General features: G+C 43.3%; 1 protein-coding gene, 1 long non-coding RNA gene and 2 pseudogenes across 4 annotated transcripts; 2 read left to right on the top strand and 2 right to left on the bottom strand.

The window, feature by feature from the left end:
• Positions 1-20,161: 20,161 nt before the first annotated feature.
• LOC125534825 (F-box/FBD/LRR-repeat protein At1g16930-like) lies at positions 20,162-65,136 on the top strand (annotated as a pseudogene).
• Positions 28,195-31,346, bottom strand: LOC147983324 (uncharacterized). 3 transcript variants are annotated; one of them, XR_015615628.1, is made up of 4 exons: positions 31,206-31,346; positions 29,644-29,771; positions 29,243-29,341; positions 28,195-28,568 (listed from the first exon to the last, which is right to left on the bottom strand). It is a non-coding gene; the product is annotated as an uncharacterized LOC147983324 (long non-coding RNA). The 3 variants fall into 3 exon arrangements; XR_015615629.1 differs by lacking the exon at positions 31,206-31,346 and adding an exon at positions 30,578-30,660; XR_015615627.1 differs by lacking the exon at positions 31,206-31,346 and having other exon boundaries at positions 29,644-30,521.
• Positions 33,129-34,521, bottom strand: LOC147983323 (uncharacterized). The gene is made up of 5 exons (XM_087545650.1): positions 34,399-34,521; positions 34,133-34,306; positions 33,683-34,048; positions 33,389-33,598; positions 33,129-33,299 (listed from the first exon to the last, which is right to left on the bottom strand). The coding sequence occupies exons 1-5, from the start codon at positions 34,519-34,521 to the stop codon at positions 33,129-33,131; spliced, it is 1,044 nt and encodes a 347-aa protein (XP_087401776.1).
• A 106-nt stretch (positions 65,137-65,242) lies between the features above and the next one.
• Positions 65,243-66,876, top strand: LOC147983322 (uncharacterized; annotated as a pseudogene).
• The last annotated feature ends 5,213 nt before the right edge of the window (positions 66,877-72,089 follow it).

The raw sequence follows: 72,089 nt of genomic DNA, 5'->3' as shown, positions 1-72,089 counted from the left end.
ACAAATTGGACAATCTCTTTCGGAGTATCAGGGTTTCGGACGAGAACTCATCTGTTGCATGCGCACTTCAATGTTTTTTAAATTTATTTGGACTCCGGACTTCTTGTGTGTTCAGTATGCATCATTCAAAGCGACGTCATCAATTTCCAACATGTTGTGACATCATTTGTTGTTTTTTAGTCATTTACCTAATTGTTTAGAGAGCTAAATGACCGTGAAATTGAAAATCACTACAAAATGAACTGTGAAAATGTCGAAACTTGGCATGGTATCATCATTTCACCCGCATAGCATGTGCGAAAGAGTAGAGATGGTCACGACAAAAATTAGACGCACTTCGTGTACAAACTGGACAATCTCTTTCGGCGTATGAGGGTTTCGGACGAGAACTCATCTGTTACATGGGCACTTCAATGTTTTTTAAACTTATTTGTACTCCGGACTTCTTGTGTGTTCAGTATGCATGATTCAAAGCGACGTCATCAATTTCCAACATGTTCTGACATCATTTGCTGTTTTTCAGTCATTTACCTAATTGTTTAGAGAGCTAAATGACCGTGAAATTGAAAATCACTACAAAATGAACTGTGAAAATGTTAAAACTTGGCATGGTATCATCATTTCACCCGCATAGCATGTGCGAAAGAGTAGAGAGGTTCACGGCAACAACTGGATGCACTTCATGTACAAACTGGACAATCTCTTTCGGAGTATCAAGCTTTCAGACGAGAACTCATCTCTTACATGAGCACTTCAATGTTTTTTAAACTTATTTGAACTCCAGACTTATTTTGCGTTCAGTATGCAGCATTCAAAGCGTCGTCATCAATTTGCAACATGTTCTGACATCATTTCCTGTTTTTCAGTCATTTACCTAATTGTTTAGAGAGCTAAATTACCGTGAAATTGAAAATCACGACAAAATGAACTGTGAAAATGTTGAAACTTGGCATGGAATCATCATTTAACCCACATAGCTGTGCGAAAGAGTAGACAGGGTCACGGCAAAAACTGGACGCACTTCGTGTACAAACTAGACAATCTCGTTCGGAGTATCAGGGTTTCGGACGAGAACTCATCTGTTACATGGGCACTTCAATGTTTTTTAAACTTATTTGTACTCCGGACTTCTTGTGTGTTCAGTATGCATGATTCAAAGCGACGTCATCAATTTCCAACATGTTCTGACATCATTTGTTGTTTTCAGTCATTTACCTCATTGTTTAGAGAGCTAAATTACCGTGAAATAGAAAATCACGACAAAATGAACTGTGAAAATATTGAAACTTGGCATGATATCATCATTTTACCCGCATAGCATGTGTGAAAGAGTAGAGAGGGTCACGCCAAAAACTGGACGCACTTCGTGTACAAACTGGACAATCTCTTTCGGTGTTTCAAGGTTTCGGACGAGAACTCATCTCTTATATGGGCACTTCAATGTTTTTTAAACTTATTTGAACTCCGGACTTATTTTGCGTTCAGTATGCAGCATTCAAAGCGATGTCATCAATTTCCAACATGTTCTGACATCATTTGCTGTTTTTCATTTACCTAATTGTTTAGAGAGCTAAATTACCGTGAAATTGAAAATCACGACAAAATGAACTGTGAAAATGTTGAAACTTGGCATGGTATCATCATTTCACCTGCATAGCATGTGCGAAATAGTAGAGAGGGTGACGGCAAAAACTGGACGCACTTCATGTACAAACTGGACAATCTCTTTCGGAGTATCAGGGTTTCGGACGAGAACTCATCTGTTACATGGGCACTTCAATGTTTTTTAAACTTATTTGAACTCCAGACTTCTTTTGCGTTCAGTATGCAGCATTCAAAGCGCCGTCATCAATTTCCAACTTGTTCTGACATCATTTGTTGTTTTCAATCATTTACCTAATTGTTTAGAGAGCTAAATGAACGTGAAATTGAAAATCACTACAAAATGAACTGTGAAAATGTTGAAACTTGGCATGGTATCATGATTTCACCCGTATAGCATGTGCGAAAGAGTAGAGAGGGTCACGATAAAAACTGGACGCACTTCGTGTACAAATTGGACAATCTCTTTCGGAGTATCAGGGTTTCGGACGAGAACTCATCTGTTGCATGCGCACTTCAATGTTTTTTAAATTTATTTGGACTCCGGACTTCTTGTGTGTTCAGTATGCATCATTCAAAGCGACGTCATCAATTTCCAACATGTTGTGACATCATTTGTTGTTTTTTAGTCATTTACCTAATTGTTTAGAGAGCTAAATGACCGTGAAATTGAAAATCACTACAAAATGAACTGTGAAAATGTCGAAACTTGGCATGGTATCATCATTTCACCCGCATAGCATGTGCGAAAGAGTAGAGATGGTCACGACAAAAATTAGACGCACTTCGTGTACAAACTGGACAATCTCTTTCGGCGTATGAGGGTTTCGGACGAGAACTCATCTGTTACATGGGCACTTCAATGTTTTTTAAACTTATTTGTACTCCAGATTTCTTTTGCGTTCAGTATGCAGCATTCAAAGTGACGTCATCAATTTCCAACATTTTCTGACATCATTTGCTGTTTTCAGTCATTTACCTAATTGTTTAGAGAGCTAAATTACCGTGAAATTGAAAATCACGACAAAATGAACTGTGAAAATATTGAAACTTGGCATGATATCATCATTTTACCCGCATAGCATGTGCGAAAGAGTAGAGAGGGTCACGCCAAAAACTGGACGCACTTCGTGTACAAACTGGACAATCTCTTTCGGAGTATCAAGGTTTCGGACGAGAACTCATCTCTTATATGGGCACTTCAATGTTTTTTAAACTTATTTGAACTCCGGACTTCTTTTGCGTTCAGTATGCAGCATTCAAAGCGACGTCATCGATTTCCAACATGTTCTGACATCATTTGCTGTTTTTCGGTCATTTACCTAATTGTTTAGAGAGCTAAATGACCGTGAAATTGAAAATCACTACAAAATGAACTGTGAAAATGTTGAAACTTGGCATGGTATCATCATTTCACCCGCATAGCATGTGCGAAAGAGTAGAGATGGTCACGGCAAAAATTAGACGCACTTCGTGTACAAACTGGACAATCTCTTTCGGAGTATCAGGGTTTCGGACGAGAACTCATCTGTTACATGGGCACTTCAATGTTTTTTAAACTTATTTGGACTCCGGACTTCTTGTGTGTTCAGTATGCATCATTCAAAGCGACGACATCAATTTCCAACATGTTCTGACATCATTTGCTGTTTTTCAGTCATTTACCTAATTGTTTAGAGAGCTAAATTACCGTGAAATTGAAAATCACGACAAAATGAACTGTAAAAATGTTGAAACTTGGCATGGTATCATCATTTCACCCACATAGCTGTGCGAAAGAGTAGAGAGGGTCACGGAAAAAACTGGACGCACTTCGTGTACAAACTGGACAATCTCTTTTGGAGTATCAGGGTTTCGGACGAGAACTCATCTGTTACATGGGCACTTCAATGTTTTTTAAACTTATTTGAACTCCAGACTTTTTTTGCGTTTAGTATGCAGCATTCAAAGCGACGTCATCAATTTCCAACATGTTCTGACATCATTTGCTGTTTTTCAGTCATTTACCTAATTGTTTAGAGAGCTAAATGACCGTGAAATTGAAAATCACTACAAAATGAACTGTGAAAATGTTGAAACTTGGCATGGTATCATCATTTCACCCGCATAGCGTGTGCGAAAAAGTAGAGAGGGTCAGGGCAAAAACTGGACGCACTTCGTGTACGAACTGGACAATCTCTTTCGGAGTATCAGGGTTTCGAACCAGAACTCATCTGTTACATGGGCACTTCAATGTTTTTTAAACTTATTTGAACTCCGGACTTATTTTGCGTTCAGTATGCAGCATTCAAAGCGATGTCATCAATTTCCAACATGTTCTGACATCATTTGCTGTTTTTCATTTACCTAATTGTTTAGAGAGCTAAATTACCGTGAAATTGAAAATCACGAAAAAATGAACTGTGAAAATATTGAAACTTGGCATGATATCATCATTTTACCCGCATAGCATGTGCGAAAGAGTAGAGAGGGTCACGCCAAAAACTGGACGCACTTCGTGTACAAACTGGACAATCTCTTTTGGAGTATCAAGGTTTCGGACGAGAACTCATCTGCTACATGGGCACTTCAATGTTTTTTAAACTTATTTGAACTCCAGACTTCTTTTGCGTTCAGTATGCAGCATTCAAAGCGCCGTCATCAATTTCCAACTTGTTCTGACATCATTTGTTGTTTTCAATCATTTACCTAATTGTTTAGAGAGCTAAATGAACGTGAAATTGAAAATCACTACAAAATGAACTGTGAAAATGTTGAAACTTGGCATGGTATCATCGTTTCACCCACATAGCCGTGCGAAAGAGTAGAGAGTGTCACGGCAAAAACTGGACGCACTTCGTGTACAAACTGGACAATCTCTTTCGGAGTATCAGGGTTTCGGACGAGAACTCATCTGTTACATGCGCACTTCATTGTTTTTTAAACTTATTTGAACTCCAGACTTCTTTTGCATTCAGTATGCAGCATTCAAAGCGACGTCATCAATTTCCAACATGTTCTGACATCATTTGCTATTTTTCAGTCATTTACCTAATTCTTTAGAGAGCTAAATGACCGTGAAATTGAAAATCACTACAAAATGAACTGTGAAAATGTTGAAACTTGGCATGGTATCATCATTTCACCCGCGTAGCATGTGCGAAAGAGTAGAGAGGGTCACGGCAAAAACTGGACGCACTTCGTGTACAAACTGGACAATCTCTTTTGGAGTATCAAGGTTTCGGACGGGAACTCATCTCTTACATGGGCACTTCAATGTTTTTAAACTTATTTGAACTCCAGACTTCATTTGCGTTTAGTATGCAGCATTCAAAGCGACGTCATCAATTTCCAACATGTTCTGACATCATTTGCTGTTTTTCAGTCATTTACCTAATTGTTTAGAGAGCTAAATGACCGTGAAATTGAAAATCACTACAAAATGAACTGTGAAAATGTTGAAACTTGGCATGGTATCATCATTTCACCCGCATAGCGTGTGCGAAAAAGTAGAGAGGGTCAGGGCAAAAACTGGACGCACTTCGTGTACGAACTGGACAATCTCTTTCGGAGTATCAGGGTTTCGAACCAGAACTCATCTGTTACATGGGCACTTCAATGTTTTTTAAACTTATTTGAACTCCGGACTTATTTTGCGTTCAGTATGCAGCATTCAAAGCGATGTCATCAATTTCCAACATGTTCTGACATCATTTGCTGTTTTTCATTTACCTAATTGTTTAGAGAGCTAAATTACCGTGAAATTGAAAATCACGACAAAATGAACTGTGAAAATGTTGAAACTTGGCATGGTATCATCATTTCACCTGCATAGCCTGTGCGAAATAGTAGAGAGGGTGACGGCAAAAACTGGACGCACTTCATGTACAAACTGGACAATCTCTTTCGGAGTATCAGGGTTTCGGACGAGAACTCATCTGTTACATGGGCACTTCAATGTTTTTTAAACTTATTTGAACTCCAGACTTCTTTTGCGTTCAGTATGTAGCATTCAAAGCGCCGTCATCAATTTCCAACTTGTTCTGACATCATTTGTTGTTTTCAATCATTTACCTAATTGTTTAGAGAGCTAAATGAACGTGAAATTGAAAATCACTACAAAATGAACTGTGAAAATGTTGAAACTTGGCATGGTATCATGATTTCACCCGTATAGCATGTGCGAAAGAGTAGAGAGGGTCACGATAAAAACTGGACGCACTTCGTGTACAAATTGGACAATCTCTTTCGGAGTATCAGGGTTTCGGACGAGAACTCATCTGTTGCATGCGCACTTCAATGTTTTTTAAACTTATTTGGACTCCGGACTTCTTGTGTGTTCAGTATGCATCATTCAAAGCGACGTCATCAATTTCCAACATGTTGTGACATCATTTGTTGTTTTTTAGTCATTTACCTAATTGTTTAGAGAGCTAAATGACCGTGAAATTGAAAATCACTACAAAATGAACTGTGAAAATGTTGAAACTTGGCATGGTATCATCATTTCACCCGCATAGCATGTGCGAAAGAGTAGAGATGGTCACGACAAAAATTAGACGCACTTCGTGTACAAACTGGACAATCTCTTTCGGCGTATGAGGGTTTCGGACGAGAACTCATCTGTTACATGGGCACTTCAATGTTTTTTAAACTTATTTGTACTCCGGACTTCTTGTGTGTTCAGTATGCATGATTCAAAGCGACGTCATCAATTTCCAACATGTTCTGACATCATTTGCTGTTTTTCAGTCATTTACCTAATTGTTTACAGAGCTAAATGACCGTGAAATTGAAAATCACTACAAAATGAACTGTGAAAATGTTGAAACTTGGCATGGTATCATCATTTCACCCGCATAGCATGTGCGAAAGAGTAGAGAGGGTCACGCCAAAAACTGGACGCACTTCGTGTACAAACTGGACAATCTCTTTTGGAGTATCAAGGTTTCGGACGAGAACTCATCTGCTACATGGGCACTTCAATGTTTTTTAAACTTATTTGAACTCCAGACTTCTTTTGCGTTCAGTATGCAGCATTCAAAGCGCCGTCATCAATTTCCAACTTGTTCTGACATCATTTGTTGTTTTCAATCATTTACCTAATTGTTTAGAGAGCTAAATGAACGTGAAATTGAAAATCACTACAAAATGAACTGTGAAAATGTTGAAACTTGGCATGGTATCATCGTTTCACCCACATAGCCGTGCGAAAGAGTAGAGAGTGTCACGGCAAAAACTGGACGCACTTCGTGTACAAACTGGACAATCTCTTTCGGAGTATCAGGGTTTCGGACGAGAACTCATCTGTTACATGCGCACTTCATTGTTTTTTAAACTTATTTGAACTCCAGACTTCTTTTGCATTCAGTATGCAGCATTCAAAGCGACGTCATCAATTTCCAACATGTTCTGACATCATTTGCTATTTTTCAGTCATTTACCTAATTCTTTAGAGAGCTAAATGACCGTGAAATTGAAAATCACTACAAAATGAACTGTGAAAATGTTGAAACTTGGCATGGTATCATCATTTCACCCGCATAGCATGTGCGAAAGAGTAGAGAGGGTCACGGCAAAAACTGGACGCACTTCGTGTACAAACTGGACAATCTCTTTTGGAGTATCAAGGTTTCGGACGGGAACTCATCTCTTACATGGGCACTTCAATGTTTTTAAACTTATTTGAACTCCAGACTTCATTTGCATTTAGTATGCAGCATTCAAAGCGACGTCATCAATTTCCAACATGTTCTGACATCATTTGCTGTTTTTCAGTCATTTACCTAATTGTTTAGAGAGCTAAATGACCGTGAAATTGAAAATCACTACAAAATGAACTGTGAAAATGTTGAAACTTGGCATGGTATCATCATTTCACCCGCATAGCGTGTGCGAAAAAGTAGAGAGGGTCAGGGCAAAAACTGGACGCACTTCGTGTACGAACTGGACAATCTCTTTCGGAGTATCAGGGTTTCGAACCAGAACTCATCTGTTACATGGGCACTTCAATGTTTTTTAAACTTATTTGAACTCCGGACTTATTTTGCGTTCAGTATGCAGCATTCAAAGCGATGTCATCAATTTCCAACATGTTCTGACATCATTTGCTGTTTTTCATTTACCTAATTGTTTAGAGAGCTAAATTACCGTGAAATTGAAAATCACGACAAAATGAACTGTGAAAATGTTGAAACTTGGCATGGTATCATCATTTCACCTGCATAGCCTGTGCGAAATAGTAGAGAGGGTGACGGCAAAAACTGGACGCACTTCATGTACAAACTGGACAATCTCTTTCGGAGTATCAGGGTTTCGGACGAGAACTCATCTGTTACATGGGCACTTCAATGTTTTTTAAACTTATTTGAACTCCAGACTTCTTTTGCGTTCAGTATGTAGCATTCAAAGCGCCGTCATCAATTTCCAACTTGTTCTGACATCATTTGTTGTTTTCAATCATTTACCTAATTGTTTAGAGAGCTAAATGAACGTGAAATTGAAAATCACTACAAAATGAACTGTGAAAATGTTGAAACTTGGCATGGTATCATGATTTCACCCGTATAGCATGTGCGAAAGAGTAGAGAGGGTCACGATAAAAACTGGACGCACTTCGTGTACAAATTGGACAATCTCTTTCGGAGTATCAGGGTTTCGGACGAGAACTCATCTGTTGCATGCGCACTTCAATGTTTTTTAAACTTATTTGGACTCCGGACTTCTTGTGTGTTCAGTATGCATCATTCAAAGCGACGTCATCAATTTCCAACATGTTGTGACATCATTTGTTGTTTTTTAGTCATTTACCTAATTGTTTAGAGAGCTAAATGACCGTGAAATTGAAAATCACTACAAAATGAACTGTGAAAATGTTGAAACTTGGCATGGTATCATCATTTCACCCGCATAGCATGTGCGAAAGAGTAGAGATGGTCACGACAAAAATTAGACGCACTTCGTGTACAAACTGGACAATCTCTTTCGGCGTATGAGGGTTTCGGACGAGAACTCATCTGTTACATGGGCACTTCAATGTTTTTTAAACTTATTTGTACTCCGGACTTCTTGTGTGTTCAGTATGCATGATTCAAAGCGACGTCATCAATTTCCAACATGTTCTGACATCATTTGCTGTTTTTCAGTCATTTACCTAATTGTTTAGAGAGCTAAATGACCGTGAAATTGAAAATCACTACAAAATGAACTGTGAAAATGTTGAAACTTGGCATGGTATCATCATTTCACCCGCATAGCATGTGCGAAAGAGTAGAGAGGGTCACGGCAAAAACTGGATGCACTTCATGTACAAACTGGACAATCTCTTTCGGAGTATCAAGCTTTCAGACGAGAACTCATCTCTTACATGAGCACTTCAATGTTTTTTAAACTTATTTGAACTCCGGACTTATTTTGCGTTCAGTATGCAGCATTCAAAGCGTCGTCATCAATTTCCAACATGTTCTGACATCATTTCCTGTTTTTCAGTCATTTACCTAATTGTTTAGAGAGCTAAATTACCGTGAAATTGAAAATGACGACAAAATGAACTTTGAAAATGTTGAAACTTGGCATGGAATCATCATTTAACCCACATAGCTGTGCGAAAGAGTAGACAGGGTCACGGCAAAAACTGGACGCACTTCGTGTACAAACTAGACAATCTCGTTCGGAGTATCAGGGTTTCGGACGAGAACTCATCTGTTACATGGGCACTTCAATGTTTTTTAAACTTATTTGAACTCCAGATTTCTTTTGCGTTCAGTATGCAGCATTCAAAGCGACGTCATCAATTTCCAACATGTTCTGACATCATTTGCTGTTTTCAGTCATTTACCTAATTGTTTAGAGAGCTAAATTACCGTGAAATTGAAAATCACGACAAAATGAACTGTGAAAATATTGAAACTTGGCATGATATCATCATTTTACCCGCATAGCATGTGCGAAAGAGTAGAGAGGGTCACGCCAAAAACTGGACGCACTTCGTGTACAAACTGGACAATCTCTTTCGGAGTATCAAGGTTTCGGACGAGAACTCATCTCTTATATGGGCACTTCAATGTTTTTTAAACTTATTTGAACTCCGGACTTCTTTTGCGTTCAGTATGCAGCATTCAAAGCGACGTCATCGATTTCCAACATGTTCTGACATCATTTGCTGTTTTTCGGTCATTTACCTAATTGTTTAGAGAGCTAAATGACCGTGAAATTGAAAATCACTACAAAATGAACTGTGAAAATGTTGAAACTTGGCATGGTATCATCATTTCACCCGCATAGCATATGCGAAAGAGTAGAGATGGTCACGGCAAAAATTAGACGCACCTCGTGTACAAACTGGACAATCTCTTTCGGAGTATCAGGGTTTCGGACGAGAACTCATCTGTTACATGGGCACTTCAATGTTTTTTAAACTTATTTGGACTCCGGACTTCTTGTGTGTTCAGTATGCATCATTCAAAGCGACGACATCAATTTCCAACATGTTCTGACATCATTTGCTGTTTTTCAGTCATTTACCTAATTGTTTAGAGAGCTAAATTACCGTGAAATTGAAAATCACTACAAAATGAACTGTGAAAATGTTGAAACTTGGCATGGTATCATCATTTCACCCACATAGCTGTGCGAAAGAGTAGAGAGGGTCACGGAAAAAACTGGACGCACTTCGTGTACAAACTGGACAATCTCTTTTGGAGTATCAGGGTTTCGGACGAGAACTCATCTGTTACATGGGCACTTCAATGTTTTTTAAACTTATTTGAACTCCAGACTTTTTTTGCGTTTAGTATGCAGCATTCAAAGCGACGTCATCAATTTCCAACATGTTCTGACATCATTTGCTGTTTTTCAGTCATTTACCTAATTGTTTAGAGAGCTAAATGACCGTGAAATTGAAAATCACTACAAAATGAACTGTGAAAATGTTGAAACTTGGCATGGTATCATCATTTCACCCGCATAGCGTGTGCGAAAAAGTAGAGAGGGTCAGGGCAAAAACTGGACGCACTTCGTGTACGAACTGGACAATCTCTTTCGGAGTATCAGGGTTTCGAACCAGAACTCATCTGTTACATGGGCACTTCAATGTTTTTTAAACTTATTTGAACTCCGGACTTATTTTGCGTTCAGTATGCAGCATTCAAAGCGATGTCATCAATTTCCAACATGTTCTGACATCATTTGCTGTTTTTCATTTACCTAATTGTTTAGAGAGCTAAATTACCGTGAAATTGAAAATCACGACAAAATGAACTGTGAAAATGTTGAAACTTGGCATGGTATCATCATTTCACCTGCATAGCCTGTGCGAAATAGTAGAGAGGGTGACGGCAAAAACTGGACGCACTTCATGTACAAACTGGACAATCTCTTTCGGAGTATCAGGGTTTCGGACGAGAACTCATCTGTTACATGGGCACTTCAATGTTTTTTAAACTTATTTGAACTCCAGACTTCTTTTGCGTTCAGTATGCAGCATTCAAAGCGCCGTCATCAATTTCCAACTTGTTCTGACATCATTTGTTGTTTTCAATCATTTACCTAATTGTTTAGAGAGCTAAATGAACGTGAAATTGAAAATCACTACAAAATGAACTGTGAAAATGTTGAAACTTGGCATGGTATCATCATTTCACCCACATAGCCGTGCGAAAAAGTAGAGAGGGTCAGGGCAAAAACTGGACGCACTTCGTGTACAAACTGGACAATCTCTTTCGGAGTATCAGGGTTTCGGACGAGAACTCATCTATTACACGGGCACTTCAATGTTATTTAAACTCCGGACTACTTTTGTGTTCAATATGCAGCATTCAAAGTGATGTCATCAATTTACATCATGTTCTGACATCATTTGTTGTTTTTCGGTCATTTACCTAATTGTTTAGAGAGCTAAATGACCGTGAAATTGAAAACCACTATAAAATGAACTATGAAAATGTTGACACTTGGCATGGTATCATCATTTCACCCGCATAGCATGTGCGAAAGAGTAGAGAGGGTCACGGCAAAAACTGGACACACTTCGTGTACAAACTGGACAATCTCTTTCGGAGTATCAGGGTTTCGGACGAGAACTCATTTGTTACACGGGAACTTCAATGTTTTTTAAACTTAACTGAACTCTGGACTTCTTTTGTGTTCAGTATGCAGCATTCAAAGCGACGTCATCAATTGCCGACATGTTCTGACATCATTTGTAGTTTTTCAGTCATTTACCTAATTGTTTAGAGAGCTAAATGACCGTGAAATTGAAAATCACTACAAAATGAACTGTGAAAATGTTGAAACTTGGCATGGTATCATCATTTCACCCGCATAGCATGTGCAAAAGAGCAGAGAGGGTCACGGCAAAAACTGGACACACTTCGTGTACAAACTGGACAATCTCTTTCAGAGTATCAAGGTTTCGGATGAGAACTCATCTGTTACACGGGCACTTCAATGTTTTTTAAACTTATTTCAACTCGGGACTTCTTTTGTGTTCAGTATGCAGCATTCAAAACGACGTCATCAATTTCCAACATGTTCTGACATCATTTGCTATTTTTCAGTCATTTACCTAATTCTTTAGAGAGCTAAATGACCGTGAAATTGAAAATCACTACAAAATGAACTGTGAAAATGTTGAAACTTGGCATGGTATCATCATTTCACCCGCATAGCATGTGCAAAAGAGTAGAGAGGGTCACGGCAAAAACTGGACGCACTTCGTGTACAAACTAGACAATCTCTTTTGGAGTATCAAGGTTTCGGACGGGAACTCATCTCTTACATGGGCACTTCAATGTCTTTTAAACTTATTTGAACTCCGGACTTCTTTTGCGTTCAGTATGCAGCATTCAAAGCGACGTCATCGATTTCCAACACGTTCTGACATCATTTGCTGTTTTTCGGTCATTTACCTAATTGTTTAGAGAGCTAAATGACCGTGAAATTGACAATCACTACAAAATGAACTGTGAAAATGTTGAAACTTGGCATGGTATCATCATTTCACCCGCATAGCATGTGCGAAAGAGTAGAGAGGGTCGCGGCAAAAACTATAAAAAACTATATAAAAAATTAGTCTAAAATAAATAGAAGAAAATAAATAATGCAGAAAAGAAAAAACTGTAAAAAAATTGTTGGGGCGCTGCCCAGTGGGCCTGCCAGACCTAGGGCGTGCAAATTCAGGCCCGGAAGGTCCGGCAGGCTCACAGGGCAGCGCGGCATAGTTAGGCCCAGATGCCTGCTATATAGAGGAGTTCGAAGGACCAGCCACGGCTGGGTTTATAAACTAGTGCGGTTGCCCTTCGCCCGACGAGGTGGGACTAAACTTTGTGCACCATGGGTGGCAGCGCACAACCTTTAGTACCGGTTGGTGGCTCCAACCGGTACTAATGATTGGGCCTTTAGTACCGGTTCGTGGCTCGAACCGGTACTGAAGGGGCCGTTTCCCGCCCCTTGGCCTGGCAAAAGTTGGCCTTTAGTACCGGTTGGTGGCTCCAACCGGTACTAAAGGCCCCTCCTATATATATGGCACTTCAAAAAATTCAGTTTCTCATCTGCTTCTTCTCCTCTGTCCCGTCGCCCGCCGCCCCCGTCGCCGTCCCGTCCCCGTCCCCGTCGTGGCCGCTCCGGCCGTCCCTGTCCCCGTCGCCGCGCCCCGCCCCGTCGTCCCGTCGTCCCCGCCCGACCCGTCCCCGTCCCCGTTGTCGCCGCCCCGTCCCCATCCCCGTCGTCGCCATCCCCGTCGTCACCATCCCCGTCGCCGTCCTCGTCGCCGCCCCTGTCGCCTCACCTCGCCGGTGAGATCCTGCCCCCGCCGCCATGTCCACACACACACACATTGTTTTTTTAGTTTTTTAGTTATAAATTTTAGTTTATTTTTAGTAATTTATTAGTTGAATTAGTTGAATTAATAGAACTAGTTATTTTTAGTAAGAAAATTTAGGTATATGAGATTTGATGATCTAATCAAAATATTACTATATAGAACTACCTACTTTATTTTAGTAAGAAATTAATAGAACTAATTTATTTTTAGCAAATGCTTAGTTGAATTAATAGAACTAGTTTATTTAGTTGAATTAGTAAAACTAGTAAGTGTTTAATGTTTCACCTATATATGAACATATATTAGATACTATTGTCAAATGTTAGATGAATTAGATATAAATTATATGTTAGATATATATTTAATTTAGTTATATGAGATTTCATTATCTAATTAACATTTTATTATATAGAACTAGCTACCTTATTTTTAGTAAGAAAATTAATAGAACTAGTTTAGTTGAATTAGTTGAATTAGTTAGTTGAATTAGTTGAGCTACTTTATTTAGGTATATTTTTCGTAAGTGCTTAGTTGAATTAGTTGAATTAATTAGTTGAACTAGTTGAATTAACAGAATTAGTTGAATTAATAGAACTAATAAGCGTTTAATGTTTCACCTATGAACATAGGAATGTCGTATGACGACGAACACGATTTCATTATGTGCGAATACTGCGAAGACCAGCGCGGCCTGTGCGGCAGAAATTTTCTAGTTGATGATTGACGCTTCAGCATCAAGCTGGATGAGAACTTCGAAGTGGATACAGTAAGTCACAACGACAAGTCTTTTTTCGTAATTAAGCATGACTTATGCTTCATTTGTTTCAACTTTTAATTTTAATTTTTCACTATTCTACTAGCGTATCCCCTGCCATGCAAGAATTATTGTCTTGGATAAGATAAGTTTCAGTCCTAACGAAACTATGGAGGTAAAAAGAGTTTACTTGAAGACCGAGCATGGTTATACCTTCAACGTCAAATTATACAATGCAGACACATACACCTATTTTGGATGCAAAACTTGACAAGCACTGTGCAAGGCTTATGCATTTCAGCCTGATATGGTTATCACCTTTGATATTCGTCCGGAAGATGATATTATAGGTAATAGAGACATCTGGGTCGATGTGCAGACGCCTCCAGTTCTACCATTATGTGAGTTTCTCAACCATATTTATGTCTTCGATATGAGATTATTTGAACCAGTTGAATAATTAATAGATCTCAATTTATATTGACAGCTTACTTCCAATCAAGCAAACATGTCCGGCGCTTGGTAGACAGGACCGTCCACTGTCCTGGGGCTGAACTAAACTGCGAGAAGACAAGTCATTATGTTTCATGGCTTGAGGATCTTGATGCTGTCAAGACAAATTTTTTTCCTGCACTTAGAAATGTTAGTACTCAAAACGTGCGACCAATAGTGTTCATACTGAACTACGGTCACATATATTTAGGAAAGATGGTAAGATTTCTACTATTTCTCCTCAGTGCATCTTTTGCATACATTATTTTTTTAAGCTAAACTTCATTGCTAAGTATGTTACTATACGATGTTCTTCAACAGGGACTCCCGATGAATGTTGTGCCTGATTGGATCGAGACTAAAGGTACCATGAATATTGTTAGCTTACGGCCAAGATATCCTACAATGCACTTTAGTGCATTCAGGATTTCTAATAGCGAGGAATGCTTAATAGTAAAAGACTGAAGCAAAATTATGAACGATCACAGAAAGTATTAGGGGGCAGCAATCAGAAGCGCAACCCACGATTAGGAGAAAGGTTCATTTGCATGCTCCAATATGATGAATCAGAAAAGCTATACATGTTCTATGCTATTTTACCTGAGAGAGAGCAGCAGGAGTGATTAATTAGCTAGTTCATGCTTCTAGTACTTGTCCTCTCATGTCCGTGTTCTTCATCGTGAACTTAATCTCAAAGAGTGATTTGCTTTTGTGGTGTTATGAACGCTTATAATATCATTACCATGTTGAACTCGATGATATCTTTGCTATGAAAACTGTTGTTGGTGATGATATATATGATGCAAGAGTTTTTATATTAATATGATGATGATTATGAGTTATTATATCATTTATGAAAGAAACTGCATATTAGTTTCAACTGGATGGATTCTAGCTAAGTAATCAAGTATATGTCATATCCATATTACCTCGATCACTTAATTAGGTGATCAAGTATATATAATATGGATATGACATATACTTGATGACTTAGCTAGGATCCACGTGCATCCAGTCAAACTAATCTGCGGTACATTCACCTAATGATTTAACAACTTATTATAATGTAAAACAATCACTAAATTAAATTGAAAACACAAAATTAAAGTAAAAATAAAAAATAAAACCAAAACACACCCAAACATTTAGTACCGGTTGGTGTTACCAACTGGTACTAATGTCCTACGCGCCCACGGAGCTGACTCGTGCCACGTGGTTGCCCTTTAGCACCGGTTCGTGCTGAACCGGTACTAAAGGAGGGGGGGGGGCTTTAGTGTCCACACTTTAGTGCTGGTTACCGAACCGGCACTAAAGGGCCTTATGAACCGGTGCTATTGCCCGGTTCTGCACTAGTGTTTGACCATCGTTTTGGTTAGAATTTTACGTGATTGTTTCGGCAGATGAGACAGTGGTTGATTCATATTGATCGCCCTTATTTTGAGATATTGCAGAGTCATCGAGCACATGTAGCGCCAGTTCTTTCTCCGAAAGGAATCATGCAAATTTGTGGACGGACGAGTTATCTGACAGGGAAACCTGCTTCACAGGTACATCCCTCATTGATCTTTCTATTTGTTTTGTTGCGTTATTATTTCGTTTCTTTGTACTTAAAGCTAGAGCTGTTAAAATAATATACATGTACGATTGACCAGGTGTTGAGAGGCATTAAATTTCTTTTTACTTACTGCCTCAAGATCTTGCTGTTTACGCTCTTTGTCGGTGGGAAAATTGGCAGTCATGTAACCTTGAATTTTCTCAAGTTGTCCCTTTCACAATGTAATTCTGCTATCATGTTCTCCATGCCAAACGAATCAAAGTAGAATAATACAGTGGCTCGTAATGATAAAATGGTGCTTCGGAATGGATGACATGCATTTCTACATATGTTTCTTACCTACTGTCCAGACGCTTGTCTATCTACCATCCTGATTTTAGTAATTTATGGTATCTCGCTAGGTTCTCTCAAGCAACGAGTCATGCTGGATGTTCGAGAATATGGAAGGCTTCCATCACGGACCAAATTCTGTTGCTGAACTTTCTTATTGGCATCATAGCAGCTATCTCCAAGATCATTCGATGGTAATAAAATCTTCATCAAAACCATGTCTTTTAAATCCCATCCTTGTTACCCTGGGCAACTATGTCGTCATTCAAGATTGGTACATGCTTTATATATCTGGGCAACTATTTCATTCTTTATTGGGACATGCTTTATCTATCTGGGGAACTATGCCATTCTTGTTACCCTGCAACTGCAATGTTCAAATTCAAATTACATAATGGCAACTCTGTTGTTAATACTGGGTAATTTTATGATCTAGTTATAAGTCATAATAACTACCCAATAACTTTGGTTTTGTAAAGATCTCTGGAAGTTTGCTGCATTATTGGCTTACAGTGCCCTACTGCCCTTGCAGTCATGTGTTAGGTCAGCATCATGTGAAGAACATTTGACGCATAATTTATTTTATATTTCTCACCTTGTCAATAGCAAACAATTGGGTAACTTAGTGGCATTGAATAACAAATTAGTAGCACATGCTAAATTTTGTTGTTCTTTCGTGGATCAAGTTAAACAGAAAACTTGACATGTCGTGCTACAAGATCCTTTTTATATTACTACACTTACACATATCCCTCAACTGTTGCGTGTATAATACTTGTGAACTTGTTTCTTGATATCATTAGTCTACAATATGAATGAGTATCCGAGCACTGCCTACAATAGTAATGTTGTTTTCCCCTTTTTTAATCTTTGATTAGAGAGTGCATTCAGGCTTTATGATTAGAACATGCAAATGTTTTTCCTGTGATTATATGAACCTTTAGCTAAGATGGTTCTCTTATTAAACTCGGCAGACCAGCTAATTGTTAATGCTCTAAAAAGAGTGTAAGTATCCGTCTTACAACGAATCTTACTTTCGCCCTTTCGTCCGTCGTCCCTCTCGTTTGTGGTTTTCCTGTGTCCTGAATCATTTTCCCCTCTGATCCATTTTATGCGAAATAAATGATATTCGAGAATGAGAAGAGAGCTGACACTACATGTGCTTGAAAAGATTGAGAACCTCTACTATACCATATGTGCTCATACCAGTTTATTATTACATTGACACCTTCTTGTTTATATGTAATTATCATAAAACTAGCTGGACCAATGTAGTATTGTTTTGACAGGATGAATCATAGCAGAAGGAGTGGCTTAAGACCAGTCATTTTTATACAATTCATTTCAGTTACAGAAGCATAGAAGCTAAGAATTACAGCCCTTTCTTGTACTGTGGACGAAGATTCTACCAAAAATAGCACATAACCAAGAAATATTAGCATTAACTCAGGACGCGGATTTGGTGAACATGGGTGCGCGCGCACCCTTTATGAATAGACAATTCAAAAAAATGCTAGCAAAAATCAAAAAAATCTGAATTTATTTTTTTAATATACATAGTCAACCGGTATACTCGCATATGAAGTTTCACGAAGAAATCACATCCGTGATAATCTTGGCAAAAATGACAAAATCGAAGGTAATCGAAGCTATATTAAAAAACAATGTTTAATGAATAGTATGGTCGCATTTGTATTTTCTTCACTAAGAATACCACAGGTGTAAATACATCATGAAACTTCACACGTGAGTAGAATGATCGTCTAAGGTTCATACGGCAAAATTTCAGAATTTTTTAAATTTTTCTATTATTTTTTATGAATTTACTATTCATGTGGGTGCGCGCGCACCCATGTTCACCTTTGTACTCTTAATGCAGCTATTTTCATGAAAAACAATACTACCATTAATTGAACTGAAGGTGCAAGGTGCGGGCGTCCATCAGGATATTTCCAGTAGCCCCACATCCGAAGAAGCTGAAGTGGGTGGTGCATGACTCAAGATGCATGACAGGGTACGAAGGGTGCTACAAGCTAGACAAGGGACCCGAATATGTTGGTAGCAGAAAAAGTGCAAATATGCACTTGAAGGCAACCTTCAGGTTTAGTAGGGGGAAACAATTTTGTAGAATGTCTTGTTGTTTGATGTGATATATGGCGAAGAGTTTAGGAGTCCACTAATATGTGCCAATTCTAATTCTAATAGCAAACAAGGCGTGAAGTATAGGAGAAGCTTCACCGTTTGAGCACCAAAGATATGTCATTGACTACATTGTTTATCAAGCTGCTTAGAAGAGACATGAGAAAAAGTATTATCATTTGTAAATACTATTTTCGAGTGGGATAAGCAGCAGTAGCAAGATAAATAACAATATAACGTTTAGTTTGATTTTTAATTTAGCTGAGTTTTTTATAGGGCTGACATTTATTTGGATATGATTTAACTGTTAATTAGATTTTTGACTTCAAACCTTTTGGTATAATTCACTCATTTTATTTCGAAGTTAATAACTATGGATCATGCTTTGGCCTGTAATTTCTAATCAGTATTTCCTAAATTATGATGTAGGTGTGCCATACAGCTGATTTTTGGTGCTTACGAAATGTGCAATGCATGTACCATGAAGGGGGCACTTAGTTTGATTTGCTCGCCTATACTTACGCCCCCCCCCCCCCCCCCCCCCCCCAAAAAAAAACCCCAAATCCATAATTTAAGCTGTAATCGGATTTTCTAAATTCATAGTTGACTACTACACATTGCTATTTGGATAATTATATGGTAAATCATTAATTTGACAGTAAATAATGCCTTGTAGTTTTGAAAGGAGGCAGTATTTATTTTCCACTACTTTTTTGTGCTTCGATAAATGTTATCTTTGTTGCAGTCGAATAACACAAATATTGACATTGTCATCCTTCACTATTTGTAGTAATAAATATAATATGTGTCATCTCTCATCGGCTCATCCACCGAGACATTGTCATCCTTCATTAGTTGAAATAAGTTTTTTTAGGGAAATTAGGCTGAAATAAGTTTCTTTAGCATCATTAGGCTGGCTGTTTTTAGTAGTCATTAGGCTGAAATAAGTTGTTTTTTTAGGGATGGCTTAATTTTTAATTTATTTTTTGAGAAAGAGGGATGGCAGAAATAAGTGACTCGGAAGTCTCATGGGCGTGCAAGCAAACGTGTGTCGGGCTTTGGCCCAACATCCTTATCTTCTATATCTAAATAGCTAGCCCCCACTATACTATTTCTCTGAACATGCAAGTATGTCACCTCATCATTCAACATGCATGGAGAAAGGTGCACCACGACATGCAATCATGCATAATATGGAGCCACCTCATCATGCAAACATGCATGAGAATTTACATTCTATTATGATATTTACATTATACAATAATCAAACACCACAAATCATATTTATTTTCAGTTTTAGTTCTCATATTATTACTCTAAATATTCATGTTTCATACAACCAATTTTAATTGAATATATTACAAAACATTCCCGCAACAACGTTTGGGGTATCACCTAGTATACAAAGTAGAGCGTACCATCGGCCACAGTCTACTCCACTGAATCCCCAAACCCTCGCCGGCTCATCCACCGGCGCCGCCGTCTGACCATGGCCGACCCGAGGCCATTCACCAACGTGGATCCGGCGACGGCGGATGCAGCGCGGCGGAGGGGTCGTGACCCTCATGAGCTGGATGCGGCCACGGAGGAGATGCTGACGTACATCTACTCCCTCCTCCCCCGCCGGCCGGTCAGCAGCAAGGGGCGGCTCACCGCTTTCGTCGCCGCCTCCGACGGTGTCAACCGCATCAGCCTCCTCCCCGACGAGCTCCTCCGCACCATCGTCTACCGCCTGCCCGCCAAGGACGCCGCACGCACCACCGTGCTCTCCTCCCATTGGCGCACGCTCTGGCTCTCCACGCCCCTCGTCCTCAGCGACACCCACCTCCTCCGCAAGGGCCACCGCTAGCCACCCACGCCCGCCGACTCGCCGGTCGTCACCGCCTCCATCTCCCACATCCTCGAATCGCACCCGGGGCCCTTCCACTGCGTCCACCTCGTGTGCAGCCACATGAGCGCCTACCGCGCCCAGCTCGCTCTGGCTCCAGCTCCTCACCGCCAAGGCCGTCCAAGATCTCGTCCTCGTAAACCGCCCGTGGCCGCGCGCCATGCCCCTCCCTGCCACGCTCTTCAGCATCACCACCCTCACCCGCCTCTACCTCGGCGTCTGGAAGTTACCGGACCCTACCGGCCTGCGTGGCACGTCCTTTCCCCACCTCCGTGAGCTCGGCATCTGCTGCGTTCTCATGAGGAGCCCCGTCTTGGAGATCCTCAACATCCAGGGATACATGGAAGCGCCGTGTCTCCGTCTTGCCAGTCAGAGTCTACGGTGCGTGCAAATCGGCGGCTCGAATACGGAGCACATCACGGTTGTGGATGCTCCACGCCTCGAGCGGCTCATCTTGAATGGCCCTTGGAACTTTGACAGGCTGCTGTGTACCAGCATCAGGATTGGCCACGCCCCCAAGCTGCACACATTCGGATTTTTGGACCCAAAAAACATGTTTTGGAAATTCGAGACACTATGATCATGGTACACCCCCTTCTCTTGTCCAAGTTGTAATTTTATCAAATGTATATGACAGATGGGGAGGTACAAGGCTCATTTTGTAACCTTCATTCCTCAATTGGGTAAATTTCAGGCTGGGATAAAGGTGAGCAGAAGGGCCATGGTCACAAGCGTCAAAATTCTGAATTTACATGTGCGTTTCGGGGTTCTCAGTGAAATTAAGGGCCTGTTCGGATCTCCTCCAACTTCACAGAACTTCCCAAATCTAGCTTCTCTTCTTGGCTTCTCACTCCACCGAGCGATCTCGTTTCGTTCGGCAACTAAATCAGCTTCCCATCGCGATTTTGGGCTGGGAGAAGTTGATGGGCTGTCTAGGACCATATTGGGTCGACTGGAACAACCCCAATACGGCTGTCGAGGGGACCATATTGTACCTGGAAGGCTTATTACTGACAACATTATATGTGCCTATGAGTGTCTGCATTTCATCAAGTGTAATAGATCAAAAACTTCCGGACTTTGTGCCTTGAAGCTGGATATGATGAGGGCCTACGACAAGCTTGAGTGGGATTATTTACAGGCGATCATGGTGAAACTGGGTTTTGCCCCAGCTTGGGTTGATGTGGTGATGTCTATGGTCAGGTCCGTATCTTTTTCGGTCTTATTCAATGGAGAGAAGCTGGAACAGTTCAAACCTACAAGAGGTATACGACAGGGAGATACCATCTCCCCCTATCTATTCTTGCTAGCAGCAGAGGGCCTTTCATGCCTTTTAAAATCTAATTCTCAGTCATCAATGCTTAGTGGCGTCAAGGTGGCACCGACAGCTCCTGCTGTTAACCACCTTTTGTTTGCGGATGACAACCTGCTGCTTTTTAAGTCTAGTGTGGAGGGTGCAACCAGGGTTTCAAACTTGTTGGATATTTATTGTGGAGCGTCGGGACAGAAGGTAAACAATGAAAAATCATCTATTTTCTTCAGCAAGGGGTGCCCTGTCTTTGAGAGACAGGAAGTAAAGGATGTCCTTAATGTGCAAAACGAAACCTTGAGTGAAAGGTATCTAGGGATGCCGACGGAGGTTGGTCAGTCAAAGAATGGCACTTTCAAATACCTTCGTGATAGGGTATGGGAAAGGATCAAGGGATGGATGGAGAAGCTCTTGTTTGCCTCTGGGAAGGAGGTTTTGATTAAATCAGTAGCACAAGCTATTCCGGTATTTTCAATGTCTTGCTTTAGATTGCCAAGGGGTCTTTGTGAGAGCATAACTTCTCTCATTCGTCAATTCTGGTGGGGCAGCAAACGTGGAAAAAGAAAACCGTGTTGGGTATCTTGGGATATTATGACTAATCCTAAAAACTTGGGTGGTCTAGGCTTTAGGGACATGGAACTTCTCAACCTAGCCCTGTTATCTCGGCAAGCTTGGCGGCTACTTCAAAACCCAGAGTCCTTGAGTGCGCGTATACTGAAGGCAATCTACTTCCCGAACACCACTATTGTTGAAGCTGAACTTGGATCATCACCATCGCAGATTTGGAGTTCTATTGTGGACGGGCGGGACACCATGTTGAACGGAATTATTCGGAGGATAGGAGACGGAACCACAACACATATTTGGGAGCATAATTGGCTGCCCAGGGACGGGCTGATGAGGTCTCTTTCTTCAAGGGTTGTTAACCCTCCGCAACTTGTTTCACAACTTATCAACGCCACCACGACTTCATGGAGAGAAGATCTAGTGCGGGATGTGTTCGTGCCACTGGATGCTGAAACAATCCTCAAGATCCCTCTATGCACGAGTCAGGTTGGTGATTTTTGGGCATGGTCAGAGGATCCTTGAGGCCGGTTCTCTGTTTCTTCGGCATACAGGATGATCTCACGCATCAAGGCGAGCAGAGAGGCATGGTTGGAGGAGGGGCATAATGCTTCTAACACTGCCATCAAGAAGAAGGGATGGTACTCAATGTGGTCTATGCAAGTTCCATGGCTCAAGACTCGCTGCCGACGGGTGACGTCCTACATCACCGTAATATGGCGTCTACTCATGTGTGCGCACTGTGCGGAGTTGAAGATAATTGGAGACACTCGTTGCTTGAGTGCAACATGGCGAGAAGTGTGTGGGCCTTAAGCAAAGAGGAGCTGGTTCAACACATGTGTAACGCCCCGGACACACCCGCCGGTGGTCGTTACTTCTGGCGGGATCTAGACTGCCCCCACAGATCAATACTAGTCTTTTCTGTGCACTTTGTCCTCACTCATGCGCACCCGGGAGCAACTTCCCGGTCAGTCACCCATCCCGACACTACTCCAAGCTGAGCACGCTTAACTTTGGAGTTCTGTCCAAATGGGCCCCCGGAAAAGAAGGACTTCCTTATTGATATGAGTAGTCTATCATCCCTAATGAGCCAGGCCATCACATACACCCCCACTCAGAGGAACCGACGTCCTCGTCGGGCCACAGGAACGTTCCCTCTTGGCACATACGTCTGTGCTTCCACTCTAGTACATGTGCCATGCCGTGTGCCACGACGGGTCACAAATGTCATGAACAACATGACCACGCACCTATCCGCAACCATCCGTCTAACAGCGAGGGTCGGCTCTGATACCAACTTGTAACGCCCCGGACACACCCGCCGGTGGTCATTACTCCTGGCGGGATCTAGACTGGCCCCACAGATCAATACTAGTCTTTTCTGTGCACTTTGTCCTCACTCATGCGCACCCGGGAGCAACTTCCTGGTCGGTCACCCATCCTGACACTACTCCAAGCTAAGCACGCTTAACTTTGGAGTTCTGTCCAAATGGGCTCCCGGAAAAGAAGGACTTCCTTATTGATATGAGTAGTCTATCATCCCTAATGAGCCAGGCCATCACAACATGTGCGCGAATAGAGATGGCAACATGAAGAGCTGGCTTTTTACTATGAGTGAATCACTACCAGCCGAAGACTTCTCGGAACTGATAGTCACCATGTGGGTGATCTGGCGTGCACATCGCAAGGTAATCCACAAGGGAATCTTCCAAACACCTTTTGCGGCTCATAGCTTTATCACAACTTACCTCTCTGAACTACAAGCGTTGAAGAAGCCTGTACTAAGACCGGCACCTCAGGAGGCACGACCTAATTCCTGGATCCCTCCGACGACTGGACATGTGAAGATCCGACCTAATTCCTGGATCCCTCCGACGACTGGACATGTGAAGATCAATGTCGACGCAGCTACTCCTAGAGTGGGAGGTTTTGGGGCTGTGAGCGCTGTTGCGCGTAACTTAGAAGGCATCTTTCAGGGAGCTTATGTAGTAATTTTCAGAAATATTGATGATCCCGAAGTTCTGGAAACTCTAGCGATCAAAGAGGCGTTAGCACTGGCTAATGACCTGTACATTCAGCAAGTTCATGTGGCATCCGATTGCAAGTAGGCCGTCGAAGCCATCAAGGGAGGAACTGCCTCATCTTATGCGGCAATTGTGCTGGAAATTAAGGCAGAAGCTACTTCTTTAGTTTCCTATTCTTTTAGCCATGAATTTAGAACCTCGAATGTCGAGGCTCACAAACTAGCAAAGCATGCGTTAACGCTTGGGGTTGGCCGCCATGTATGGTTAGATTACCCTGGGGATCTTTTGTTCATCCATGTAAACTGTGTGACGGGTGAATAAAGCTTTGTTGGTTTGCCTTAAAAAAATTTCCTAGCGATGCGTGGCTATCGAGGGCTGAATCGTTTCTTTTGCGTGGCTCAACGAACCGTTATCTTTGGCGGTGGCATTTCAGCTGTAATATAGGGGAACTCCAGATTCTGGTTTCTGTGGAGCTGGGTCTTGCTCACTCCAGATTTTTACACTACAATCGATCGTTACTTCTCGAAGCCAGCTTCTCGGAGATATTTCGTTCGGCTAGGCTCTGCTCCGCTCCAGAATTTGGTGAAGCGTGGAGCGGGAGGAGATCAGAACAGGCCCTAAGATAGTGCCAACATTCCTCAGATGCTTTCCCAACATCGAGAGACTCCATATTACGGTATTTGGCATTAACTCATATTCTGCTTACGTTCTTACCATTTTCTTGTCTCTAAAATGTAGCAAGTGCCTGTTGTGTGGCTCACGTCTGGAATTCAGTATTACAGAGCTTATCTGGCAAAACGTGTTTAAGATGTCCACTGTGGGCTGAGCTTTGCAGCTCCATATTTTGATTCATTATTTGTTACACATGAATTATAATCATGAGAGGCTGTATAGTGCGGACATCGTGCCAGTTCCTGTTTTTTTCTCTGCTAGTTTGGTAATTGACGCTCTCTGCTAGTTTCATTCATGGAATTATAGTCTGGGTGCTTCTTCTACATATCATATAACACACCGGGAAATATCCAATGGTTCTTGGGGACATCTGTCCCTGAAATCTCACCGGTCATCCACATTGGCCTATTAGTATATTGCATGGTCTCGTTTTGTATTACACCTTTATCTGTACCAGCAGCTCTTTGTATTTGATTCCGTAGGGCCTGTTCCTCCTGCTGTCCCACTCGCATTGAACCAGCTACTTCCTCCGCACCCACCTCTCACTTGCATACTGTTCATGTCGGAGGACAGCAGTAAACAAAGCGCGTCTGCTCCCTTGACTGTGGACTGTTCATATGCTTTTGGGATGATTGTTTTTCTTTATTTGTACTTTTACCACGTCAATGATACAGTGACATAGTAGATTAGTGGGATTAGTAGTTTATGTAGTGCCTAATTGCTCGTCAGGCTAAAGGATTAATGGATATGATTAATTGAGACATGATTTACTGCTCATGTCCAGAGGAGAGACAAATAATTTCCATCGCTGCACTTACCTACCCAGCAGAACAAAACACAGCCTCCCCGCACTGCTCCAGTAAGAACCCTAAATTTCTCCTCACCCTCGCTACCTCTCTCTTCACCGTCCCCAATTTGCAGCATCTGACACCTTCTTCATATGCTCGAGCGCTCCTGCAAGACTACGTCCCCGTGTCAGGTCAATATAAACCTCACTCATTGTTCCCATAGTTTTTGTACTCCTAAAACAAGTCAACACAAAAACTATATATTTTATCGATTATAAGTTTATGTAATAGTTCCCATAGTTTTTGTACTCCTAAAACAAGTCCAGACAAGAAACAGTTTCATTTAACAGATCACCCCCCTCCACCTCATTTTTTTGAGTGTAACGCAGAACCTTGACAGTGCCAATTGTCAACATCAATTTCTCCACTGATTTATCTGTCTGAATAAGTTTTTTCTTCCTTTCTTCAGTGAGGCAATTTTCATTCATCAGTTCTCCATGTAACTTCATTGATCTTTCAATCCTACATTTTGACTGGTGTGCAAGTTCTTCAAATATCAAATCGGCATGCATTATCACCATCATATAAGAACTCCTGTTGATACTGCTTTTCTTTTCCCCAAGACCCAGTGCAATTGAAAGGTAAAGCATTGCAAATGCTCTCCGTGTTCTGGCAGCATCATCATCTTTTAACTTCAAGACCTTCTTAGTTTCTTCCAATAGCAGGGCAGCAAGTTCAGAAACAATTATTTCTTCAGATACATCAGGTAGTTTCAGTATGCTTCAGTCTTTATTTCACTAGCCATTGGAACACCTTCAGAAACTGGAATAGTTAATGACCCACCCATCCTGTTTCCAATGATGTTAGCACAGCTGCAGCCCATGTAGTATGAACTATGTCACAATCAGCCACGCCAATTCTCAGAGAACGGTCCTCAGGCATGACATTCAGCATCAACTAAGCTGAATGATTTAGGTCAGTGTGCACTAGCTTGTTAACCCAGTCTATTCCTTCAAGTCCTATCTTTCTTATTAAGAGTTTAAGACATGTTGCTCTATAGGAAGTGCATGATACAATTTGTGCAGATCCAATGGCCTGTATCTGATTTGTTCTTTACCTCTGTTACCAGTTCCACAGCAGGCTGCTTTACTGCTTGCAGACTCTTCTAGTGGGCAAGAATCCTTAACAAGATCTATCGGGTGACAACTACTCAACCCATCCCCAGTGATCAAAGCTCTCTTATCGGGCTCCTCTGCAGATCTAGGAGGCTCTACCACATCCTGGTAATTTTTTCAACATGTTACTCAAGAAACCGAGCTATGTTTGTAATCATGTCTAATGGCCAAATCAACAAGAAAGAAATTTCTGACCTTTGATGCAGACAGTTCCGCCATTGCATCCAGCACCTTGAGCTTCCTTCTTCTTCCTTAGTCACAGAGTGGCTGTTTGCTTAACTTGGGAGGAGGACTCTGTTCAGAATAATGGATGGACTCAATGCTCGCTGTAGCTTTACCCCAGCAATTCCACCGACGCTCCATAAATGATGACCAACCAACCACCAGAATTTACTATCCTTTCATTTTATTACTGACCCAACTAAACACTGGGGGGGTTATCCTTTTAATAGTAAATATAGTGATTACATATACACGTTAACAGCATGTGTGCAAGAGAGGTCTTGTTTCTATTATTTTCCACAAAAATATTTAAAAAAAATTTCCATCACGACATCATGTTATTACATGTATCATTTTTGGAAAGTTCCAGTCCTTTGGATGTTTAAAATAACACAATTTCCCAAAGGATTTACCTTTCTGAAACGCAGGCAGAAACATGACACTACCCCAAACTGACTTTTTCCTGACGGCCAAAATCCCTCAGGAATCAACAGTTTTCGTCAGGAATGAACCCCTGCCGTCAGGAATTTCCCGTCAGAAACGGCTTGTCAGGAAAGAGGATTGTTCCTGACGGTCCCCGTCACGAATAGTGTTCCTGACGGCAATTCCTGAGGGGAGCCCCTCCCCTCCCAAACTCAAATTCCTGACGGCCCCACCGTCAGGAGATACCGTCAGGAACATCTTCCGTGGCTCTCAGGACCATACCTTCAGGAATGAGCTCAACATATATCCATGACGGCTAGCTTCGTCAGGAAAGTATGAAAACAGTCGTCAGGAATCAACCAAGACAAACCAAAAATATTATTGGAAAACAGTATATATTCACAGCCACATGCAAATCTTTTGACAATCATGCGTACACAAAGGTCACACGACCCGGTTTAAAATCACAACCAATTCCTAGGTCACAATGTACCCATCCAATTTATTTAAATCTCATTGTTCACAAGATCCACACATTCATATCCAAGTCATGATTCATGGAAGCTCGACTTGACAGGAGGTGTCACCAAGTCCGAAACACGCATACTAGTTGATTCCTAAATTGCCAGGAGAAGCAATTGACAAAGAAAGCCTAACTGCACTGCAGTTCACAATATTAACTAGTTATACTACTGGAATTCCTAAATGTTTGTCCTGTGTTGGAATAGAACTATGCTCATCCGCATGAGTAGCATGAGGATTATCTTCATCATGGGAACATTCTGCCAACGGAGTATCAGCATTCACTTGGGCTTGGAAGGTTCCATTCACCTATACAACAGAAAAATATAGGATATTTCAATGAACAACGGTGAAAGGCAAAACTGTCATACATACAGGTTTTCAAACCAAAAGGTAAGCTCCAGCTCATGACACACTTGTTGCTAGCCACCAAGCAAGTGAAGAAGACTTCTCTTATTGCCAAGTACAGGCTGCAATTATTTAAAATGTAACCGGAACATAATGAACAAAAGAAAAGAAAAGGGAAGAAAAAATAAATGGTTGCAATCCAATGACCTATATCCATAGTATTCATGGCAAATGAAATTTTGTGATGACCAACCCCCTTCACAACTTTACGTGATAGCAAACAAAATCATCACTTCATAGGAAAAATCTAAGTATGCGGAACACTAAACTGCATGTACAGAACTAGCACTACATGTAGAAAACTAGCAGTAAGCAGCATATTTATAGCTTTGCGATGCAAGTTCCGAACATCAGCAGTTTAGCATCACTAAAAGAACTTGCTGTATTTCAAGTAAGGACGGAACATGGGCATGAGCTAAAACAGTTGGAGAGCCTAAACAAGCTGCAAGGCAATCCGAAAATTCATCATCTTGAAAATGTTAAAAACAAGGAGGCGGGCGATGTAAAGCTAGCTGATAAGAAAGGACTAATATGACTAGAACTGTCCTGGGGTGGTTCCTTACAGACTTACTCACCAGAAGTTCAAGTGGAGGTGCTTGAGGGCCTTCGCCCACCCAAGGGTCTGGTGAGGAGAACGGTGGCCCCAAGTATCTACAACGACTTCTACTCAGAAGCTGTATTTGTGAAGAAAATTAGAATAACTGGGGACATACTCATAAATGCAAGTTTAGAGGTATATACATCGTGTAGTATAAGTGTTATTGGAGTAGCAGGGTGAAGCTAATGCAATGACAACCTTTTGCTATTCTACTTCTATGTTTGTGTACACAAGTTCAAGAGAAATGCAAAGGATGCCATCATTATAATTCAACTGTACTGATCATGGAACAAACAATTTATTGAAAAACAAAAATGTTACATTTTAGATTAACATTTTTCGTAGTTTTGAATAAAGAGCAAAGGTGCAGGAACTTACAAGACACTTTTGAACATTATATTATTGATGGGGCCACAATCTCCACTCTCAACCACATTTGCAAACTTCCAACTTCATGAACTTGCAAGTGTTCATCTTTGTTGCTGCCATAGGCCATTCTTCTTTTCCTACATAAGAGAAGATGCTCTTCTAACAAACAACCAACACTCAAAACTTGGACAAAACTCGATATAGAATAAAACGGCAGTAGGTGAGGTTCAGAACGAGTTCATGCTGGAACACAATCAACAGGACACTAACATTTTCTCTTAAGTTGAACAAGAAATTTAAATCTAACAGAGCATCGGATCTTCAGTCATGCAAAGGAGCAAATAATTGAAATACTAAGGTGATAAAACTAGAACTAGATCATCTCAATTGGAAGCATAAAGGAACAGACATCACACTAACTGAACAAGCAAGGGGTTCAAGAAATCAGCGAGGGAAGAGGTGAGATAATGGAGTACAGAACATAAATTTGGCTTCTGGAGCTTGGTGTTGCAGCAGTCTAAGACGTGGCTTTGAAGATGGAGAAGAACAGGAACATGTAGATGCAAGAGACGATTAGCAGCAGGTGTTGACATAGTTCAGCAGCAAGCTGTCGTTGGGGAAGAGCAGCGTCGTCATTGGAGAGGAGGTAAAAGTTTAAATTGTGCTGCAAAAAGGCTCTAAATGCTAAATGAATAAATGTTCTATCAATTATCTACAAGGAAAGAAAACATGTACGAGAACAAATAATCATTCTCAGGTGGTTAGTCAAAATATACATGAAAGACATCTTCTATTCTGTTCTCAGGTGGTTAGGGATAGCAATATATGGACAAGGATGCCGCCAAACACACCAAGCATGATTTATTGAACATGTGCCCATATGGTTACCCACAGAAGAGTTGACACATGATAACAATATATGGACAAATAAAGCATTTTGTACCTTGCTGCTTACAAGGAGCAATCCCTCCCCGTGGTCATCCTTCCATAGTTACTTGACCTCCAAAAAGATAGATCCATAGTTACTTGACCTCCAAAAAGTAATATCTGAGAACACAAATTACATTAGTGATCCATAATCCACCACATTATATAGAAGCATAATTTCTAACTCATTCTGCAGGGCCATACATCTTTCCCTACGTAAGGGAACATGTTTTTTCAACAAACTACCCATACTGGGAGGTCAAATGAAACTGAATGCAACTTACCAACACGCTTTTGGTCTGAATAAATGATAATGAGCCACTGCAGAAACATAGCGAATTTATCACAAGTACTACAAGATTACTCAATCAACATCGTTTAAGTACAAAATGAAATTGTTAACTAAAAAGGCAAAATGTACCACTGTACACAGATTTGAAACTAATTTTCAATCGTAAATAGCATTTTTTTTTTCAACATACAGAAGTTCTTTGCATGTACATAAAATGCACAAAAGTTACATATTCAGAATTAAGAATGAAATAGATTTTTTTGTAGCTGTGCAGCACATCTAAACTATTTGACACAACAGCCAGATTGGGTAGGGAAGATGAGAAAGAGGGCCTGGACGGGCAGGGAGTCACCTCTGCACGGGGAGGGAGGCGGATCTGGAAATCGCCGGCCAGGGAGGCGGATCTGGACGTCGCCGGCGAGTTGGGGTGGCGCTCGACGGCGAGGGGGGTGGCGCTCGACGGCGATGTGGGCGGCGCTCGACGGCTAGGGGGGGCGGCGCTCGACGGCGATGTGGGCGGCGCTCGACGGCTAAGGGGGGCGGCCGATCGGAACTGGACGGCCGGTACGGGGAAAGTGGCGGCGCTGGACGGGGGAGTGGGAGGAGTATCTCGATGGGGAAAAGTGGATCGGGTTCTAGGTATTTTGACCAAGCCCTCCTGTTGAGAGCGCAAGTCGCGTGAAATGCACCCCGGGAACGAAATTTCAGCGCGCTTTTCACTCTCCAAACGAAAATATCACGCGCCTCAGAAGCGAAAATATCTCCGGGTCCCGCGTAGGTATCTTCCTGACGGTCACATATACGTTCCTGAAGGTGTGCAAAGTGATTCGCGACGTGGATAGTGTCCCGACGCGAACGTGCAACTGCGTTCCTGAAGGTTATTCTCATTCGTGAAGGTTATTACCGAGAGCGTCAGGAACGTAACGATCTTTCCCCTCGGTTGACCATCCACGTCAGGAACACGTACACATTCCTGAAGGAGGTTTCGCGCCCGTCACGAACGTGTCTGGCCGTCACGAAAAAGTCTGTTTGGGGTAGTGTGATGGGTGCTAACAAAGTGTAGTTTGTCCGACTACTAACAAAGTGCAGTTTCTCCCACTGCTCTGACAGAGACATCGGGCGTGCACAGAGTTTGTGTGTCCCAGCTATACAGCACTTAACCATACAGGAGGCAAACCGCGTCAGGACCCTGCTCTGGATGCTGTACAATCCTATTCCAGGCCTCGTACATGACTGTTCTGCATGTGTATATGCCTTTATCCAACTTTAAGTCCACACCGTATTGACAGAAACGCTACTTTAGCTACACATCGTGATGCACTTACTGACGAAGAGGATATTGGGGACATATGTCCCATAGACCAAAAGTTCGCCTCCATAACACACCAGTATAATTCGCAGTATTCACTGCAAACAGGTACACTCACTACCGGAATCGCGCCCTATGCCGACGGCCAGGGCCGTTGGCATAGCCTTGACTGGCCGTCGGGGCAGGCCTATGCCGATGGCCCCCGTCGGCATAGGGCCGTCGGCATAATATCCGTCGGCGCAGCCAGGAAGGCCGTCGGCATAATATCCGTCGGCGTAGCCAGGAAGGCCGTCGGCATAGGTCCTATCCCAACGGTGTCCGTACAACTATGCTGACGGCCCTGGCCGTCGACAACGTTATCGCCTAACGGCGGCCGCCGTCAAGTGCTGACCAATGCCTGCTCGCCACGTGGCATGTCTATGCCGACGGCCTAGCCGTTGGCTTAGTTTCCAACTGAACCGACGGCTGGGCTGTCGGCATACACGTGCCACGTGGAGAGCAGGCGTCACCCCTGGGGCAGGTCTATGACGACGGCCTAGCCGTTGGCTTAGTTTGAAACTATGCCGACGGCTAGGCCGTCGGCGTAGGCCTGCCACGTGTCGGCCATTGGGAGCTCACGCTTCAGGTCTATGTCGATGGCCTAGCCGTCGACTTAGTTTGAATCTATGCCGACGGCTTGGCCGTCGGCATAGGCCTGCCACATGTCACCCATTGGGAGCTTACCCCAGCTCTATGCCGATGGCCTAGTCGTCGGCATAGTTTCTGTCTGTTTTTTTTCTTTTTTCTTTTTTGTTTCAGCTCAATTCATTTGAATATATACAGCATCACACAACAAATATATGCATCACATAACAGCTGGCCCAGCAGCATCACACAACAAATTCATCATCACACATCATAAGTATCATCACCATCAAGCATATAAGAATCTCACAAACAACAATAAGAAACATCACAAGCATATAATTAAGTATCATCACCACCAAGACCGCCGAAGCCTAGGTCGTCACTGCTAGTGGCAGCGCTACTGCCAAGACCGCCTCCACCTCCGCCTCCGCCTCCGTGGATCGGAGTGGTCGGGGTCCGTGACTCGGGAGTGCTGCGAACACCACCGCCAACGCTTGATCCACCGGTTCCCTGGATGTTGAAAAGACATATTAACGGGATATATGACTGTGTTGAAAGGCATGATATGCTTTGAGTGAATAGATTGGGGATGAACTAACCGGCGAGGGGCCAGCGTTCTGTGCGACAAACTCCTCAATGGTAAGCAACCTTGGTTGTGGTGGAGGAGATGCTGCCGGTTGCAATTGAGGAACCCTGCCGGCCGCCATTTGCTGAAGAGCATACTGCATCTGGAGATTGTTCTGCTCATGGTATGCGTGGAGGGCCGCGTGCCACGCCATGGTCTCCTGGCGTGTGTACTCCATGTAGGCCTACAATATGACATGATGGAACTCATAAGACTACTAAATGCGGAAAATAAAGTGAGCAATGAAGATAAGAGGGAAAATACTTACAGGTTGCCATTCCTGAAAGAGGGACTGTGACTGTGCACTCGTCATGGGCGTGCTAGTGCGCTGGCTCAGGCTCGGGTCGATCCGACGGAGCTGTGTGTAGGAGATAGTAGGAGTGATCACAGCATCGAGAACCGCCTCCCGACCGTGCTCCTTGGGCCCCATGCCCACCACCACCCTCTCGTCCAGATCCATCGCAATGGGGTCGGGTGTGTTAGGATGTAACCTCAGATACCCATCGGAGTAGGCCTTCTTCCTCTGTGCGGTCTTCTTGCCGTAGTACTTGGGCTCACCAGGCTTGGAGTCCTTCCGCGTATGGGCGATCTCCCACGCCTGCATGTGTGAGAGCGGCCGCTTCAGTTTCTCCTCCTGCACCACCAAACAGAGGTTAGTCATACATAAGAAAGTGACGGTAAATAGAAGAAGAAGAATGTTTAATGGGGTTAGTCATACATTAAGTGCCTTGTGGAGAAAGTGGTTTCGGTTTCCCTGAGCATATACTCCCTCATTCCCTCGGTTAGCCTTGTTTTTGATTCTCGTAGCTGCCCAGGCCCCATCCTCATCACACCAAAGATCCACCAATGCCGCCCAGGACTCGTCTTTTCGATAACACCAATTTGGACACACCTACATAATGAAAGCATAATGGCATGTCAACACGAAATGGTGAAATGTACGACAAGGTAATGAAAGCATAATGAAAAATCTTTTATACTTACCGCCAAGTACTCGTGCCTCTCCAAGGTAATGCCCATCCTCCGTGCTTCTTCCTTGGTCATCTTCACACCAAGAGTGTCGTGATAGTATGTCGAGATGGGCACATAGCGCACCTCGTACTGCATCTGGCGGGCCTTCTTCTTGCATTGGCGCAACACGATCTGGTCCGCTCTGGCCTTGTGCTCTGGAAGAACTTGATAGAATTTCTACAATCATGCATGAAACAAGAATGGAAGAAGACATGAGTTAAATCATTCATGAAACTAGAATGGACTTGTGCTTCTGAAGAGAACTCACCCAGAAAGTAGTGATCACGGCCTTGGCATGGGTCTCATGGTCCGCGTGGAGGGCCGCTTCGCAGTGGTCCTAGCTCATGGCCAAAACCCGACGGTCCGGGTGCCTAACTGGATCCGGACAGTACAACCCCGGCTAGTATAACTTCAGCAAGACGGTGATGAGGCCGTTGGGAATATGGACCCCTTTAGAATATATTGATACGTCTCCAACGTATCTATAATTTTTGATTGCTCCATGCTATATTATCTACTCTTTTGGACATTATTGGGCTTTATTATCCACTTTTATATTATTTTTGGGACTAACCTATTAATCGAAGGCCCAGCCCAAAATTGTTGTTTTTTTTGCCTATTTCAGGGTTTCGAACAAAAGGAATATCAAACGGAGTCCAAACGGAATGAAACCTTCCGGAACGTGATTTTCTCACCGAACGTGATCCAGGGGACTTGGACCCTACATCAAGAAACAAAAGAGGAGGCCACGAGGAAGGGGCGCACCTACCCCCCTAGGCGCGCCCTCCACCCTCGTGGGCCCCCTGTTGCTCCACCGACGTACTCCTTCCTCCTATATATACCTACATACCCCCAAACGATCTTAGACGGAGCCAAAACCCTAATTCCACCGCCGCAACTTTCTGTAGCCATGAGATCCCATCTTGGGGCCTGTTCCGGAGCTCCGCCGAAGGGGGCATCGATCACGGAGGGCTTCTACATCAACACCATAGCCCCTCCAATGAAGTGTGAGTAGTTTACCTCTGACCTATGGGTTTAGCAGCTAGATGGATTCTTATCTCTTTTTGGATCTCAATACAATGTTCTCCCCCTCTCTTGTGGAGATCTATTCGATGTAATCTTCTTTTGCGGTGTGTTTGTTGAGACCGATGAATTGTGGGTTTATGATCAAGTCTATCTATGAACAATATTTGAATCTTCTCTGAATTCTTTTATGTATGATTGGTTATCTTTGCAAGTCTCTTCGAATTATCAGTTTGGTTTGGCCTACTAGATTGATCTTTCTTGCAATAGGATAAGTGCTTAGCTTTGGGTTCAATCTTGCGGTGTCCTTTCCCAGTGACTGTAGGGACAGCAAGGCACGTATTGTATTATTGCCATCGAGGATAACAAGATGGGGTTTTCATCATATTGCATGAGTTTATCCCTCTACATCATGTCATCTTGCTTAAGGCGTTACTCTGTTTTCATTAACTTAATACTCTAGATGCATGCTGGATAGCGGTCGATGAGTGGAGTAATAGTAGTAGAGGCAGGCAGGAGTTGGTCTACTTGTCTCGGGCATGATGCATATATACATGATCATACCTAGATATTCTCATAATTATGCTCAATTCTGTCAATTGCTCAACAATAATTTATTCACCCACCGTAGAATACTTATGCTCTCGAGAGAAGCCACTAGTGAAACCTATGGCCCCCCGGGTCTATCTTCATCATATTAATCTCCCAATACTTAGTTATGTCCTTTGCTTTTTACTTTGCTTTTATTTTACTTTGCATCTTTATCACAAAAATACCAAAAAATACTATCTTATCATTTGTATCAGATCTCACTCTCGTAAGTGGCCGTGTAGGGATTAACAACCCCTTATCGCGTTGGTTGCGAGGATTTATTTGTTTTGTGCATGTACGAGGGACTGGCGCGTAGCCTCCTACTGGATTGATACCTTAGTTCTCAAAAACTAAGGGAAATACTTACGCTACTTTGCTGCATCATCCCTTCCTCTTCGGGGAAAACCAATGCAGTGCTCAAGAAGTAGCAAGAAGGATTTCTGGCGCCGTTGCCAGGGAGGTCTACGCAAAAGTCAATATAGCAAGTACCCATCACATACCCTTATCTCCCGCATTACATTATTTTCCATTTGCCTCTCGTTTTCCTCTCCCCCGCTTCACCCTTGCCATTTTATTCGCCCTCTCTCTCTATCCTCCTTCTCTTTCCCGTTTGCCTCTTTTTGCCCGCTTGGTTTTTGTTTGCTTGTGTGTTAGTTTGCTTGCTTGTCATGATGACTCAAGATAACACTAAATTGTGTGACTTCACCAATACCAACAATAATGATTTTATTAGAACTCCGATTGCTCCTCTTACCGATGCTGAATTTTGTGAAATTAATACTGCTTTGCTGAATCTTGTCATGAAAGATCCGTTTTCCGGCCTTCCTAGTGAAGATGCCGCTACCCATCTAAATAGCTTTCTTGATTTGTGTGATATGCAAAATAAGAAAGATGTGGATAATGATATTATTAAATTGAAACTATTTCCTTTTTCGCTTAGAGATCGTGCTAAAGCTTGGTTTTCGTCTTTGCCTAAAAATAGTATTGATTCCTGGAATAAGTGCAAAGATGCTTTTATCTCTAAGTATTTTCCTCCCGCTAAGATCATCTCCCTTAGAAATGATATTATGAATTTTAAGCAACTTTATCATGAACATGTTGCACAAGCTTGGGAGAGAATGAGATTAATTATACGTAATTGCCCTACTCATGGTTTAAATTTGTGGATGATTATACAAAATTTTTATGTCGGATTGAATTTTGCTTCTAGAAATCTTTTAGATTCGGCCGCGGGAGGCACTTTTATGGAAATCACTTCAGGAGAAGCTACTAAACTCCTAGATAATATTATGGTTAGTTATTCTCAATGGCATACTGAAAGATCTAGTAATAAAAAGGTGCATGCGATAGAAGAAATTAATGTTTTGAGTGGGAAGATGGATGAACTTATGAAATTATTTGCTAGTAAGAGTGTTTCTTCCGATCCTAATGATATGCCCTTGTCTACTTTGATTGAGAACAACAATGAATCTATGGATTTGAATTTTGTTGGTAGGAACAATTTTGGTAACAACGCGTATAGAGGAAATTTCAATCCTAGGCCTTATCCTAGTAATCCCTCTAATAATTATGGTAATTCCTACAACAATTCTTATGGAAATTATAATAAGATGTCCTCTAATTTTGAATCTAATATTAAAGAATTTATTACCTCACAAAAGAATTTCAATGCTTTGTTGGAAGAAAAAATGCTTAAGATTGATGAGTTGGCTAGGAACGTTGATAGAATTTCTCTTAATGTTGATTCTTTGAAACTTAGATATATTCCACCTAATCATGATATCAATGAGTCTCTCAAGGCCATGAGAATTTCCATTGATGAGTACAAAGAAAGAACCGCTAGGATGCGTGCTAAGAAAGATGCCTTTATAAGAGCGTGTTCTTCTAGTTCCTATGAAAATAAAGATGAAGATCTAAAAGTTATTGATGTGTACCCTATTAAATCTTTGTTTTGAAATATGAATCTTGATAATGATGGGACTGAATATGATCCACCTTTACCTAGAAGGCATTTCAAGAATTCGGAATTTTTTGATCTTGATGCTAAAATTGATAAAAGTGGGATTGAATAAATTAAAACCCTAGATGTTGCTAAACCCACTATTATGGATTTAAAGGAATTTAACTATGAAAATTGCTCTTTGTTTGATTGTATTTCCTTGTTGCAATCCGTGCTAAATTCTCCTCACGCTTATAGTCAAAATAAAGCGTTTACTAAACATATCGTTGATGCCTTGATGCAATCTTATGATGAAAAACTTGAATTGGAAGTTTCTATCCCTAGAAAACTTTATGATGTGTGGGAACCAACTATTAAAATTAAAATTAAAGATCATGAATGCTATGCTTTATGTGATTTGGGTGCTAATGTTTCCACGATTCCAAAGACTTTGTGTGATTTGTTAGGTTTCCGTGATTTTGATGATTGCTCTCTAAACTTGCACCTTGCGGATTCTACTATTAAGAAACCTATGGTAAGAATTAATGATGTTCTTATTGTTGCAAATAGGAATTATGTGCCCATAGATTTTATTGTTCTTGACATAGATTGCAATCCTTCATGTCCTATTATTCTTGGTAGACCTTTCCTTAGAACGATTGGTGCAATTATTGATATGAAGGAAGGAAATATTAGATTACAATTTCCATTAAGGAAAGGCATGGAACACTTTTCTAGAAATAAAATTATATTACCTTATGAATCTATTATGAGAGCCACTTATGGATTGCCTACCAAAGATGGCAATACCAAGATCTATCCTTGCTTGTTATGCCTAGCTAGGGGCGTTAAACGATAGCGCTTGTTGGGAGGCAACCAAATTTTATTTTTATTCCTTGCTTTTTGCTCCTGTTTAGTAATAAATAATTTATCTAGCCTCTGTTCTGGTTGTGTTTTTTGTATTTAATTAGTGTTTGTGCCAAGTAGAACCGTTGGGAAGACTTGGGGAAAGTCTTGTTAAACTTGCTGTAAAAAACAGAAACTTTAGTGCTCACGAGAACTGCTGCCATTTTTATTTGGAAAGCGATATTTAGTTAATTATTTTTGAAGATGATTAATAGATAAATTAGTCACGTCCAGCAATTTATTTTAGAATTTTTGGTATTCCAGATCTTGCGCTAGCTAGAGATTACTACAGACTGCTCTGTTTTTGACGGATTCTGTTTTTCGTGTGTTGTTTGCTTGTTTTGATGAATCTATGGCTAGTAAAATAGTTTATAAACCATAGAGAAGTTGGAATACAGTAGGTTTAACACCAATATAAATAAATAATGAGTTCATTACAGTACCTTGAAGTGGTCTTTTGTTTTCATTCACTAACAGAGCTCACGAGATTTACTTTGAGTTTTGTGTTGTGAAGTTTTCAAGATTTGGGTAAAGATTTGATGGATTATGGAACAAGGAGTGGCAAGAGCCTAAGCTTGGGGATGCCCATGGCACCCCCAAGATAATCTAAGGACACCTAAAAGCCAAAGCTTGGGGATGCCCTGGAAGGCATTCCCTCTTTCGTCTACTTCTATCGGTAACTTTACTTGGAGCTATATTTTTATTCACCACATGATATGTGTTTTTCTTGGAGCGTCTTGTATGATTTGAGTCTTTACTTTTTAGTTTACCACAATCATACTTGCTGTACACACCTTTTGAGAGAGCCATACATGATTTGGAATTTGTTAGAATACTCTATGTGCTTCGCTTATATCATTTGAGTTATATAGTTTTGCTCTAGTACTTCACTTATATCTTTTAGAGCACTGTGGTGGATTTGTTTTATAGAAACTATTGATCTCTCATGCTTCACTTAGATTATTTTTAGAGTCTTAAATAGCATGGTAATTTGCTTAAAATCCTAATATGCTAGGTATTCAAGATTAGTAAAATTTTCTAATGAGTGTTTTGAATACTAAGAGAAGTTTGATGCTTGATGATTGTTTTGAGATATGGAGGTAATAATATCAAATCGTGCTAGTTGAGTAGTTGTGAAATTGAGAAATGCTTGTGTTGAAGTTTGCAAGTCCCGTAGCATGCACGTATGGTAAATGTTATGTAACAAATTTGAAACATGAGGTGTTATTTGATTGCCCTCCTTATGAGTGGCGGTCGGGGAAGAGCGATGGTCTTTTCCTACCAATCTATCCCCCTAGGAGCATGCGCGTAGTCCCGAGGTTTTTGATGACTTTTAGATTTTTGCAATAAGTATGTGAGTTATTTATGACTAATGTTGAGTCCATGGATTATACGCACTGTCACCCTTCCATCCCTGCTAGCCTCTTCGGTACCGTGCATTGCCCTTTCTCACATTGAGAGTTGGCGCAAACTTCGTCGGTGCATCCAAACCCCATGATATGATACGCTCTTTCACACATAAACCTCCTTATATATTCCTCAAAACAGCCACCATACCTACCTATTATGGCATTTCCATAGCCATTCTGAGATATATTGTCATGCAACTTTCCACCATTCCGTTTATCATGACACATTCATTATTGTCATATTGCTTAGCATGATCATGTAGTTGACATAGTATTTATGGCAAAGCCACCGTTCATAATTCTTTCATACATGTCACTCTTGGTCCATTGCATATCCGGGTACACCGCCGGAGGCATTCATATAGAGTGATCTTTTGTTCTAGTATCGAGTTGTAATCATTGAGTTGTAAAATAAATAGAAGTGTGATGATCATCATTTTCTAGAACATTGTCCCAAGTGAGGAATTATAAAAAAATAGAAAGGACATATATAAAAAGGAGAAAAGGCCAAATAAAAAAATGAGAGAAAAAGAGAGAAGGGACAATGTTACTATCCTCTGCCACACTTGTGATTCAAAGTAGCACCGTAATCTTCATGATAGATAGTCTCTTGTTTTGTCACTTTCATATACTAGTGGGAATTTTCATTATAGAACTTGGCTTGTATATTCCAACAATGAGCCTCCTCAAGTGCCCTAGGTCTTCGTGAGAAAGCAAGTTGGATGCACACCCACTTAGTTTCTTTTGTTGAGCTTTTATACATTTATAGCTCTAGTGCATCCGTTCCATGTCAATCCCTACTCCTTGCATTAACATCAATCGGTGGGCATCTCCATAGCCCATTGATTAGCCTCGTTGATGTGAGACTTTCTCCTTTTTGTCTTCTCCACATAACCCCCCTCATTATGTTCTATTCCACCCATAGTGCTATGTCCATGGCTCGCGCTCATATATTGTGTGAAAGTTTATAGGTTTGAGATTACTAAAGTATGAAACAATTGCTTGGCTTTTCATCGGGGTTGTGCATGATGAGAGCATTCTTGTGTGACGAAAATGGAGCATGACTAAACTATATGATTTTGTAGGGATGAACTTTCTTTGGCCATGTTATTTTGAGAAGACATAATTGCTTTGTTAGTATGCTCGAAGTATTATTATTTTTATGTCAATATGAACTTTTGTCTTGAATCTTTCGGATCTGAATATTCATACCACAATTAAGAAGAATTACATTAAAATTATGCCAAGTAGCACTCCGCATCACAAATTCTGTTTTTATCATTTACCTACTCGAGGACGAGCAGGAATTAAGCTTGGGGATGCTTGATATGTCTCCAGTGTATCTATAATTTTTTATTGCTCCATGCTATATTATCTACTGTTTTGGACATTATTGGGCTTTATTATCCACTTTTATATTATTTTTGGGACTAACCTATTAACCAGAGGCCCAACCCAGAATTGCTGTTTTTTGCGTATTTCAGGGTTTCAAAGAAAAGGAATATCAAACAGAGTCCAAACGGAATGAAACCTTCGGGAACGTGATTTTGTCACCGAACGTGATCCAGAGGACTTGGACCCTACGTCAAGAAACAAAAGAGGAGGCCACGAGGTAGGGGCGCACCTACCCCCCCCCCCCCAGGCGCGCCCTCCACCCTTGTGGGCCCCCTGTTGCTCCACCGACATACTCCTTCCTCCTATATATACCTACGTACCCCCAAACGATCAGAGACGGATCCAAAACCCTAATTCCACCACCGCAACTTTCTGTATCCAAGAGATCCCATCTTGGGGCCTATTCCGGAGCTCCGCCGGAGGGGGCATGGATCACGGAGGGCTTCTACATCAACACCATAGCCCCTCCAATGAAGTGTGAGTAGTTTACCTCCGACCTACGGGTCCATAGTTAGCAGCTAGATGGATTCTTATCTCTTTTTGGATCTCAATACAATGTTCTCCCCCTCTCTTGTGGAGATCTATTCGATGTAATCTTCTTTTTGCGGTGTGTTTGTTGAGACCGATGAATTGTGGGTTTATGATCAAGTCTATCTATGAACAATATTTGAATCTTCTCTGAATTCTTTTATGTATGATTGGTTATGTTTGCAAGTCCCTTCGAATTATCAGTTTGGTTTGGCCTACTAGATTGATCTTTCTTGCAATAGGATTAGTGCTTAGCTTTGGGTTCAATCTTGCGGTGTCCTTTCCCAGTGACAGTAGGGACAGCAAGGCACGTATTGTATTATTGCCATCGAGGATAACAAGATGGGGTTTTAATCATATTGCATGAGTTTATCCCTCTACATCATGTCATCTTGCTTAAGGCGTTACTCTGTTTTCATTAACTTAATACTCTAGATGCATGCTGGATAGCGGTCGATGAGTGGAGTAATAGTAGTAGAGGCAGGCAGGAGTTGGTCTACTTGTCTCGGGCATGATGCATATATACATGATCATACCTAGATATTCTCATAACTATGCTCAGTTCTGTCAATTGCTCAACAGTAATTTATTCACCCACCGTAGCATACTTCTGCTCTCGAGAGAATCCACTAGTGAAACCTATGGCCCCCGGGTCTATCTTCATCATATTAATCTCCCAATACTTAGTTATTTCCTTTTCTTTTTACTTTGATTTTATTTTACTTTGCATCTTTAACACAAAAATACCAAAAAATACTATCTTATCATATCTATCAGATCTCACTCTCGTAAGTGGCCGTGTTATGATCTGTTAACCCTGAAGTGACAATAATCGGGATACTTACCGGTGATGACCATAGTTTGAGGAGTTCATGTATTCACTATGTGTTAATGCTTTGTTCCGGTACTCTATTAAAAGGAGGCCTTAATATCCCTTAGTTTCCATAAGGACCCCGCTGCCACGGGAGGGTAGGACAAAAGCTGTCATGCAAGTTCTTTTCCATAAGCATGTATGACTATATTCGGAATACATGCCTACATTATATCAATGAACTGGAGCTAGTTCTGTGTCACCCTAGGTTATGACTGTTACATGATGAACCGCATCCAGCATAATTCTCCATCACTAATCCATTGCCTACGAGCTTTCCATATGTTGTTCTTTGCTTATTTACTTTCCCGTTTCTATTGCTATCATCACTACAAAATTCCAAAAACATTGCTTTTACTACTTTTACTTTTTGCTACCGTTACCACTACCATCATATTAATTTGCTACTAAACACTTTGCTGCATGTATTAAGTTTCCAGGTGTGGTTGAATTGACAACTCAGCTACTAATACTTGAGAGTATTCTTTGGCTCCCCTTGTGTCGAATCAATAAATTTGGGTTGAATACTTTACCCTCGAAAACTGTTGCGATCCCCTATACTTGTGGGTTATCAAGACTATTTTCTGGCGCCATTGCCGGGAAGCATAGCTCTATTCTTTGAGTCACTTGGGATATATATCTGCTTATCATTATGAAGAACTTGAGAGATCCAAAAACCAAGATCTATCCCTCAACTACGAGGGGAGGTAAGGAACTGCCATCTAGCTCTGCACTTGATTCACCTTCTGTTATGAGTAAGTTTGTGACACGTACACCTACTTCTGCTATTCGTTCTGATATGTCGCATGTTATTGATGATGCCACTTCTGCTATGCATGATACTTATGATGAAACTACCTCTATGTTAGATACTACTGTGCCACTTAGTGATTTTCTTGATGAACAAATTGCGAGGGCTAGAGAAATTGAAAATATTGAATCTAATGATACAGATGAAAGTGATGATGAAGGATTACTTGTTATTCCTAAGGGTTATGTTTTTGATCAAGAAGCTTCTTTCGCTATTTTAGCTTGCAAAAATAGAAATGAACTCAAAAGGTTATTAGCAAAATGGAGTAAGCAATCTCTAAATGCTAGAATGAAACCTGACCCTGCTTTTGCTACTTCACCTATCTGTGTTACTGATAAGGATTATGAATTCTCTGTTGATCCTGATATAATTACTTTGGTTGAATCTGATCCTTTTCATGGTTATGAATCTGAAACTATAGTGGCACATCTTACTAAGTTGAATGATATAGCCACCCTGTTCACTAAAGATGAGAGAACTCGTTACTTTTACATCCTCAAAATATTTTCGTTCTCATTAAAGGGTGATGCTAAGATATGGTTAATTCTCTTAATCCTGGTTGTGTGTGTAGTCCCCAGGATATGATTTATTACTTCTCTGCTAAATATTTCCCTGCTCATAAGAAACAAGCTGCTTTAAGGGATATATATAATTTTGTGCAAATTGAAGAAGAGAGTCTCCCACAAGCTTGGGGGAGGCTTCTCCAATTACTTAATGCTTTTCCTGATCATCCTCTTAAGAAAAATGAAATACTTGATATCTTTTATAATGGAGCAACAGATGCCTCCAGAGATTACCTGGATAGTTGTGCTGGTTCTGTTTTCAGGGAAAAAACATCGGATGAAACTGAAATTCTATTGAATAATATGTTGACAAATGAAAATAATTAGACACCTCAAGAGCCAATTCCTGAGCGTATTCCTAAACCAACTTCGAAGAAGAGGGGTATTCTATTTCTCAGTCCTGAAGATATGCAAGAGGCAAAGAAATCTATGAAAGAAAAAGGTATTAAAGCTGAAGATGTTAAGAATTTACCTCCTATTGAATAAATACATGGTCTTAATTTACCGCCTGTTGAGGAAACATATAATCTTAATCCATTACTTATTGAAGAAACTCATGGTCTTGATAACCCGACACAGGTAGTAAAGGTAAATTCTCTCTATAGATATGATAAAGTTGAAATCCCAATTACTAAATTTGCTAGCCCATGCTTAGACCAGTTTGATAAATTTATGGCTAAGCAAGAAGATTTTAATGCTTATTTTGGTAGACAATTGAAATACAATTCAAATATGCTTGAACACTTGGGTGATTATATGGCTAATGTCAAAGGTGAACTTAAACTTATTAGTAAACATGCATGCTTCTATGGTTACCACTCAAGTAGAACAAGTACTTAAAGCTCAAAATGATTTGTTCAATGAAATGAATAGTAAAGATAATGATAGTGCTATTAGAGTGGCTACTAGAACTGGTAGAATGACTCAGGAACCTTTGTATCCTGAAGCCCACCCTAAGAGAATTGAGCAAGATTCTCAAAGAAATAAAATAGATGCACCTAGTCCTTTTAAAAGGAAGAAAAAGAAAAATGATAGGACTTTGCATGCTTCTAGTGATCCTATTGTTGAAACACCTGAGAATCCAAATGATATTTCTATTTCTGATGCTTAAACTCAATCTGGTAATGAACCTGAAACTAGTGGTAATGCTAATGATAATGTTCATGATGATGCTCAACCTAGTAATGATAATGATGTAGAAATTGAACCTGCTATTGATCTTGATAACCCACAACCAAAGAATCAACGTTATGATAAGAAAGACTTTGTTGCTAGGAAACCTGGCAAAGAAAGAGAGCCTTGGGTTCAGAAACCCGTGCCTTTTCCTCCCAAACCATCCAAGAAAAAGTATGATGAGGATTTTGAGCGCATTGCTGAAATGATTAGACCTATCTTTTTGCGTATGCGATTAACTGACATGCTCAAAACCAATCATTATGCTAAGTACATGAAAGATATCATTACAAATAAAAGAAAGATACCGGAAGCTGAAATTTCCACCATGCTTGCTAATTATACTTTGAAGGGTGGAATACCAAAGAAACTTGGAGATCCCGGTGTACCAACTATACCATGCTCCATTAAAAGAAATTATGTTAAAACCGCTTTATGTGATCTTGGAGCCGGTGTTAGTGTTATGCCTCTCTCTTTATATCGTAGAATTGATTTGAATATGTTGACACCTACTGAAATATCTTTGCAAATGGCTGATAAATCAACTGCTATACCTGTCGGTATTTGTGAGGATGTGCTTGTTGTAGTTGCAAACGTTACTATTTTAACGGACTTTGTTATTCTTGATATTCCCGAGGACGATAGTATGTCTATTATTCTTGGAAGACCCTTTTTGAATACTGCAGGGGCTGTTATTGATTGCACTAAAGGCAAGGTCACTTTTCATGTTAATGGCAATGAGCATACGGTACACTTTCCGAGGAAACAACGTCAAGTTCATAGTATCAACTCTATTGGAAAAATTCCATCGATTATATTTGGAGGTTTGGAATTTCCTCTTCCTACTGACAAGAAGAAATATGATATTCTTATTATTGGGGATGTGCATATCCCCGTTGAGGTAACATTGTGTTACTCGAAATTTCTCCGGTTCCATGTTATTCGGAATGAGTTCGTTAACAAGGCTTGATCAACCTTGTTAGTGGATTCCTTTGGCACTGAGAACACAGCAGGGGGGTCAACCACCTGCCCACGAGGGTGGAGGGCGCGCCCCCCTGCCTCGTGGGCTCACGGTGACCCTCCTCCACTCATTCTTTCACCCATACACTTCATCTTCCTCCTACAAACACGAATATCCAGCTCAAGCACGAGTCCTAGCTCATTTTGCTGCCATTTTCGATCTCCTTGCTCAAAGCACCTCTCACAAAACTGCTTGGGGAGATTGTTCCTTGGTATGTGACTCCTCCATTGGTCCAATTAGTTTTTGTTCTAGTGCTTTATTCATTGCAAATTTCTGCTGCTTAGGTGACCCTGATCTTGAGCTTGCATGTCAAATTTATATGGTTCCAAGTAGTTTTGATGCATGATATAGGCTCTAGGCACTTGTAGGAGTAGTTTCTATCAATATTATTGAGTTTGGTTTACTTTTATTTTGAAGTTACTAAAAAATTTCAGAATTTTTCAGTGGAAGAAAGATGCTTAGGAAAATTTTCCAAGGTGGTTCTTCAAGGAAGCAAGGACCCAGGCTTGCAATGCGTGATGCTGATGACGAGCCACCAAGAGACGCTCCAGTGCGTCCTTGTGAATGGCCTTCTGAGAAGTTTATGGATCGAGCAGGAGTTAAGGAAGAATTCAACGCATATTTGCGTAACGCTGATCTCGTGAGCTTCAAGGAAGAGAAGTGCAGCCAGTATCACAACCTCACCAGTACCTTTGTGAGGAGGTTTGAATTTTCAACTTCACGTAATTCTCCAACTGTCAAATTTGATCTTTATGATAATTGTTACACTATGGACTTAGAGGATTTTACCACTGCATGCAAACTTCCACAATGGGGTAGTATAAGGGATCCTCGCAAATCTGAATTTAGAGATTTTCTTGCTTGCATAACTGTGGGAGAATCTAGAGATATTACACAAGCTACCATAGGGAGCATTCACTTTCCTGCTATACATTATTTTGCTCTCTTCATAGGTAGATGCATCAATGGTAAAGATGAGGCATGTCACATGTGTGTCCCCGATCTCAGTATTCTTAGGAGTGCTGTGTTAGGAGACCAATCTTATAATTTGGGAGCCATTGTCGCACGTAGGTTGCACCTTAATAGATTTAATGGAGATTTCTTTGGTGGAATTTATGCAACCCGCATAGCTAATTTTCTTGGTGTAGCCATACGCGAAGATGATATTGAATTACCTACTGCTTATCTAGATTTTAATGCTATGGTTCACCACCAGTTTGTCGAGAGGAACGAATCACCTCTCCAGTATCGACTAATCTTCGACAGACGTCGTGCTGTCCGTATTACTCTCCCTACTCCTGCCTTCTTTGATTATCAGGCAAGAGGAAGATATAGTATCACCAGAGAGGAGGCAGATGAGTACGAGAGGAGAGAGGAGGCCGCTCGTCACCACACTGCAGCTCAGCAGGCGATAGCCGCTGCATTGCAGTACGACCCCAACTACTATTATGGATATCCACCAGGCCAACCGTGGCCATAGACCAACTTAGGCCAAAAGCCTAAGCTTGGGGGAGTACATATTTCCCACCGACATTACATTTATGTTCACCCACTCATTGCTAGATGTCGGTGCTCATACTTTTTCATTGTATCATCCATGCTAGTTTATTTTCCTTTTTATGCTTTCTTCTTGTGTGTTTAATAAACCTTAAGAAAAACAAAAAAATTAGTTGTAGCTTTTAATCAGTTTAATTTACATGCTTGTAGTAGTAATTAAAAAGAAAACCGAAAAATATTTCTTGTTCTTCTTTTGCTTGTTGGGAGCTTTCCCGTGTAAATAGTTTTATTTATTTTCTTTTCTTTGGGGGTCGATAGGAGAAGACCATAATTAAATTGTTGAAGTGGCTCTTATATGCATTATTGTTGATCTGACAAAAGAGCCCATATTGCCTTGTCTTCTCCTGTTTATCGAATGCTTGCAGATTCCAGCTTAGTCCAATGCACGCGCACTATTATTATTATTTTCACATCGTTCGGTCGTGCAAGTGAAGGGCAATTATGACGATATATGATGGACTGACTGAGATAAGAAAAGCTGGTATGAACTCGACCTCTTTTGTTTTTGTAAATATGATTAGTTCATCATTCCTCATTCAGCCTATTATGAATAAACATGTTTGCAATGACAACTAGAGATCATAGTTTCTTGTGCCATGCTTGATTAGCTATGAGTTATAATGGTTTACCTTGCGTGCCAACATGCTATTGAGATAGTTATGATGTGGTATGATAGGGTGGTATCCTCCTCTGAATGATTTAAGTGACTTGACTTGGCACATGTTCACACATGTAGTTGAAACAAAATCAACATCATCCTTCACGATATTTATGTTCATGGTGGATTATATCCTACTCATGCTTGCATTCGGTGTTGATTAATTTTAATGCATGTTCATGACTGTTGTCGCTCTCTAGCTGGTCGCTTCCCAGTCTTTTGCTAGCCTTCACCTGTACTAAGTAGGAATACTACTTGTGCATCCAATCCCTTAAACCCCAAAGTTATTCCACATGAGTCCACGATACCTACCTATATACGGTATCTACCTGCCGTTCCAAGTAAATTTGTATGTGCCAAACTCTAAACCTTCAAATAATATCCTATTTTGTATGCTCGAATAGCTCATGTATCAACTAGGGATGTCTGTATCTTCCATGTTAGGCAGGTTATTCTCAAGAGGAGTGGACTCCGCTCCTCACTCACGAGATAAATGGTTGGTCACCGGGATGCCCAGTCTCATGCTTTATGCAAACTAAATCGAAATAATTGCAAACAAAACTCCCCCTGGGACTCTTGTTAGTTGGAGGCACTCATTGTTTCGAGCAAGCCAGGGATTGATGCTTGTTGGTGGAAGGGGGAGTGGAAACTTTACCATTCTATTTGGGAACCGCCTATAATGTGTGTAGCATGGAAGATATCGCCATCTATTGGTTGTTATGTTGACAATGGAAGTATACCGCTCAAAATATTATTCACCTCTATTTCAAAACCGAGCTCTGGCACCTCTACAAATCCCTGCTTCCCTCTGTGAAGGGCCTATCTATTTACTTTTAGGGTCTTTTACATTTGTGTCCCTAACTCGAACCCACTACTCAGATTTGCCCCTAATTTCGAAGGGTGCTCAAATTTGCCCCTCTGCCGTTAGGTGTCCTTATGGAAATGCCCTTCCGTGCCGTCTCCGTCCAGTCAAAGCCGTTTGACCGTTATTTGACCATTTCATTGACATTTTGGCCCCTGTGTGCATGTGTCACTTACTCGTGGGACCCACTCTCAAAAAATAAAACAAAAAGTATTTCTCTCACCCCTCTCTCACACACACTTACATGTGGTGCCAATCTAGAAAAAACAAAAACAAACAAAAAACAAAAACAAAAACAGAACAGTACTATTTAATCTAGATATGGGCCCACATGTCATTGGCTTATCAATATTTTGTTTTAATTAGTCCTTTTTATTAACTAAGTGTGGATTAGGCCGAGGTTGCCGACGGCGACCAAATACTGTGGCGGAGGCACGGTAGGAGGCTGCAAGGAGGCCGGCTGATGGAACCACACGATAGTCCTTGCTCTACCGCGTCCAGGGATGTGGGGTTCAGACCATATGGTCGCCGGAGCGAGGACTTCGACGATGGCGGCCATGGCAGAGCTCGGAGCTCATGGGGAAGACGACCAGAGGTGATGGAACTTGCTATGGAGGACTCCAAAGTCTACTGTGGTACATCAGGATCCCATAGGAGCCGCTAGGATCGGCCGACCTGCTTCAACGACGTCGAATCAAAGGCGGCAGTACGAGATCAGAGGCAGGGAAGATGCGTCCTGGCGCTCTGTCCTGGACATCTCTAGTCGAAATCAGGGGCTGGTAGGATGAGTTCATGGCGTACGAGCTTCCTGACAAGGTGGTGGTGCTTCAGGTTGCCGTTGGCTGCGCGGAGACGAAGGCAGCGGCGACGGTGGTACTTTCAGAGGTGAGAGAGAGAGAGAGGCCGTGAGTGAGTGAGGGAGGTAGGGAGAGGGAGGGGGAGGGATGGAGGGAGGGCTACGACGGGTGGGGAGCTAGCCGCGGCAGCGCACGGTCCCTCGCAGCCGACGCTCGCCGGAGTTGAGAGAGAGAGGCCGTGAGGTAGAGGGAGAGAGGTGGGAGGTGAGAGAGAGGTCGTGAGGGGCCCACATGTAAGTGAGAGGGCGAGAGGAGGTGAGAGAAATAGTTTTTCCTTTTATTTTTTTCTGAGTGGGACCCACATGTAAGTGACACGTGGAGGCAGGGGTAGAATGTCCAATAAAACGGCCCGTAGACGGTCAACGTCCTTTGACCAGACGGTAACGGCCCAAAAGGGCATTTTTATAAGGTGAACTAACGGTGCAGGGGAAAATTTGAGCAGGCTTCGAAATTAGGGGCAAATCTGAGTAGGTGGTTCGAGTTAGGGATAGAAATGCAAATGGACCTTACTTTTATGCTGAGTCATCATCCTCTTATTAAAAAGCACCAGTTGGAGAGCACCGCTGTCATTTGCATTCATTACTGTTGGTTTACATTGAGTATGACTTGACTGGATCTCTTTTACCATGAATTACAATGTCTAGTCAGTCCTTGGTCTTTAAAGGTGCTCTTCATTTATGTTTTGCGATCTCAGAAAGGGCTAGCGAGATACCATCTTGTTATATCATATTATGATTGTTTTGAGGAAGTTTTGTCATCCGAGATTTATTATTATGGCTCGCTAGTTGATTATGCTATTGATATGAGTAAACTTGAGACCTATGCGTTATTGTGAATGTGGTTAGTTATAATCTTTGCTGAAAACTTGAATGCTGGCTTTACATGTTTACAACAACAAGAGCAAATAGAGTTTGTAAAAGTTTTTCTTTATCACTTTCAGTTTGTCAACTGAATTGCTTGAGGACAAGCAAAGGTTTAAGCTTGGGGGAGTTGATACGTCTCCATCGTATCTACTTTTCCAAACACTTTTGCCCTTGTTTTGGACTCTAATTTGCATGATTTGAATGGAACTAAGCCGGACTTATGCTGTTTTCAGCAGAATTACCATGGTGTTATTTATGTGCAGGAGCAAACGTTCTCGGAATGACCTGAAACTTCACAGAGCCACTTTTCAAAAAATAAGAAAAATACCTGCAAAAGATGAAGGCCAGGGGGCCCACCACCTCTCCACGAGGGTAAGGGGCGCGCCTTCCCCCCTAGGGCACGCCCCCTACCTTGTGGGCCCCCTATTGCCTCTCTGACTCCAACTCCAACTCCATTTATTGAGTTTCAGGGAGAGAAAAAATCAGGGAGAAGAAATCATCACGTTTTACGATACAGAGCCGCCACCAAGCCCTAAAACCTCTCGGGAGGGCTGATCTGGAGTCCGTTCGGGGCTCCGGATAGGGGAATCCATCGCCATCGTCATCATCAACCATCCTGCATCACCAATCTCATGACGCTCACCACCGTGCGTGAGTAATTCCATCGTAGGCTTGCTGGACGGTGATGGGTTGGATGGGATCTATCATGTAATCGAGTTAGTTTTGTTAGGGTTTGATCCCCAGTGTCCAGTATGTTCTGAGATTGATGTTGCTATGACTTTGCTATGCTTAATGCTTGTCACTAGGGCCCGAGTGCCATGATTTCAGATCTGAACCTATATGTTTTCATCAATATATGAGTGTTCTTGATCCTATCTTGCAAGTCTATAGTCACCTATTATGTTTTATGATCTGTTAACCCCGAAGTGACAATAATCGGGATACTTACCGGTGATGACCATACTTTGAGGAGTTCATGTATTCACTATGTGTTAATGCTTTGTTTCGGTACTCTATTAAAAGGAGGCCTTAATATCCCTTAGTTTCCATAAGGACCCCGCTGCCACGGGAGGGTAGGACAAAAGCTGTCATGCAAGTTCTTTTCCATAAGCATGTACGACTATATTCGGAATACATGCCTACATTATATCAATGAACTGGAGCTAGTTCTGTGTCACCCTAGGTTATGACTGTTACATGATGAACCGCATCCGGCATAATTCTCCATCACTAATCCATTGCCTACGAGCTTTCCATATGTTGTTCTTTGCTTATTTACTTTCCCGTTTCTATTGCTATCATCACTACAAAATTCCAAAAACATTGCTTTTACTACTTTTACTTTTTGCTACCGTTACCACTACCATCATATTAATTTGCTACTAAACACTTTGCCGCAGATATTAAGTTTCAAGGTGTGGTTGAATTGACAGCTCAGCTGCTAATACTTGAGAGTATTCTTTGGCTCCCCTTGTGTTGAATCAATAAATTTGGGTTGAATACTTTACCCTCGAAAACTGTTGCGATCCCCTATACTTGTGGGTTATCAAGGAGGGCCTCGAAGACAACACCCCTAAGTCGGTGAGGGTGCGCTCTTTCTGTCCGCGACCCCCTGTAGTGGCTCTCCCCCCCACCACCTCGCCCTCTAGGGGCTCTCCCCCCACCCCCTCCTCCTCTAGGGGCACCTCTCCCTCGACCTCCCTGTGAGGATTCATCGTCAAGTAGCCCGGGGGGCGGAGGATTACGTGCTCGACCAGTCCGACTAGGTAGGCCGATGACCTTGTGTTGGAAACCCACGCTGTCGGCCTACCCCTTGCCCATGTTCCACGAACCTGCATTGAAAAGAGAATAAGCAATTAGTAAATTAATGAAATGAAGGAAAAGGCATGATAATAAACACATTAATAAAAAGGCATATTCCTAAACTATAGAAAAAAAGACTTGAAACGTACATCTGCTAGAACCCATATGAATCATCACTGATAACCTCTTTCTCGGTCCGTCTCATCATCACTATCAATCATATCATCTTCATTGTCTGACGGAGGTGGAGGCTCGTCCTCGTCATCAGCGTCTTCGTTTAACTTTTCTAGCATAAGTATGTCATTTTCATTGACAATGGTCTCACCATCATTCCATGCATCGTCGACGTTTGGATCCACATCATCATCACCCAATGGTCTAGCGTCATCATTTCTAACCACATCATCATCACCATCAGGTTGCTCTTGACAGAACACTCCCTCGTATGTCATGGGGTTAATGTTGTAGTAATCGTCTTCATTCGGGTCCGGTAGCTTACCATGTGGCGACACCTTGAACACAACTTCCCAACCCTTTAGGTACTCTTTCTGGCATGGGTAAGGCAGATAATATACTTGTGCAGCTTGGGTAGCCGCAATGAAGTGATCGGCTCCGGCATAGATGGTTGATGGTTTAACTTCGACCAAACCAATGCAAGGCGTATGTTTTACCCCCTCCCGCGGATCGAACCATCGGCATTTGAACAAAGGCAGACTTAGGGTCTCACGCCCCTGGCGGAATTTAACCTCGTATATATTTTGTACCCTTCCGTAGTAGTCTACTGAATTTTGACCAGGGGTATACACTCCGGTATTTATAGTTTTGGGATCGGGCTGGCTGTTCTGGTGCTCCTCTGTATGGAAGCGATACCCATTCACATCATACTTTTTACATGTCATGACGGCAGGGTCAAACCCCATGGAAACCCATGTCAATTAATCATCCATAGATATGTTCGAATCTTTTCCCTACAAGTATAATTGAAATTGCTGCGTGCATTAGTTCGGTTAACTAATAAATGTTGAACTAGGTATTTAATAGGGGAGTGTGGAAAATTACTTTCTCCATGAACCAAGCAACAAAATTTTTACGTCCAGGGTTTCCATGATGGAGAAGAGTAAGTGCCTCCGCCTCAGTAGGAGGATTCATTCCCATCCATTCCTCTTGAACGAAATCACTAAAAAAAGAAAAGCAGTGTTAGACCGGGACTAAGTGAACATAGAACATGATGATGTGGAAGACATAAAGGAATGGTGTAGTGGTATTACCTCATCCACACTTCCTCAACTTCCTTGATGTTGTGCAAGATATAGAACATGAGGTCCTCCCGCTCTTGTCGTGGCATGTTATAAGATTTCGATGCCCCAGCCCTCCCACCTTCCATGTTGAATAGATGGAGCCTGGGTTGATACTTGGGCTCTTCTATATTGTATCGAGGCACCTTGTTATGCAGATGGGGAACGTGGTCTGGATAGTATGATGTCCTGAGGTCTGACACCTCCTCTAGGATAACTGCCTCAGCTATGGAAGCTTCAATCTTAGTTTTGTTTCCACATTTCCATCGGAGATGCTTGTTCTTTCTCTCAGGGCCGTACTGCCAGCGATTCTGCATAGCCCCCCCCAACAATACCTCGTTCACGAGGTGCAGAATGAGATGTGTCATCGGAGTAAAGAAGCCTGGCGGAAAGATCTTCTCTAGCTAGACTATCAACTCCAGTGCCTTCTTATGCATTTTTTCAATCACCTCTTTACTTACTTCTTTAGCACAGAGCGTGCGGAAGAAATGGCTTAGCTCGGCAAGCTCTCGCCAGACATGCTCGGGGACATAGCCTCGAACCATCACCGGCATTATCCGCTCAATCCATACATGGTAGTCATGACTCTTCAGGACGATCACTTTGCCCGTTGAAAGATTGATCCCCTTACTTATATTCGATGCATAATCATCGGTGAACTTCAAATTTTGTTTCAGCCAGATAAGTACTTCCTTTTTCTGGCGGTTTAAGGACAAAGTCAGCATCTGGCTTGAACTAGTTTTTTCGACCGCCTGTGGGAGGCTTCATGTTCAGACATGGTCTATCACAAATTCTCTATTGATCGGCTCTAGCTTGAACGTTATCCTTCGTCTTATCAGGAATGTTGAGGATCGTGTGGAAAAGGGACTCTGCCACATTCTTTTCGGTGTGCATCACATCAATATTGTAAGGAAGTTTGAGGTCCTTGAAATAGGGAAGCTGCGAGAAGGGGGTAATGTGAGTCCAGTTGTGCGTCTCACCATATCCCTCGAAGCCTTTTCCTTTTCCTTTGCCTTTGCCTTTGACTTTAGGCTTGAGAGCTTTTAGCTGAGCAAGAACATCTGCCCACGAAAATGTTGGAATCTCGGTTACTTCATGAACAACCTGGCCTTTCGTGAAGTTCTTCTTGTCTTCCCTGTCTGGATGGTCTGGAGGGAGGAACTGTCGATGCAGGTGAAAGGCTACATACTTGCCACCCTTACCTAGCCAAATCATTCGCAGAGCCTGCATGCACATTGGGCATGGCATCTTCCCACTTGTACACCATCCGCAAAATAGAGCATAGCCGGGAAAGTCATGCGTGCAATAGTGCAACCAAACTTTCATCAAGAAATTGCTCTGCAGATCTTGGTCGTATGTCAACCTCGGAAAGTACCAAGAATGGTGCAAAGCATCCACCAGCGGCTGCATAAACACACCCAATTGCTTCCCCGGGTATCCAGGCCCCGGAATGATGAGCGACAAGAACATGGTCTTCTGTTGCATTAGGGCACCGGGAGGAAGATTGAGCGGAATTACAGACACGGGCCATTAGCTGTATGGATTGGATGACATACCATATGGATTCAACCCATCACCTGATATGGCTATTCTGACATTCCCAGCCTCGGCTGCTTCCTCAGGTTATTCTTCATCGAACGACTTCCATGATTCCCCTTCCGATGGATGTACGATTTTTTTGGATTGTACCTTATACCTTACTTGTGCCACTTCATCATTTTGGCAGACTCCTTCATGATGAAAAGGCACTGCAGTCTTTCTATAAAATCAAGATACCGGAGAACCTTAAGGGGCTGGTTAGCTGCTTTTTCTCACCATCCTCACCGACCACCTCAATGTACCGAGATGAACCGCACTTCCTACAGTACTTGTCATCCGCATACTCGTGCCTAAACAAAAGGCAATTCTTCGGGCAAACATCTATTTTCTCATAATCCATAGAGAGTGCCTTCATGATTTTCTTTGTATCGTACATGCTTTTCAGCAGTTCATGACCCTCAGGGAGGCTGTTAGCCCATACTCCCAGGAATGCTTCAAAGCATTTCTGGCTACAGACATACTCAGCCTTGAATGCAATCAGTTGCAAGATGGCATCCAGCTGAGATATTTTCGCACCCGCATAAAGAGGTTTCTTCGACGAGGCCAAGACCTCCAAGAAGGCCTTTGCGGTTGCCTCCGGTTCATTCTCTGAAGGTGTCGCATTTGCTGTTTTTGCAACAATGACATCATCTAGCATGTCCTTGACCCCGTTGTCCTCATATCCATCGACGCGTTGTCGCACTACCTCCTCTCTACCACGGTCCTGCTCGGCTATGTTTATCGGCGGCATGTCAAAGTTTGGCATATATCCGTGCGTGCGAAGGTGCTCACTCATGTCCGTCTGATTTCTACGGTGACGTCTGGCACATGTCGCATAGGGGCATGGTGGGATAATTCTCATTGGACGTCGGAATATCTCCTTCAAATACACATCGGTTTTCGCGATCCACTCTGATGTTACTCGTTTCCGACGGATAAAACCACTGTACATCCACTGACTATCTGGCATCCTCTGCTTTTTTGCAAGCCACACAACATAATTAAGGATTCACCTAAATTAATCACATCAAATTTTCAGTTTCTATCGCGTCGAATCCACCTACATCTCTAATAGGTAAAGATGGGTCCTAATCACACCCGAGGATGTGTAGATTGAGTATGTTCTCCATTCTACCCCGTTCCGAGACAAAATTTTGGCAGAACCTCCCCGTTGTTCTCCAGATACACGTCTCGGCAAATAGCCGAGAATGTGCTCCGGAGAACAATGGGGAGGCACCACCGAAATCCTGTCTGGGTAGAACATGGAGAACATACCCAATCTACAGTTCCTCGGGCTGTCTGTGGAAAACACTGGAGAATCCGAAAGAGCTGCGGTGATAAATATGCAATTGAATGCATATTTATCGATGTAACCCTTTCGGACAGGAGACGCCTAGGTTACGCCAGTTGAGTTGAGAATGAAATCTAGTGATATGAAAAAATGAGGAGATGGACTTGTAGCTCACCCTCGGCTGTAGAGGAAGTAGTCGAACAACAGAGGGATGCTCAGGGGGACCAACGCATCGGACAACGGTCAATCCGATGAAATGCGACACCACAAATCCTGCAAATTCCATCACGGCAAAAAATTAGAACATCACAACTCATAGAGCATATTAAAAACATTTAAACATGCATTCATTTATTTTTGCATCATGTAGGCAAAAAAGTAACAACATTAACAATATATTCATCATCGTCATCACATATTCATCATCATCATTATCACCTATTCGCCATAATCATTGATTCATCTCATCGAACCATTTTTTAAAAGATATGCAACATATAGCATCTCATCTAACCAATTTTTTTACTACCTATCTCACTATCTATCTAACTATCTAACTATCTACCCATCTAACTATCTATATAACTATCTATCTAACTATGTATATAACTATCTAAATACCTATCTAAATACCTACCTAAATACCTATCTAACTATCTATCTAACTAGCTACAAAATTACTAAAAACACTAAAAAAATACATTAAATTTTCACCTTCGAGAGGGTCGGCTGGAGTTGGGGCGGGGAGGCGCAGGGTCGGGGGGGGGGGGGGCAGCCGGCGCGGGGTCGGGGAGGGGCGGCGCGGGCGGCGGCGGGGTCGGGGCGGGCAGGCGGGGGGTCAGGGCGGGGAGGCGCGGGCGGCGGAGGAGGTGGGTGGCGGCGGTAGGGGTCGGGGTCGGGTGCGGTTGGAGAGAAATGAGTGGAGGACGAGACATGCTGAGTGGATAAGGTGGCACTATGTTGACGGCTCGGCCGTCGGCATAGGCTGGGTCCCACGTGTCAATCTATGCCAACGGCTAAGCCGTCCGCATAGATACTTTGCTTTTTTTACTTTTTTTATTAAGACATATGTGTGACTCTCAGCACAATGTAAAAAATAGTCTCACCTCGCCCAAAAATAGTCTGAAGGTTTCAGCGTGATAGTCCACTTTCCATGATGGATGCCGTTTTCCACCTCCGAGACATGGCGGCAGCGACACCCGTGAGGGGGGCACACTCTGGAGTCGCGTGTCGGGTGCCTGAGCATGCCACCATGCTTCCACATGCGTAGTAGGGCCCACCACAACACCTGGCGGCATTGCTACCCCTCTCCGGTACCCTGACCCGTCTAACCCTGACATAGACGACCGCCGGATCTAGCTCTTTGACTTGCGCCGGACTGGGTCTGACCGGTGGACCTTTTCACCTGATTTTCATAGCCCAGCCCATAGCTGCATCCCCCAACACCATCCCGACCCAACCCACCCAAAGATACCCTCCGTGTCGGCCCGACGTGGCTGTTTCCCCCCTCCGGGACATGGCGGCAGCCATGCCTGTGAGGTCTACACGGCGGGACGAGGGCCCTGGTGGGGGGTAGCAATGCCACCAGAGCGTCGCACCGGTCCCTCATACATGAGGGGTGGTGTGGTGGCATGTCCGAAGAGGCGGCACGCGTCTCCGGGGTGTGCCCCCCCTCACGGACGGCGCCGCTGCCGGCACCTGGAGGGGGAAACAGACGCCTCGGGTCTACACGGAGGGAATCTTGCTGTGGGTCTGGCCCGGATGTTGCTCCAAAGTGTTCCTATGGGCTGACCTAACACAACCGGGTGGAGAGGTCCACTGGTCAAAGCCTGTCCGTGCAAAGTCAAAGGGCTAGATCCCGTGGTCAAACGCTACAGGGTTAGGCGGGATGAGGACCCTGGGGGGTAGCAATGCCACCGGAGCGTCGCATCGGGCCCTCATACATGAGGGGTGGTGTCGTGGCATGTCCGACGAGGCGGCACGCGTCTCCGGGGTGTGCCCCCCCCCCTCACGGACGGCGCCGCCGTCGGCACCTGGAGTGGGGAAACGGACGCGTCGGGTCTACACGGAGGGGGTCTTGCTGTGGGGCTAGCCCGGATATTGCTCCAAAGTGTTCCTATGGGCTGACCTAACACAACCGGGTGGAGAGGTCCACTGGTGAAAGTCCGTCCGTGCAAAGTCAAAGAGCTAGATCCCGTGGTCAAACGCTACAGGGTTAGGCGGGACGGGGACCCTGGGGGTAGCAATGCCACCGGAGCGTCGCACCGGGCCCTCATGCAACACGGAGTGGTGTGGTGGCATGTCCGAAGAGGCGGCAAGCGTCTCCGGGGTGTGCCCCCCTCACTGACGGCGCCGCCACCGGCACCTGGAGGGGGGAAACGGACGCGTCGGGTCTACACAGAGGGGATCTTGCTGTGGGGCTGGCTCGAATGTTGCTCCAAAGTGTTCCTATGGGCTGACCTAACACAAGCGGGTGGAGAGTCCAGTAGTCAAAGCCCATCCGTGCAAAGTCAAAGGGCTAGATCCCATGGTCAAACGCTACAGGGTTAGGTGGGACAGGGACCCTGGGGGTAGCAATGCCACCAAAGCGGTGCACGAGGCCCTCATACAATGCGGGGTGGTGTGGTGGCATGTCCGAAGAGGCGGCACACATCTCCGGGGTGTGCCCCCCCTCACTGACGGCGCTGCCGCCGGCACCTAGAGGGTGGAAACGGACGCGTAAGGGCTACACGGAGGGGATCTTGCTGTTGGTCTGGCCCGGATGTTGCTCTAAAGTGTTCCTATGGGCTGATCTAACACAACCAGATGGATAGGTCCACTGCTCAAAGCCCGTCCGTGCAAAGTGAAAGGGCTAGATCCCGTGGTCAAACGCTACAGGGTTAGGCGGGACGGGGGCCCTGGGGGGTAGCAATGCCACCGGACCGTCGCACCGGGCCCTCATGCATGCGGGGTGGTGCTACCTCTTGAGCTTGCGTTGGATTTCCCCGAAGACGAAGGGATGATGCAGCAGAGTAGCGTAAGTATTTCCCTTAGTTTTTGAGAACCAAGGTATCAATCTAGTAGGAGGCCACTCTCAAGTCCCTCGTACATGCAAAAAACGATAGCTACTCGCAACTAACGCGATTAGGGGTTGTCAATCCCTTCACGGTCACTTACGAGAGTGAGATCTGATAGATATAATATTTTTGGTATTTTTGGTATAAAGATGCAAAGTAAAAAGTAAAAAAGCAAAGTAAAAAGCAAAGCAAGATTAAAGTGATGGAGATTGATATGATGAGAATATACCCGGGGGCCATAGGTTTCACTAGTGGCTTCTCTCAAGAGCGTAAGTATTCTACATGGGTGAACAAATAACTATTGAGCAATTGACAGAATTGAGCATAGTTATGAGAATATCTAGGCATGATCATCTATATAGGCATCACATCCGTGACAAGTAGACCGAAACGATTCTGCATCTACTACTATTACTCCACTCATCGACCGCTACCCAGCATGCATCTAGAGTATTAAGTTAAAAGCAGAGTAACGCTTTAAGCAAGATGACATGATGCAGAGAGATAAATTCGTGCAATATGAAATAAACCCCATCTTGTTATCCTCGATGGCAACGATGCAATACGTGCCTTGCTGCCCCTTCTGTCACTGGGAAAGGACACCGCAAGATCGAACCCAAAGCTAAGCACTTCTCCCATGGCAAGAACTACCAATCTAGTTGGCCAAACCAAACGGATAATTCGAAGAGACTTGCAAAGATAACTAATGATACATAAGAGAATTCAGAGAAGATTCAAATATTATTCATAGATAGACTTGATCATAAACCCACAATTCATCGGTCTCAACAAACACACCACAAAAAGAAGATTACATCGAACAGATCTCCACAAGAGAGGGGGAGAACTTTGTATTGAGATCCAAAAAGAGAGAAGAAGCCATCTAGCTACTAACTATGGACCCGAAGGTCTGAGGTAAACTACTCACACTTCAACGGAGAGGCTATGATGATGTAGAAGCCCTCCGTGATGACGGCCTCTCCGGCGGAGCTCTGGAACAGGCCCCAAGATGGGATCTCGTGGATACAGAAAGTTGCGGCTGTGGAATTAGGTTTTTGGCCCCGTCCCTGTTCGTTTGGGGGTACGTAGGTATATATAGGAGGAAGAAGTACGTCGGTGGAGCTCCGAGGGGCACACGAGGCAGGGGGCGCGCCCTAGGGGGGGGCGCCCCCACCCTCGTGACCGCCTCTCTGATGCCTTGGCGTAGGGTCCAAGTCTCCTGGATCACGTTCGGTGAGAAAATCACGTTCCCAAAGTTTTCATTCCGTTTGGACTCCGTTTGATATTCCGTTTCTTCGAAACACCGAAATAGGCCAAAAACAGCAATTCTGGGCTGGGCCTCTGGTTAATAGGTTAGTCCCAAAAGTAATATAAAAATGGAAAATAAAGCCCAATATAGTCCAAAACAGTACATAATATAGCATGGAGCAATCAAAAAATATAGATACGTTGGAGACGTATCAGATGGTGTGGTGGCATGTCCGAAGAGGCGGCACGCGTCTCCGGGGTGTGCCCCCCCCCTCACGGACGGCGATGACACCGTAGTAGACGTTCTGCGGTAACGATGCGGCGTGAATATTATTAAATACTCGGAGCGCGATAAAATCATGAGTTTATTACACGACGTGGGCACATGTGCTATAGGACTGATGGTAATATTTCATAATTTTTGGTGATGAAGAAGTATCTGAACACTTCCCTCTACACGGATTGCTCTTCGCGTGTCTACGACTGTGCCCGGCGGCCTTCAGGGGCTAGCAGGCCGCCAAATCTTGCATAGGCGGCCTCTCACAAGTCTGGAAGTGTTGTGGCGGTTGCAAACGCCTGGCACGTGTCTCCGGGGTGTGCCTCCCTCACGGACGGCGCCGCCGCCGGCACCAGGAGGGGGGAAACGAACGCGTAGGGGCTACGCGGAGGGCATCTTGTTGTGGGTCTGGCCTGGATGTTGCTCCAAAGTGTTTCTATGGGCTGACCTAACACAACTGGGTGGATAGGTCCACTGGTCAAAGCCCGTCCGTGCAAAGTCAAAGGGCTAGATCCCGTGGTCAAACGCTACAGGGTTAGGCTGGACGGGGGCCCTGGGGGTAGCAATGCCACCGGAGCGTCGCACCGGGACCTCATACATGCCGTACGGTGTGGTGGCATGTCCGAAGAGGCCACACACATCTCCGGGGTTTGGCCCCCTCCAAGTGACGGCGGCACTGCCTTGCGTGGAGGGGGGGCACACCGCAGAGCCCCAAGACGGGTGTCTACGCATGCCTGAACACTTTCACATATGCATCGGGACCCGTGCGATGTTTTGGTGACATAGCTACACCCGGAATTTCCCCACTAACCAGAATTACCTCCGTGTCGACCATTTCCCCCTTCCGTGACACGGCGATAGCGACGTTCGTAACGGGGGGCAATCGATATACCATCGGGTGATGTTTTTTAAGATAAGGCATAATTATCTTATGGAAAAACAAAAACTAAAATAAAGTAAAAATAAAAATTAAAAATAAAATAAATGTATGCCGACGGCATAGCCGTCGGCATAGCTATGTGCACACTGCACTCCCACGGATCGTTGTCGTGGAATGGCACACGGATCGATGATGTGGCAGAGGGGCATGGGCCAGACCTATGCCGAAGGCTACGCCGTAGGCATATCTCTGCCACACAACGCCCCCCCCCCCCCCCACGCTCGGATCGATGACGTGTCGACGACGCGGATTGGTGATGTCAGCAACACTATGCCGGCGTAGGTTCAATACCGTCAAACGGTCAGCGCTGACCGAGTAGGTGGGCCTGGGCTATGCCGACGGCCTGTGCTACGCCGACGGGCTGCGTAGGCGTATCTGGAACGGTGCCGACGGCCTCATCTATGCCAACGGCCCTATCGGCTTAGATGGATGTATGCCGACGGCTTTTCTACACCTACCGCCAGTCCTAGGCCGTCGGGATAGGTCTATCTATGGCAACGGGGGCCGTCGGCATAGATGAGGCCGTCGGCCTAAGCTGATTTTCTGGTAGTGACTGCATGTAATGTAGTTTCTGAATCTTAACCATAAAAAAACGCTCCCTTTGCTCACAAAAGAGTACTTCTATAATGATATTACCTTTTCCGAACAACTACTGGTAAACTATGGAACAATTTATCTGAGCTCACTCATGCTTTGTTTACATTCTTACCATCTTGCTTTACTGCTTGCGAATTGTCTGTCCTGGCTGATTTGTGTAGATTTTTCAAATTAGTAATCATTAAAGCTCGTTATGATCTTTGTTGTCTTCTACAGTGAAACGAGTAATGTCTGTAATTATGCATGCTAGTCTAATTAATTTGCCCGTGAATAACAGAATATGGTGGGTATAACATCAACAATATGACTAGGCATAGTTGACTATTTATCATATAATTCTTGACCAATTATAGCTAAAGAGCTAGCCTTGCCATTTGTTCATTTGCAACTAAAATTATTCTTTACACAGACTCTTGAGTACGCAATTAAAATTCTTGCATTGCATGTTCATTTGTTTATCCTCTGACTTTTTAAGATTATTGCTTTGCTTCATGACTTCTGGTATGCCCATACTTTCTTCTTGTTCTAGTGCTTGTCTTGTGTCCATACGAGCTATAGCAGTATTTTGTGCTGTGGATGTTGCAAGTGATATGCAGCTACTTATTTCAGACTGACAAAACTTACACTATTTGCATGTATCTGGCACTTGTCTCTGATGAAGTACATATAAAGTGGTTGTCCTGGCTCATGCCTGGAAATTTGATTTGAAAATAATTTCTTTCCAAACATGCACATGTTAAGACCGATAGACTGAAATATGTTGCCTCACTTGCTAATTTGTTATACGTGAGCTGAGACTGAGAGATAATCACAGGAGATTCAGTTGTATTTTTCGTTCTAGTAGCCTACTTGGTGCTTTTGTGTTAGTTTGATCCTTGTCATGTACTCCTATGTAACTACGTATGCATGAGTATACTGTATGCAATGTATTCACAACGTAATCCAAGGCTTCCTTTATTCGCTGAGCGTTTTCTCAACTGTTGACTGATATAATCAACTTTTGCTGTCTGGAAAATGCGATGAATCCACTGCTGACCTCCGCTTCAAGTCGTGGGAGGAGTTTGGTCCCATCAAAGATGTCCTCTCGCGCATCAGGATGGTGACTTTTCGTGAGTTCCGGGGGAGCAGAGCGAGGTGGCCTTCCTCGAGCTCTTCTTTCAGAGTACACGAGCGCTGGAGGCCGCAGTTATTGTGCTGGCCGATCCGAGCTTCACACCTTTTTCAGTAGACGAGGCGCTTTCCAAAGTGAAGGAATGTTCCAAGAAAATTGCTAGCAAATTCCACCAAGTGTTGGTATGTGAAGGCCCTGAAGGCGCTGAACCCTGGACATTTCAAACCAGGGCGGGTTTTTCTTGTCAGGACCCTTTTTCACTTGTGGTGGCTGTCAGCTAAGCCTAGTTTCCGTGGAGAGGTGGATCTTTTTTGTTGGCATGTGTAAGCAGTTGCTGCCCTAGAATAGCTGCATGGCCATGCACGTCGTGCATGCCCCCCCACTCCCCGCACGTCGCGTGTCCCACTCTCCCTCTCTCTCCTGCCCTATGTGCCCTGTACATGTACGGCTCGTGTATATAATCACAGGAATGCAATGACAGCACCTAAGGTGCATTACTCTCTCGATCTCTCCAGCTCATATGGTACCAGACGCCGGTCCTCTCCTGCGTCGCTAGACCTCTTCTGCTGCTCTACCTCCCAACCGCACCTCCCCATGACGAACCCCACTCCCCCACCTCCGCCACCCCCTCCACCCCCGCGCCCGTCCGGCGACTCGCCGGCCACGCCTGCTACCCCGGTTCGTCCAGTTCCCGTGAGCCAGTCCCTGCTGACTCCCTCCGTCTTCGCGCGCGGCACCCTCGGCCGGCCCCTCTTCGTCCCGGATCCCGGCGCCTCCACGTCTGCGGCCCCGCCGCCACAGTCCTCGCTCGCGGCCGTCTTCATCAACCAGCATGTGCCGTTGGTGCTCTCCCTCAACCCTCCGAACTTCTCGCAGTGGTGCACTCTGTTCGAGGTTATGTTCCAGAAGTACGCCGTCCAGGAGCACCTCACGGGTCCACCGCGCGCCGCGACCTCCTCTGGGCCCAAGACGACGCGCACATCACCTCCTGGCTCTACAACCGCGTGAGCCACGAGATCTTCGGCCTCATCCACCGACGCGGAGCCTCCGCCGCCGAGGTCTGGTCCGCCATCTGCACTCTCTTTTTCGAGAACGTAGAGCACCAGATCGTCTTCCTCTCCACGGAGTTCAGGCGCATCGAATAAAGGGTCTTCTTCCATCATCGCCTACTTCGCGCCCCTCAAGGACTGCGCCGATCGCCCCGCCGATCTCGGCGCGGACGTCGACGACAGGGATCAGGTACTGAACATGTTTCGGGGGCTGCATCCACGGTTCCGTTATGCCATACCTATCCTCACTATGCAGACTCCGTTCCCCACCTTCCTTCGCTGCCGCGCCTTCTTCATGCTCGAGGAAAGCCGTCAGGCGGACGAGCGCCACACCGAGACCGCTCTCCACGCGGCCCGTGCGCCGGCGCAGCCCAGCCCAGGTGGGGGCGGCTCCAGCGCCGGCAGCGGACGCCCCAACAACGGCGGGCGCAACAAGGGCAGAGGCAGGGGCGCCGGCTCGGGCGGTGGCCATTCCTCCCACTCCGGCGGGGGCTCGGATGTGCCTCGCCCACCTGCTCCAACACCAGCGCCGTGGACCGACATGGTCCACGCGTGGCCCATGCCCTGGCGCCCCCATGCCCCGGGCTCGGGCATCCTTGGACCACGTCCCGGTGCCGCCGCTCCCTTTGCCGGCACTGCCTCTCACTACGGCAGGATACCCAACTCCGCTCCACCCGTCGTCTGGCTGCATGGGGCTGTCCCGCTGCACCTCCTATACGGCGCTCCTGGCGGCCCTACTGTCGGCGGTGCCCCTGCCGGGGGCAGCTCCAACTCCGGTGGCGCCGCATGGGACCAGACGGCCCTGATCCACGCCCTCAACAATCTGCAAGTCCAGCAGGGGCAGCCGGCCGCGTCTGATGCAGAGTGGTACCTGGACACTGGCGCCACGACCCATATGGCTTCATCGCCAGGTATTCTCTCCTTCTCCCATCCCTGTTCTTCCCCTGGCATTACAGTTGGTGATGGCTCGACGCTCGCAGTCACGCACTCCGGCCACCACTTCATCCCTACAGCCACACATCCCCTCTCCCTGCACAACGTTCTTGTCTCCCCTCATCTCATCAAAAACCTAATATCTATCAAAGCCCTAGCCCGTGATAACCCTGTTAACGTGGAATTTGATGACATTGGTTTTTCTGTTAAGGACCGAAGAATGAAGACGGTGATCCTCCGATGTGATTTGCTGGATGAGCTCTACCCCATGACCTCGCCACCGACCAAACAGCAAGCCCTCCTCGCCGTCTCCTGCGACACATGGCATCGCCGCCTCGGTCACCTTGGTGACGATGCTCTTGATCACACCCTTCGGAGCTGCCACATCCGCCCGTCTGATGCATCTCGCCCCACCTGTAATGCCTGTCAATTAGGAAAAAGTGTGCGCTTGCCCTTTAGCTCTTCGGAACATGTTTCCTATTTCCCGTTTCAGCTTGTGCATTGTGATGTTTGGACCTCTCCTATTATGAGTGTTTCCGGTTGGCAATATTACCTTGTTATTGTGGATGATTATAGCCATTTCATATGGACGTATGATAACCCACAAGTATAGGAGATCGCAACAGTTTTCGAGGGTAAAGTATTCAACCCAAATTTATTGATTCGACACAAGGGGAGCCAAAGAATACTCTCAAGTATTAGCAGCTGAGTTGTCAACTTAACCACACCTGGAAACTTAGTATCTGCAGCAAAGTATTTAGTAGCAAAGTAATATGATAGTAGTGGTAACGGTAGCAAAAGGTAAGAGTAGTAAAAGTAATGTTATTGGTATTTTGTAGTGATGATAGCAATAGCAACGGGAAAGTAAATAAGCGAAGAACAATATATGGAAAGATCGTAGGCAATGGATCGGTGATGGAGAATTATGCCGGATGCGGTTCATCATGTAACAGTCATAACCTAGGGTGACACAGAACTAGCTCCAGTTCATTGATATAATGTAGGCATGTATTCCGAACATAGTCATACGTGCTTATGGAAAAGAACTTGCATGCCATCTTTTGTCCTACCCTCCTGTGGCAGCGGGGTCCTTACGAAAACTAAGGGATATTAAGGCCTCCTTTTAATAGAGTACCGGAACAAAGCATTAACACATAGTGAATACATGAACTCCTCAAACTACGGTCATCATCGGTAAATATCCCGATTATTGTCACTTCGGAGTTAACGGATCATAACACATAATAGGTGACTATAGACTTGCAAGATAGGATCAAGAACACTCATATATTGATGAAAATATAATAGGTTCAGATCTGAAATCATGGCACTCGGGCCCTAGTGACAAGCATTAAGCATTGCAAAGTCATAGCAACATCAATCTCAGAACATAGTGGATACTAGGGATCAAACCCTAACAAAACTAACTCAATTACATGATAGATCCCATCCAACCCATCACTGTCCAGCAAGCGTACGATGCAATTACTCACGCACGGCGGTGAGCATCATGAAATTGGTGATGGAGGATGGTTGATGATGACGATGGCGATGGATTCACCTCTCCGGAGCCCAGAACGGACTCCAGATCAGCCCTCCCGAGAGATTTTAGGGCTTGGCGGTGGCTCCGTATCGTAAAACGCGATGAATTCTTTTCTCTCATTTTTTTCTCCCCGAAACACAATATATAGAGTTGGAGTTGGAGTTGGAGTCGGAGGAGATCCAAGGGGCCCACGAGGTAGGGGGCGTGCCCCACCCTCGTGGAGAGGTGGTGGGCCCCCTGGCCTTCATCTTTTGCAGGTATTTTTTATATTTTCCAAAAAGTTGCTCCGTGAAGTTTCAGGTCATTCCGAAAACAGCGTCAGTCCGGGTTAGTTCCATTCAAATCATGCAAGTTAGAGTCCAAAACACGGGCAAAAGTGTTTGGAAAAGTAGATACGACGGAGACGTATCAACTCCCCCAAGCTTAAACCTTTGCTTGTCCTCAAGCAATTCAGTTGACAAACTGAAAGTGATAAAGAAAAACTTTTACAAACTCTGTTTGCTCTTGTTGTTGTAAATATATAAAGCCAGCATTCAAGTTTTCAGCAAAGATTATAACTAACCACATTCGCAATAACGCTTAGGTCTCAAGTTTACTCATATCAATGGCATAATCAACTAGCGAGCAATAATAATAAATCTCGGATGACAACACTTTCTCAAAATAATCATAATATGATATAACAAGATGGTATCTCGCTAGTCCTTTCTGAGACCGCAAAACATAAATGCAGAGCACCTTTAAAGACCAAGGACTGACTAGACATTGTAATTCATGGTAAAAGAGATCCAGTCAAGTCATACTCAATGTAAATTAACAGTAATGAATGCAAATGACAGCGGTGCTCTCCAACTGGTGCTTTTTAATAAGAGGATGATGACTCAGCATAAAAGTAAATAGATAGGCACTTCGTAGAGGGAAGCAGGGATTTATAGAGGTGCCAGAGCTAGGTTTGGAAATAGAGATGAATAATATTTTGAGCGGTATACTTTCATTGTCAACATAACAACCAAGAGATGGCGGTATCTTCCATGCTACACACATTATAGGTGGTTCCCAAATAGAATGGTAAAGTTTATACTCCCCCTTCCATCAACAAGCATCAATCCATGGCTTGCTCGAAACAACGAGTGCCTCCAACAAAAAAGAGTCCCAGGGGGCTTTTGTTTGCAATTATTTCGATTTAGTTTGCATAAAGCATGGGACTGGGCATCCCGGTGACCAGTCATTTATCTGTGAGTGAGGAGCGGAGTCCACTCCTCTTGAGAATAACCCGCCTAACATGGAAGATACAGACAACTCTAGTTGATACATGAGCTATTCGAGCATACAAAATAGGATATTTATTTGAAGGCTTAGAGTTTGGCACATACAAATTTACTTGGAATGGCAGGTAGATACCGTATATAGGTAGGTATAGTGGACTCATGTGGAATAACTTTGGGGTTTAAGGGATTGGATGCATGTCGGTGTCAAAACCGGCGGTTCTCGGGTAGGGGGTCCCGAACTATGCGTCTAGGCCAGATGGTAACAGGAGGCAAGGGACACAAAGTTTTACCTAGGTTCGGGCCCTCTCGATGGAGGTAAAACCCTATGTCATGCTTGATTAATATTGATGATATGGGTAGTACAAGGGTAGATCTACCACGAGATCAGAGAGGCTAAACCCTAGAAGCTAGCCTATGGTATGATTGTTGTGTATGAATGTGTTGTCCTACGGACTAAAACCCTCCGGTTTATATAGACACCGGATAGGGTTAGGGTTACATAGAGTCGGTTACAATGGTAGGAGATCTACATATCCGTATCGCCAAGCTTGCCTTCCACACCAAGGAAAGTTCCTTCCGGACACGGGACGAAGTCTTCAATCTTGTATCTTCATAGTCCAGGAGTCCGGCTGAAGGTATAGTCCGGCCATCCGGACACCCCCTAATCCAGGACTCCCTCAATGCACAAGCAGTATTCCCGCTTAGTACAGGTGAAGGCTAGCAAAAGACTAGGAAGCGACCAACTAGAGAGCGACAACAGTCATGAACATGCATTAAAATTAATCAACACCGAATGCAAGCATGAGTAGGATATAATCCACCATGAACATAAATATCGTGAAGGCTATGTTGATTTTGTTTCAACTACATGCGTGAACATGCGCCAAGTCAAGTAAATTAAATCATTTAGAGCAGGATACCACCCTATCATACCACATCATAACCGTCTCAATAGCATGTTGGCACGCAAGGTAAACCATTATAACTCATAGCTAATCAAGCATGGCACAAGAAACTATGATCTCTAATTGTCATTGCAAACATGTTTATTCATAATAGGCTGAATCAGGAACGATGAACTAATCATATTTACAAAAACAAAAGAGGTCGAGTTCATTCCAGCTTTTCTCATCTCAGTCAGTCCATCATATATCGTCATAATTGCCCTTCACTTGCAAGACCGAACGATGTGAATAATAATAATAGTGCGTGTGCATTGGACTAAGCTGGAATTTGCAAGCATTCAATAAACAGGAGAAGACAAGGCAATATGGGCTCTTTTGTCAGATCAACAATTATGCATGTAAGAGCCACCTCAACAATTTAATCATGGTCTTCTCCTATCGACCCTCAAAGAAAAGAAAAGAAATAAAACTATTTACATGGGAAAGCTCCCAACAAGCAAAAGAAGAACAGGAAATATTTTTGGGTTTTCTTTTTAATTAATACTACAAGCATGGAAATTAAAACTAGCTAAAAGCTAGAAGTATTTTTTTTTTGGTTTTTCTTAAGGTTTATTAAACACACAAGAAGAAAGCATAAAAAGGAAATAAACTAGCATGGATGATACAATGAAAAAGTATGAGCACCGACATCTAGCAATGAGTGTGTGAACATAAATGTAATGTCGGTGGGAAATACGTACTCCCCAAGCTTAGGATTTTGTCCTAAGTTGGTCTATGGCCATGGCTGACCTGGCGAATATCCATAATAATAGTTGGGGTCGTACTGAGATGAAGAAGAAGACTCCGATTGCCACTAGCTGGCAATCATCTCCGGATCCCACTGGTAATTAGACTGTCGTGAAGGATCAACTTGTGGTTCCGGCTCTGGCTCCATGGATGGTGCATGGTTCCGGTAGGCGTGAATAGCCTTTAACGGAACAAGGTACTGGCCTGCAGATAAATCAAACAAAGCAGGAGCAGGCAGGGTAATAGTCTCAGGATGATGTTTATCAAAGAACAATTTGTATTTAAGCTCTCCTTCCCTATTCTTAACAATAAAATCATGTGCCACCATACTTTTATAATCTAAATAAACACGAGGCAGCACCTTTTCTTCCTTTTCATAATGCCTAATAGGTCTGTTAAAATGTGCAGCTAGGCGTGAAGTATAGATGCCTCCAAAGATGGGGCCCTTGGTACGGTTCAGACTTAACCGTTTAGCAATAATGCCACCCATAATAACAGAGTTATCACTGTATAAACCGTGGAGCCAAATAATAATATCAGGAATACTAAGGTTTCCACAGTTTCCGTGACCAATTAAACAACGACTAGCAAATAATGCAAAATAGCATAGAACAGGGAAATGAATGCTAGTGATTCGTGCATCGGAAACCTTCCTTGTTTCCCTTACAGTGATAGTATCAATAAACCCATCCACATCATCGCGATGTGGTTCCTCTGTCTTGCCCTCAAAACGGACTAAACGAACCCGACAAAAATCATAAAGTGGCATCTCCTTATGCTCATAATATAAATGAAACTCCACCGTAGGTGGTGAGCTCCTAGAATGGAAATGAAAGTTTTGCACAAAGGTATTTGTGAGTAAGAGATACTGATCGCATTAGTCATGGAGGAAAGCGGTGAGGCTTGCATTCTTAGCCAATTCATGAAAATATTCATAAATCCCGGCTGCTCTCAAGA

The sequence above is a fragment of the Triticum urartu genome, chromosome 2A (assembly GCF_056163025.1).
Source record: "Triticum urartu cultivar PI428250 chromosome 2A, HENAU_Tu73, whole genome shotgun sequence".
In the NCBI taxonomy this organism is placed as follows: Eukaryota; Viridiplantae; Streptophyta; class Magnoliopsida; order Poales; family Poaceae; genus Triticum; species Triticum urartu.
Note: the sequence above shows the minus strand (reverse complement) of the source record. Positions and strands in the feature narration are given on the sequence as shown.

Coding starts and splice junctions, on each gene's coding strand:
- LOC147983323 (XM_087545650.1), bottom strand. CDS start 34,521: ATGCAGTACGAGGTGCGCTATGTGCCCATCTCGACATACTATCACGAC. Junction 34,049..34,132: donor TTCTCCACAAGGCACTTAAT/GTATGACTAACC, acceptor TTGGTGGTGCAG/GAGGAGAAACTGAAGCGGCC. Junction 33,300..33,388: donor AGAACGCTGGCCCCTCGCCG/GTTAGTTCATCC, acceptor TTCAACATCCAG/GGAACCGGTGGATCAAGCGT.